At 29.8% G+C, this 72,089-nt stretch overlaps 1 protein-coding gene across 1 annotated transcript; it reads right to left on the reverse strand.

Moving 5' to 3' along the window:
• Nucleotides 1-39,833: 39,833 nt before the first annotated feature.
• On the reverse strand, nucleotides 39,834-48,558 carry LOC121113830 (serine protease 33). The gene is made up of 2 exons (XM_040707697.2): nucleotides 48,319-48,558; nucleotides 39,834-41,269 (listed from the first exon to the last, which is right to left on the reverse strand). The coding sequence occupies exon 2, from the start codon at nucleotides 41,166-41,168 to the stop codon at nucleotides 39,948-39,950; it is 1,221 nt and encodes a 406-aa protein (XP_040563631.1). The 5' UTR covers nucleotides 41,169-41,269; nucleotides 48,319-48,558; the 3' UTR covers nucleotides 39,834-39,947.
• Nucleotides 48,559-72,089: the final 23,531 nt, after the last annotated feature.

Here is a 72,089-nt window from a genome sequence, read left to right on the forward strand (position 1 = left end):
ATCAATCACTGAAACTAAAATAGTGGAGCAATATAGCTCAGTGAATAATGCACTCGGGATTCACTTGAACTTAATATATGTAGGTTCCATTCACGTCACTCTTAGTGAAGAAATGATACATTATGTGTTGTAAAGTGGAAGGAAATAGCAGAGATTAGAAAAAGAAAAGCGTTTGTTGCGTGTGCTCTTTATTATTTTTATTCATTCTTTGTCAAATCAGAGTTTCTATAACATCTCTGTCTAACAAAGAATCTATAGTTTGCCACCTTCCTTTGTGAAATATAGTTAATATTAGTGAAATGCATAAAAAACTTTAACTTATTTTCGTGTTAACTCTCTTCTAGTGCAACTTGAAATATAACAAGAAGATTCTCATTTCTAGAGCATAAACACGTCATATTATATCCTCCTAAATCGTAACATAATATGCAGCTTATTTAAAAAAAAAACAATCTTTAATCAATAGTAACATATGTATTGCTCTCACCCTTAACTTGCGCTCACCCATATGCGCATATATATATATATATATGGACCTCAAAGACCATTTTTGGCTCTGATTGAGCAATAGTAATACTTATACTATGTAGTGTTGTGTCGGTCCTGGTCCTTAGGACTGTCTATCATTAGAACCGGTTCTAAGACTGACAATCCTGGGAACCAGTCCTTAACTGCCGTTCCTTGGAATTTTCCTAAAAATATCGATGGATTATTAATCCAAACAAGATATATAAAATATGTATTAACATTATTGCACATATTAGGTATGTTAACAAAAATCAAAAAAGCATATTTTTGTATTTTTTATATAATATAAATTATGTAATTTTAGCTATATAATAATGCATGATACCAAATTTACCTTAATTGGTTGGATATATCCTAAGCAATTGCAATTTTTCGTTGCAAAAAATTAAAACCTTTCCTCTTGCTTTGTTGATGAGCAACATGTGTATGTTTAATCTATTTGAACACTAATTGGCGCTGCAAATTTGAGAATGACGTCACAAATCATCATAAACATGACGCATACTTATTAATAATAATAATAAACAAACTTAATCAAAAAATAAAATTTTTAAAAATCTATAGTAATATATATATTATTTATGTAGTTTAATAATTATTAATTCAGTAATAATCTCTATTTACAAAGAAGTAAATATTAATTTATTGCATAACTATTCAATATTTATATACATTCTTGCAAATTTTACACTTTTTTTATGATGTCTTCTCTAAGTGGAGTATCCATCTTCTCTAAATAATTTATAGTACCATTCTTTGAAGCTCTTAATTGACATGATATTTAGTGCATAGTAGCACTTAAAGATTACTTTTTTATTGCTGAAAACATGCTATTAGTTCTTTAGCGTCCATTGCCGACATAATTTCTTCCTTTAATCTTTCAGCTAAGTTATCAATGTCTAATTCAAAATACTTTTCATATTGCCTCTCTAAAACAACTATTGTGGAAGAAATAACTAATGGTTCTCAAAAGAAATCATTATTTGATTTAGAAATCGATGTATGTAGGATCTAATAAACTCTTTTTTAATCGTTCGACAACTTATTTAACTATTTGAATCGCATCAAGGTAGTTCAATTGATTACCATATGATTTTCATCCATTTCCCCGTCAGAAGTTTGCCTAGAACATGATGTTGGGTTAAACAAGTAGTAGGGTTATTAAAATCTTCATAAATGGAATGTTCCAGTCTTTCGGACTTTGCATTATATTTTGATACTTAAATTTCTAAGTCCGTGTTTTTCTTTTGGAGTGAAGAAAGTGAGACAAAATGCTGACAAATAAACGTTAAATCCATTCCAGTCTTTCGAATAGCACTTTCAGGCATTCGTTCAATTATATCAAAGTTTTTGTAATAAACGGATAAAAATCAAATTAATTCAACTTAAATAATTATGCCCCTAGTTTGCAGACGACCTGAGGGTTAATAATTAACCAGTATAAATTATGCTGAAATTTGGACAGATAATAGATAAAACCCTACTACTTACGTAAGATGTATTAAAAAACCTCCAAGTTAACTGGAGAGACTCGGGAGTCGAAACATGAAAGCTATCCGCTACAAGAATTTAAATGCACTACTTTAAATGACGAAATAATAAAGATATATCTCACGGAATTGTATATTTTTGGGATCTTTATGTAAACGTTAAACTCAATAAATATAATACACTTTTGCGAAACTTTTCCAAAATACAGTATTCAAATCAATTAATGTTTAATCATTCAATAATCAAACATTGATTAAATAACTTGTGTGAAAATGAATTAAATGGTAGAGCTACATAATTCCCTTGTAAAAAAAGGATCGGTGACGCCCTCTACTTTGTTAAAATACCTACACATATCTTTCAAAAATAATGCTTTTTTCATTATAATACAAACATATTATATTGTTACTTAGTTATATAATTTATTTGATTATATAAAGGAATAATAATAAAAAAAAGAAGGAAAACCACTCTAATTGAAGTCACGAAAGATCGATTTTACCTTTTTTAAGGACCGACAAGTGGGACTAGACTGGAAGGGTTGAAACTGGACTGGACCCTGGTACTAAATAAGAACTAAAACACTAATACTATGTATACTTAATCAGTACAACTCCATCCGACCAATTGAAGGAATATAAAAAAATATATTTGACCCATTGACCAACCATCTTCATTTCCCGCACATGCCGTCTTTTTACATCATCCTGTCAGTAGTATCTTGAACTTTTTATAAATTGGTGAAATGTCTGTTTTTTTATGGGGTAAGTCAATTTTCAGGATATAAAAAGAAAACAAAAGGTCTCCTTAAATAAATGTACAGTAGGGATTTTCTGTACTAATAAAAAAAATATATAACATAAGTCAATTTAAAAATAAAAAAAGATTAAAATCATTTTTTTATTAAAAAATCTAACAATAAGATAATTGACAAGAATCAACATTTAATTTTTCTAACTTCCCCCGACACTAATTGGGTCACATGTCCACAAAAAAACTAAATATGTACACTCTAGTTATATGATAACTTTACATTTAAAAAAATCTAAGGCTTTAATAACCCCTATTGCGTGGCACCTCAGGTGGGGCATTCTATTTCAACGGTGCTATGGATTTACCACTCTAGGCTCATTATATGATATTTTTTAGTATGCATAAGAACTTTTGTTGGCTCATTTACTGCTGTCCTTCGTATTTTAATAAAAGTAAATGGACAAGATCAAGAATAAAACCAATAAAAATGGTAATATAGAATAACATTTGTATAAAATTTGAAAATGTAATCTTTTTAATTGACAGTGATAGAGAGAATAACTAAGAAACAAAGTTTTGAAACAAGAGGACCTATTGACAAGTTCTGATGTCAAACAAACGCATTCCGATAATTCGATGGACTTGTAACTTTATTACTCCTATTTTCAGTGTAAACTTAAGGCTCACACTAAAAATGATCAAATATGATACTTGTGAAGCAGGTTCTAAGCACACTTGACATGGAATATCCTAGGTGGGATAAAATCCAGGTATTGCAAGTTCAAGTAGAGATAACAGTCATGGGTGTTGATTTTTGAGGAGAATTTGAAGTCTTTGCTCAAATGTTTATTTGTTCAATATTATTTTTTTCAATATGTTCATCTCTATTCTATTTTTATCAATTCCTTTGTCATCTCTCTCGAATTGGTTTCAAGACCATAATTATATAATTGTTGATTTGAGTCGGAAGGCTTTCATTTCGATGCTCAATGCAAGCTAATTAAAGTATGTAGAGTTTTTGAATGGTAGTTAATTAATATCTACTTGCTACTGTTAAAATGCCAAACAAAAAACCACTAAACCACTAGTGTTTAAATGTTTAAAAAAGTAATGTAAACATAATATCCCATAGCCATAATTTCATTGATCTCTACTTTCATATTACTCACTATATACCAACAAAATGAATTCAGAGTTTTCTAGCATCTGAAGTCTACCAGAAATTAATTATGATAAATCAAAAGTAATAGGCACAACTAACCCTTAGTTTTTAAGTAGCATTTGAGATAAGAATGATTGTGGACCTGGGTGCAGTATAAGTAAGTTTTATTATCTTAAAAGATCTGAGACCCAGACCAGTTTTGGGTACTCGAGCATTTTACGTATTTAAAAAATAAAAGATTTAAGGGATTTTTTACACTTATAAAGTTTAATCCTCGTTCATTAAGAAAAAAAAATCGATTTTTCTTTATAAAAAAATGGATATTGAAGTAGAAAAAAGACTTTTCTAAAAAAAAGGTTAATGGAGGAAAAAAATATCTTAGGATTTCTTTTCTAAAAAGTTCATTCATTCTCGAAACAAAATTAAAATTTATTTCATTGTTAGAAAAAAGGCTCAAAATCAGTTTTAAGTTAGCCAATTCAGGCCAACTATGGAATAATTATTCTATTGCCGTTGAGAATTGTTAACAGCTAAATGTAGTTTATTTTAATTTAACTAATCAAAGTTCATAATATTGATTAGGAGAAAATAAACAGAACCATTTAACAGGTGACAACATTATACATTGTATATTTTTGTGTTGACCAGGTAATATGGTGCCTGTTGTTATTCCACATGTATTTGGTTGTCAGCTGTCGAAATTTCTTCTTCTTTTCCTCTAATTAGTGGTCTTAATGTTGATTTGTTGGAATTGAATTAGTTTTAATTAATTATGTGTACAATTATCAATTATTATTGAATTATCATTCTATAGTTGGAAGAATTGGTTTACTACCAACTGATTTCGGGCCCTTTTTCTGCTTTTCTGCTTCTTTCAATGTCTTCAATGCTATTATAACAAAAATTCTAATAGAACTTATAATTATGTTCTAATAGTAAAAACAATGAGTTATTTATTGTTTTGGAATCAGTAATCAGTAAAAATGTAAGCGTAATGAGAATCTTACTTAATTAAGGTCCAAACTTTGAATAAAATGCTCATCAAATTCGAAACTAGTATCCCCCTAATTTGGTTGGTGGATCTGGGTCCAAATGTTTGGATAACCAAGATTTTCTCGAATATTTACTTCTAAAGATTCAAACCAACCAGATTAAAAAAATATAGATATGTCATATCTTTAAGTAGAATATCATCTATTGTTAATATTTAGCTATTTATTACATCCATCGATTAAAATAGTTTAGTTTTCCGTATAAAATGACTCTAATTCCATCCACTGAAACAATTGGAATGATTGTAAGAAAATTTGTAAAAAAATGGTATCAAGTCTACTAAATTCTCGAGTCTTAGCTTTTAAGTTTAATTCAAGTCTTGAAGTCTTTGTAGCTTTTTTAGTCAAGTCTTTAGTCTTCAAAATACGAACTCAAGTCCAATTTGAGTCTTAAAGCTTGAGTCCAAGAACGGTTCAAGAGGCTTACAAATAAAATTATATAATCCTACAGAGACTAATATTATGATTTTATTTCCACCTGACACTTTATGAATTTATGATATATTTTTTTACTTTTATGATGACAATTTTCATTTTCAATATTTTTTTATAACATACCCATTTTAAAGTTTAAAGGTTCTGGATTATTAATAATTGATTTGTAACACTTGAGCCTTTGAAGCACAGAGTTATTGGTTTTCCGTTGTAAATTGTACAGTTTACTTTTTGTGTTTATATGCTATGTGTCTCTGCAAAGAACAAACAAAACATTCTTACACAAAATCGACATTTTTGAGGTTTTTTTGTATAACAAAGGACTTTTTTTTAAGTCCTATTAGTAAAATATATTAGAATGATTAATGCAAAGTTTCAACAAACTTACAGAAATTTTTTGTAAGTCATTAAAAATAATTTATGATTAATCAAGGTTAATAGAAATATAAGGTTGGAGCATCAAGTAATCGGGCTTACTAGAATTTTCAATTTAATGTATCGTACGTACCCACTGCTTGGCAAGATATGCAGATTTTGACAAAACATGCAACCACTCATAGTCTATGACGTCACTATTGCTAGAATTTTCAATTTAATGTATCGTACCGACTGTTGGGCAAGAAAAACAGAATTTGAGAAAACATACAACCACTAATACACTATGACCTCAATATTAAAAAGCGTAGTGGAAGTCAAATATCAGTCGTACACGCGTTATGCTATAACCTTTTATTTCTATTACCCTTTTGATTAACTTGGTTTAAATTAATTACGCTTGATCAAGTATATTTGTTCGAAATTGTAATTTTTTTCACTGATTTATCGAAAGCAGTTATTAATACTATTTAATTCTTGAAGACAGAACATTTAAGTATAAAGTAATAACTAACCCGTGTCAATGAATGACAGATATTTCAAAGAGGGTTTACTTAGATGTTTTTCCTGATTGAATTGGAATTATAATTGAGGATCGACATCGGATTAATTACAGTCTATATTTTCTTGCTATACATGGAATAAAGATAGGACTTTTTCCGATCCGGATCGACTTGGATCTTTAGACGTAAATATTTGGGTAAATTTCAGGTACCTTAACTTTTGGAACTGAACAGAAAATTAGACGGATGCTTGGCTCGAATTTCATTAGAATTTTACCCAAAGTTCGGATATAAATAAAATAGAATCAGGATTAAGCTTACATTTTTACGGATTATAGATGCCGAAGCAATAAATTACTCCATATTATTACTGTAAGGAAATAATTATTAATTAGCTGTTATTAAAATTATTATTAGAATAACTTGGAATACATCGTTATCTCTATTGTATCTTGCAACTTCTCCTCTCAAAAGAAACAGAAAAGGTACAAAATGAGAAAATAGTTTGCCAATTCTTTCAACTATGGAATTACTACTCAATAATAAAAGATAATTTTTTACAGCTTAGTAAAAAATAATTCGTATCCAACCAAACAATATTAACAACACTTGTATTAATGACATATTTACTTATATTGTACTTTGGATCCGGGTCAAAGATCCGTCCTATCTTTAACATGGAATGGGATTTGTCTTAATTATCTTCCTGTTGCTGCTGCTTACAGCTGATCAAATAATATCTTGTCATAGTTAATCTGTTTTTCTCCCAAACATTGTTCTAATTGTCAGAGTTACCATGTTCATAATTTGGCTTCTTTTATTTAACATATTGACAGGACATATTTTTAGCATCATTGACTAAAGTGCTCCTTGATCGTTGATACGTTAGAATTTTCAAAATATGGAGGAATAATTAATAAATACATTCATATTTACGCTCATCGTAATTTACCAATATTCACATCCCTACTAAGAAAAAGTGATTTGAATTGGTGTTTATGGCATGGATTTGGTTACAATTCTTCTCAACTACGTATTCATTATTCAATAATTGCAGTTAATTTTTAACAGCTTTGATAAGAGCTAATTCGAATTGATTTACCAATCAACGTTAAGAATATTGATAAGGGAGAGAATGAAGGCACATCTACACCTTCAAGGGCGTCTGCAGGATTATATTTTGGGAGAGGAGGGGGCGGGATGCTTCGTTTTTTTAAATTTTTTAAAAGAAAATCAAAACAAATAAATTTTTTTTACAAAATATCTCAAATATTAAATTTTTTGGAAAAATATTTTAAAAGTCTACGGCTCTTCACGTAAATTTAAATTTCTTCGAAAAAAATTCAAAAAACCACAGTTCTTAACAAAAAATTTCAAATATTTAATTTTTTGAAAATATATTTCTAAGGCCGACAGCTGTTAACAAAAAATTAAATTTTTTTGAACGAATGTATATTTTTCTGAACAGCTTTAAATTTTTTCCCCACCAAATTTAATTAAAATTTAAAAAATATATATATATAAATATACATTTTTGGGGAAAAAAATTCAAATATTAATTTTTTTTTGGAGAAAAATTTCAAAATCTACATCAATTCACAGGAAATTATTTTTTTTGGAAGAAAAAAAAAATTGACAAATTAAATGAAATTTCAAATATTACATTTTCTAATAAAAAGCAAAATTTCTTAATTTGGAAGGGGGGCTACAGGCCCTTCAGCCCACGCCCTGCTGACGCCCCTGAACTTACTCAAATAAAGAGTAAATTTTTGCGTTACTTTGGAAACGCCGAGACTGATAAGAGAAAATAAAATAGAAAAATCAAGAGCTGAGAACGAAATACAATGTAATTTTTTATGTATATGAAGATCTGTGTTGTCTAGCATCCTTGAAACTCGTTCTGATAAAATAACAAATTACTCTGTGTAGATAATAATAATTAATAATAACTCTACGAGTACGTTTATTCATGGATTAAGATCCAATTAGACTGTTTGTAGAAACTTAATTCCTCCTTCTTCATTCCTACTCCCCTTTCATTGAAACTCTATATGATCCATACTCACACATCCATTTGCGGCGAGTACATAATAATTTGTACTTATATAAGGTCATTTTGATAGTAATGCTCCAATTGGAGTAGCGTGAACGTTCCACAGTGTAATTACAACTTAACCACTATAAAATTATATATTACTATGAAATATACTCTTGTACTCGAGAAATAAAACATAACTTTATTAAATAAATGATGTGCTATGTTAAGGTATCATAATTTAATATCATATTATGCATATCCACTTATAGAAAGAGGAGTGAGTTACTCCAGATCTTATGAAATTACACAACCACAGTCAACCTCATTTGAGGTTACCTCATAAATCGATTTTTTTAATACCTTAATAACGTGATTTGGTATACATTATTTGTACAATGCAGGAAGAGAGGGAGGGGGTAGTTGACATAAAATTCCCTTTTCGACATCTTCTTAGAGACGTGAAAAATATAGAAATCCTTGAGAGTGTGCAAAAAGTTTGAAAGACGAAATATCTCTTGAAACTGACTTTATAAACTATAGTGCTTTATGGAAAGGGGTAAAGTGCGTTTTTTAGCTTGAGCACCTTCGTGGTCCTTGTGAAATCATTTTTTGCAACTTGTTTAAAACCTTTTGTGCTCGCCAATACGTTTGATTTTTCAAAACATGGAGGAATCTACATGAAAAAGCAAAGTTTGTCTCTTTGTATGAAAAAAAAAAGTCACGGGGGTGCACTGTATACAGGTGTGCCCGTCTAAAACTGAACACTCCTTTATATTTTAAGCTATGCACATATTCGTCATTTTATTGAGTTGAAACCGGTTTATACTTCGAGGAAAGGGTCTTGACTAGTTATAAACAAAACTTCAGCAAAATCTAAATAGCAACAGTGAAGCAACAACCAATAATATGGAGAGACGTCGAGTCGCAATTTTGGAACTTTCCGCGCGGGAAAAACTCCCACTGAAATTGCCAAGGTTCTGAAGTGCAGCCGTACCACCGTTTTCAGCGTGGTAGCCAAAAGGGACTCCTGAGGCGACCACAAGATCTAAGTCAAGGCTTCGAAGGTCGGAGGAAATGGTTGCTGCCGTGAAAAAGTCTGCCGAGGAGAAGAGAGACATGGTCATTGTTAGCGGCCTCTCTAGGGAGTTCAACGTCCGCGGAAGGATCGGCTAGTTAAGGAAGATCTTGGCATTAAGGTCTACAAGAGAACCCCTCGTCAAGCCCTCAAGCCGTAAAATTTAAAGGAGTTTTCCGTTTTAGACGCGCACACCTGTATACAGTGCACCCCGTGACTTTTTTTTTCATACAAAGAGACAAACTTTGCTTTTTCATGTAGATTCCTCAATGTATTGAAAAATCAAACGTATTGGCGAGCACAAAAGTTTTTAAACAAGTTGCAAAAAATGATTGTTTATTATTGTTATTCCCCTCTTATGTATGTATATCATAAATCATATGCATTTTGAGTATATATTAAGATTTTAATAAAATATAAAAGTTCGTTTATAAAAATGAATTAACTCTCACAGGCGTTTTATAATTAACATACGGGGAACACTGGAATTTTTAGTGAGCGCTCGGGAGACTAAAGTACTCATAAATCACTCAATCATATTATTTTCTTTAAAACTTTTATTATTATTGATTCATTTTTGAGGACGAACCCCGTGATATGAATTAATATAATTATTGAGTAGTTACGTGTGAGATGAAAAATAAAGAGTAACCCTACTAAGGATTTCCTGGGGAGTTATCTTCTATTTATGAAAGTAAAGTCTGTCTGATCTTCGACGCTAATAACTCCTGGTAATACTGGGTGCTCCGGCTAGTAATTAGTAAGAGTACTAAATAAAAGGATTGTGACAATTTTCAAATCTCTATCTATGACATAGCTTGTAGTATGTGATATTGAGACGTAATTTTTTTGTACAAAGTTCAAAATAACATGCAACTTTTACAATTAATTAAATACCATAGTTATTTTTACTTTTGATGTTCTATGAATACTAATACCATTGATGGAGTATGTTGGGGAGGTTGAGAAATACTTTTTCCGGTAGATCTGAAACAAAATTTAATTTAAGTTTATATATTTATTGATTAGTGATCTTCTTTTATTTTTGTCAAGTTACACCAACTATTATTTAAAAAAATACAAACCCATTAACGACTAACGTCCTCATATGAGGAAGTGGGATATTTTGTATGTTTTTTGGATACTGTATCATATTGAAATAATAAAATATTAAACTTGGCTTAATTTTTTCCAAAAATTTTAATTAAATGATTCTATCATTTCATCATTTTATAGAAGTTATTATCGGATGAAAATGGAAAAGTTTTAGCAACCTGGACTGGCTTTATAATTTCCTACTTTTAAATAGTAAATATATATTAAAACATCCTACATTTTCTTTAAAACATATGCTCACATAGCGTTAAATTACACTTGTTACCTTTTTAGCAAAATAAGTAATGATGAATAAACCTTAAAAGATACATGTCCTCATATGAGGACATTTTTCAGATACGTATCTTAAAAATAAATTCCTTTTTGAAAGATATAGTGCACCAATTATTGCATTGCATACAATCTACGCATTAATTTCTTTGTGTTTGAGCTTTCAGTGAACAAAAATTTGACCAACTTTGTCAGAGTGTTTTAGGTTAGTGAAACCGTTTGATGATTTTCAATTCCTGGTTTGTGTTATACTGTTTCAAAACATAAGTTCACATCATACAGGACTGACATTCTGTGAAATTGAAGCATTTTTAGAAGAAGAAGAATTATTAATTCAGGAAGAAGAAAATACTTTGGACATTGCTATCATTTCCTCAAATAAGAAAGAACTGACGGATGACGAGGTTATTGACGATGATATACAAGGCCTTCCACGAGTTAAAGACTTTGCTGGAACTCTTAATTTCTACAAACTCACCCAAGGATTATATAAAATGTTTTGATAAGTAAAAATCTAATTTTTTTTAGCTTATAAAGGACCCTGTTTATACAAATCTTCATCAAAGGCAAGGCAATGAAAAATTGAAACTCAATCGTCTTATAGAAAAAGTGATGGGGTTAACACCTAAGGAGATGTTTAAAAATCTATGCAGCAAAAACTGCTTTGAATATTTGTATAATTAGAGTAGTTGTATTGAATTTATAGGTTTTGATAGAGTATTAATAAAATTTCACTTTTTACAATTTAGTTTTGGATATATATGTACTTAAACATTTTCTCTACTTCGCATGGCTCAACAGTAAGACTTGCAATTAATCCGAGTCTGTATTGAAGTTGAACCAGAGTAAAAAGGGTAGAGTAGGAGTTACTAAAAGCTCCTAAAAGCTGTTATATAATTCTAGAACTCAAACACCCCATAATCAGCCTATATTTTATAATAATTTGATAATTTCTTTCACACTATAAAATATCTTAATTTGGAACATTGATAACTGTATTTGAAAATCATTCCACTATACCATGTCACTATTGAAGACAGGAAGACCCTTTTCAAGAATTAAAACTACATTTTTGTGTAAAAAAAAACATCTCCAAGATCGGTTGAAGTTTGCCCAATAATATTTCTATAAAGACACTTTTCTTTTCGGACTCAAATTTTTGGCCTGAAGAGACAAAAATCGGACTTTTTCGTACTAATGACCAACGATATGTTTTTGAAGGAACCAAACCGTGAATAACAGTAGAGCGAAAATCTAGCTTTAGAGTATTGGTGCATTAATACATATAAAAGACATAATGAAAACCCCCATTTATATTGAAATATTTGATGTTAATCTAAAGCAATCAACCATTACTGGAGTTTAGACCCAAATTGACGTTAAAAAAAGACTCAAACCCAAATAAAGCACTCATATCAACCTCAATATATATCAAACATGACAAGATTCATGTAACAAAATTCAGATTTTAATCCGATTGAAAATTTCTGACGTGAAGTCCATCACGGAAATTTATCAAAGGAAAAGTAATTATTACTTTTTTAAATGTTCCTTTAATTGGTTAGATGGAGTTACATTGATTAAGTATAAGTAAACATTATAGAATTACAAATGCTCCAACTAACCTAGGAATCTTGTGTATATATATAGAGTATATTTCTTTCTTTAGGAATCGCCTGGGCGCGAAACTACGCACATTGAGTTCAAGAGAATAATTTCTCCCGAGCGCGTTGGCCATGAGCTATGTCGATTCCATTAGTTAATTGCATAGAGAAATTGACTAATATTCCAATCAAGATGTTTCAAGACTTGATAGAAGGATATATAAGATTACTTATGATATTTATTAAGACCAAAGACCATGCTGCAAAGATTATCCCAATCATATGTTTTCAGCTGTTCTTGACATTTTAGGCTGCTTGAGGGGGAGGGGAAGTAAAAAAAATCGTTTAATTCATTATATAAAATATATTTTAATATAGCTATTAAAGTACTTGTTTAACTCTGTTCGTAAAAAAATATACGAAACCCATCCGTAAAATATCTTTTTGGGATTTTCTATCTTTCTTTTTTGTAGAAGAGGTTGAGGGATAATTGGACATAGATTACAAAAAAAAAAAAAAAAAAAAAAAAAAAAAAAAAATTCTGAACGCCATGCATTACTCATCTTTTTCTTTTCTAGAATATTACTTCCTTCAATGTACTATGAATTCATCGGTTCATGTTTTATTTTTTGTAGCTGTTTCACTCATAACATTGATTAATTTTTTATCTTAATTTTTGTGAAGATGCTAGATCCTTTTTTTCTCGTACTTTTAAGAATTAAAAAAAAAAAAAAACATTTTTGTGGTACAAAATGATAAAAAAGCAGAATATAATTACTTATTTGAAATAAATGAACTCTATAAGTATATTTGATAATAATATATTAGACACTTGGTATCAAAAAACGAGGTTTGAATAGTAAAAATGAAGAAAAACTTCATAATATTATTTATTTGCAACATTTTTAAGACTAAACTACTACTAAAGTGAGGCAAATTAGATCAATAATGTCGACATATTGTTAAAAGATAAACTTATTTCTTCGATACTTCATTTGATAAAAATCCTATATCTCAATTCATCTTGATAATTATAAAGGAACAATATGAAAAAATCATTTTCAAATCAAAACACATACATGAAGGACCTTTCTTAGGAGGAGGATTAAAAGTTATTTTCTTGTTTAGATGAGTAAATGTTAAATACAAATGTTCTGCAATACCAAATCACAAACTTTTATAATAATGGTACCCTCTAATTTAAGTACAAAAAATGCAAGACGTGACTCATAGGTAGACGTTTGACAAGAAATATAATAAGAAAAGGTAATTGGATTGGAGTTATAATTATTGTCTTTATTATTTAATAATTGTCCTTTTCTTTAATAATAAAAACATCAAAGTAGAACGAATGAGAAAATAAAATGTAGTATAAAATAATTTGAGAGTCACAAACATTAAGCACATTGAGGCAAATAATGAATTCGAATAATCGTTGAATAACAAAGCAAAACTTATCAAAATGTCAATTAAACCTTCTTTTTTTTAGCCATTCCGCTGAAACTTTTAAATCATATGTAAGAAGAAATTAAATAATTACATAATAAACATTGTGTAATACAAGCGGAAAAGAGTCAAGGCTTAGCTGTAACGAGCTAAGCAGGAAGGTCTACAGGGTCAATTAGGTAATTTGGGACAAATTTAAATTTGATCAAAAATTTAAACGAGCCAGAAAACCCATTATTTTTTTGGAAGTGTGAGTTTTGATGTTTGAGAACATATTCATTGTTACTCAATGTCAAACAAAAAATAAGTGCAATGATGAAAGAAAAGATGGTTGAATTATCTCACGCGTGATAGTGTTCTAGTACAACCAAAAACTTGCTTAGTATCTCCAAGAGCAGAGTTTATAATGACAACAATCGTTTTAAAGAATCAAAGATGTGTGCGGCCTGAATTGTCTGGATGATGTCTAGATTGTCTTCTATTCACCAATGCTGGTCGCTACTGTTCTGTTACCAGCTTCAAACGGTCGACTTATTCATTAAAGAGGGCAGAATTGAGCAAAAAAAAAAAAAATGTCGCTTGAATCACTGTTATGCAACACGTACCAAAAGAGTATCCTCCCTCGTATACATACCAAATTTTTATGATCGCTTTCGACGTGTTCTTCTTTTTGAGGTTGTAAAAATGTAAAATATGACCTATTTTTTGGAAATTTCGAATTCACAAAAGAACTGCCCAAGCTGAGTAGTGTCAAAAAAGCGTTTTTAGTATATACGCCTGCTTTTACAACGTTTTATCTTATGATTGGATATGCCCAATAATGAACGAGATATACTTAGTTAAAAATAGTTAAAAATGAAGGACTAAACTCAAAGTTAGTACGTAGATTATGTATGATCACAGGTATGAGCCCTTTAAATTTTGAGAGGTCAAGGTAACAAATATTATAAAAAAGACATAATCAACCATAATTTTGTGATAAGTTTAGATATATTACAAAATTTGATTTTAAGCAGAGGTTTTGCTCATTCTAAAATAAGTTTTGTGCTACAAAAATACGATTTTTTTTTGTTACAAAAAATTTAAAATTCTATCTAAAAAGCAATAAGACCGAACATATTTATCTTAGATACGACATAGGGTGTAACCTACAATTAAATTTTTGCATAGGTGAAGCGTTGAGGGTATATGTATGCATACCAAAATAATCTATGTAAAAATCTACACAATTTGAGCTTCTAAGTTGAAAGATATTTATGAATTGAAATTAATCTAAAGTTAAACTTCGTTTTTTACCAAATATATAATCGATTTAACAAAATATAATGTATATTAGTATAGACCTAGTTTGATCTTTTAAAAAAATGAATAATTTATTGTTAAGTTATTTTGTAAATTAGTAAATAACTTGATCACCACAGACCAGGGATGTTGAGTACTTTAGTGGTACCTGTGTACTGAGGCATTAAAAACGGCACTATACCAATAGGATAATGGAATCAGTACTTTCAGGACGATTATATAAAAAATAAGAATCAATGCAATATTACAATTATTGTTTAAAACATCCTTAAATTTCATTTGCCCGTTCCTTAGCATTTAAAAATGAATTTTTAAATTGAGAAGACGACTCTGCGTTGTCAAGGTGTGATAGATGGAGTAAGGAATCAAATTTATCTACTAATAGGATTATATTTTCTACTTCTCGAATAGCTGATGGAAAAAAATGCACAGCTCAATTTTATAGCACAGAAATTTTGTTTTTCAGTACTAATTGTAAAGATTGGAATAAATTATTTAGCACTATTAGAAATAGTTGTTAGTTTTAAAGTAAATTAACCTTGCCTTTATTGTTTTTATTTTATTGATTTTAGATACTAATGTTATCAGATTGGATATATATGAGAATTTATAATTGTAAGCCTTAATCTGATGAAGAAAATTTTAAACTATAAGGTTTAATTATATTTTTGTAAATGAATCTTTAAAAGAGAATTTTAAAGTGTTAAAATTTTTATAAAATATTTTCTGTCTAAATAATTGTTAAAAAATAATAAAAACTCTGAGCTAGGCCATTCAGAGGGATGGGCTAGTTCTGAAATATATCACTTCAAACAAAAATCATTGGATATAAATATGAATAAGGGTAATCCCATGCGGAATTTTCACGAGGAAACAGGATTTCACTAAAATTTACTATATGGTATTTATGACAGTAGACCAGCTCAGATATAAAGTTTTGGATCTATAACTCAATCCAATTCTGAGTTGTAGTTATAGCACAAAAACAAAATAAATGTTCCATTGAATATCCTGAAAAAATTAAATGTACCAAAGAAAAATAAATAACTTCATGGTTTACTTTTTTTTGAATTATAGGGGTCAAAACCAAAAAAAAAAAGTCTAAAACAAAAATCTAAACTCTTTTTTAATATACGTTTTGTTAATCTATCTAAAGGCTTTTTAATAATGTATTACAATTGTCTAAATTGCTTTGGTTTAGGATATATTGCTAATCAAATGTCCATTTAATTACTTATTTCTTCATCTTTCAGGCCTTATAACTCAGAGTGAATTGAGTTACAGATCCAAAATTTCATATTTAAGCTGGTCTACTGTCGAAAATACCAAATACCAAATTTTAGTCAAATCCATTTCCTTGTGAACAGCTTTTATCATTTGGGGAGGGGGATTAGCCCCAAAAATCATCAACACCGTTATACAACAAATAGGTTGATTTTGTATATATACTAGAGAGGGTATAGTGGTGAATAGAGGGGAATTGAAACAAAGAAAAAAGTATAAGAAAAGTGACAGAAAGAGAACAGAGGATGGAAGGAGAGATAGATAAAAAAACTATGTGTGATAACACCAAACACAGACTTTTATAACTATTAGTCTTGGGGTTCGGTCTGAAAATCCTATACCAGTCTGAGACCGGTTTATTTTTTGTTCGACCGAATTAGTTCGGTGCAACAAAAAGCTCGGACTGGACCGATCTTATACAAAAAATTCGGTCCAGATCGACCAAAAAGAAAAATTCGGTCTATTTTGGTCCGAAAAAATCGGTCTAGACCTTGTTCTATAACTTATCGTGTACTTTTGTGATTTAAAAAAATAAATAAATGAATGACAGTTGATCTTGAAAAGAAAAAGTTGGCCTCTCATAATATATGAAACCAAAAAAAAAAAAAAAAATCTGTGCATAAAGTGAAACCGAATCAAAATCTCTCTCTACAATGTGAGACGTCGGTCTGGACCGAAAAATCAATCCAAATCGCTCTAAGAAAGATCACTCAGGACCGAACTGAAAAAAAAAATCGGTGCTGGACCGAGTCTCAACACTTATATCTATATATAATATTATAAAAATTAGGAGGTGGGGGGCTTCAGATACAATTTAGGAATTTATAATGGAAATACCAATAAATATATGGAATTATATTGTCATATTTTTTAATGGTAATGTAAACAAAGTATTATTTCTCTTACAAGGTGATAAACGCCATCTTATAAATGTATCTATGGATCTTTACTTAGGAATTGACCTTCAGACTTTTCCTTCCATTGAGCTTCACGGATGTACATAAATATGTTGGTCTAGGCAAGGGATTATTTATGCAATTAAAAGTGGACTGATTGATTGATTTTTCTATGGGGTTTCATGACGAATAGTTCTACTAGAGCATTAGTCGTTTATTTTGCATCTTAAAAAAAAATCTTCCTTTTAAAAGTCATAAATCATATGCTTAATATGTAACCATGTATGCGTATACATATCTACATACATTCATATGTCATGCTACGAGTCACAAAAATAACACAAATCTAATTCTACATATTATAATAAAGGCATTCATTTCAGGTATATACAATATACATACATACCTATATATATATATTTAAATGAAATTAAAATAGGGGAGAAAGCAGATGGTAAAATGCATCATCAGAGCAAATATTAATTTATATAATTAAATATGAACGTACATGTATTATTGTTTTTGTAAGATGGGGCTTAAAAGTTTGATTTTATTCTTGCATTTATCATTATTGGGAATTTTTAAATTATATTTACCTAATTGGTGACACATACCTACCATCATATATATGCCTCATGCAATCCAAGATTGATTAAAAAAACCAACTCAATACGTTGAAATACACTGAAGATTGTTTTGCAGACAGTGAGAACAAAATTATGTTTATATCCAACATGTTCTTGGACACGTTCAAAAGAAGCTTGGCTCTAGACAACTTCTTCTCCTTTGTGACCGTCGTAATTCATCTTCTTGGGCATACCGCGAATCGTTCTTACTGGATTATCTATCCAGGCGGTTTTTGACATGAAATGAAAAAAAAATCGTGTTTTGTACATTTGAATCAAATAACTGATTTTCATAAATTGCACCAATAAAACTCAAAACCTAAATTGGAATTAGCTTAATTTTATAAAACATTATTTCAAACATTTTTTGGCAATATTTATTTTCGACGGTAAATGCACGTTCCTCACTACTCCAGTTATTAGCAACTGACTCTATTTCCAATAAAACTTTAGAATTTTGCCTCTAGAATAAAACCACGCCCTCTCCGCTACTACTTTTTACAGCCTGATTACCAGGTATTGTAAACAGTTGTGGGATTCTGTAGGTATATAATCAGGAATGAAAATAGTCTTTTATGGAATATCTCCGCGCCATCTTGTGTCAATGAATATTTTTGTTAGTTTGTTCAAGTCTTAAATAACTACTCGTTAGTTTTGTGTCTTTTTCTTTTTGAAAGAAAGGTTGCAAAATGTAATGAAGATTACAATGTGTTTTCTATAATATGTAACTTTACTAATCAATTCTTTTCTCCCTCTTTTTTCACTGTTTCCTTATTTATTTATTTTTTGTCTTGCAAATATTTTTATGAAAAAACATTCCTTTTCGTGCTTAAGGTCAAACTGGATAAGTAACAATAATAAAATTGGATTCTTTATTGGGTTTTTCTTTTTCTTTTTGTGATGACGGATCTGTTTTTTTGGGTTTTTTTTGTGTCCATGATTTCAATACTATGTACATTATATACATTAGAATACCCATACATATGTTGTGAGTATTAATTTTTAATTTTTTTGTAGGTCTTAAGGTGGGCTAACACATCAATCATGCGTGTACAGATATATGCGTGCATATTTTTAGAACGGATGGACAAATCGACAATTTGTTCATATGAACTATGCATATTATAATCTTCTAGCCTACAAAATTATACCTTTTAAAATATACAAGTTCTATGGTATATAATCATTACTTTGTTTGTAAGAGTGAAAATGTTTTACATTATATTTTAGAAGCACGAAAATGACGTAACTCCCTTTTTATTTCCGCCAACAAATATTTTAAAATTCCTTAAATAGGCTGTCTTGTTAAAGACAGCCTATTTAATTTAGTTATTATTCAATATTTATACTGTGAGGCTAACCAGTTCATCAGACAGATACCACAGATAGTTTCCTAGCACCTTTCTCGTAGCTACACTTATCTTTGAATCGATCTGGTGTTACTTTTCCACATCCTTCTATAGCTGAAAGTCACTCGCAGGAGCTTTAATGGATCTGTCATCCACGCCTTTGTGTATAGAATTGTAACAAACTGTACAAATCCTTCTATTTGGACTGTTTCTGTTAGTTAGTCTGATAGGTACATCTTTAAGACATTTTGGAACTTCGTTATAAATCTAGAACAATACACCTTAGTGTACACGCATGATAGAACTAGTAACTACCCTTAGAAACAGAGTACATCCAAACGACTTAATGTTGCCAAGTTGTGTTTGTTTCCCCTTGATTTTTTTGTTGAGTTAGGAAATATATAGTAATAATTTATATGTATACTCGACACTTAATACTCATAGATAGACACACCTTGAGTTCCTAATGATTAATTAGTACATAGAAAGGACAAAGTATGTATTTCAAATGTTCATTTTTTTTCTTACCTTGATAAACATTTCCTCTTGTACTACTGTTTACATAACTGAATAGTTGTGCTCCTTTGAAAAGTTCAATCCTGGTAATGTCGACAATAGGCAATTGAAGGAATTCATCTCAACATATAGATACAAAAAGGAACTATTGGAAAAAATAATTTAATCAAACTCGGCTAAATCATTAATCTCTTAAAAAAGTTAATCTATTCTAAGTATTTTCACTTTTGAGAGATAGATTTTTACGATGACAACTTGCAAAATACGATTATATAGATATGTAGTAGGGTTACTTATTTCCTGGGGAGTTGTATTTGAGTTGAATAATAATACATACATCTTTAAATCACGTCATCACAAGAAATATCGGCATTCTTATTGTATGCTCCACAGTTATCTCGTTGATAAGGGCCGAATATATGTTTTATTTCAAATAAAATCTATGAACATCTAATTCTTTCATTGTGTCGATGATTTTTGTATAATTTCCGTCCAATTCATGGATCATCCAATGGGTTAATTAGCATACTTTGTTCATAGAAATTGACCATCCTTTATGTGTTCCAGAATCTATTTTCAGAAAAATATTTCTAGTTTGTTTTTGTGCTGACAAGTCTTATGTCTCAAATGTTAATAAAATATGACTTTTTTTAAGAGACTTAATTATAAACTCAAATTTACAAAAATTTATGTATGCTATATTTTTAATATCTCTTGAATGAATACAGCTCATAATAAAGAAATACCCATTTCCTAGAGGATGAAGTAACATCCCATCATACTTCCCCTTCAAAGGCTATAATGTCAATTAGTAAGGCTCAAATAAATTGAATATATATTATATAAATTGAACAAATTAGAAATATCTTTCAAAGAAAATTATTTGTAATAATATTTCCTTTGATATTTTTTCAATTCTTTGACAAAATAATAATCATATAAATTTTCTTTGTCTTTCAATGCATGAATATATTCTTGAAGATTAATTATCTTTTTTTCCTCTTCTACAAGTCAAGATGGCGGATAAGGCACTTAAAATGTACAAAACTACTCCAATGCTATAGCCTATTAACATATTTATTAGAGTGATCACTATTTTCAAAATAAAATAAATGGAATTTGGCGTGTTGGATGATTACAAATGTTATTTAGCTTCACTCAAAGTAACTTCAAAATTGCTATAGCCATTTTGAAGTTTTGGCTAGTTTTTGTATAGGGTTGCAGGAATATATGGATTTAAGATATCCTCCGAACAATATTGTACTAAATTTATGTTAGGTTAAATTAGTCATTATAAAATGGCCTCCGAAAAATTCTTCCCTTTACATAATTCAGTTAAGAGGTAAATTCATGGAGATTATGTATTTAGTTATGGAGTAACATTGTTGTATACTCAATGTTCCTTCGCAATAAAACCGTGGTTTTCATTTCTCTACTTTGGTTTATAGCTTTGTTTTCTCCTAATCAATGTTCTGAGTGTTGATTGGTTGATCAATTAGAATTAGCTCTGGCTAAGCCATGAACGATTGACAATTATTTGTGGGTCCAGGTGAAGTCACGACGGCTCTAAAAAAACTAAGTAGTCATTGGGCTGCTACAAGTAGATCCTGAGACTCAATTTTGAATAACAATTTACCGCTCTTTCGGCCTGATGAACCTATTAATTATGTACAATTGTCACTATAATAGTTTAGATGAAGTTTTTAAATCAAGTGGGCTTACCTCGGTAGGAAGAATGGAATGTCGAGACTTCAAGCCAGATGGGTCTAGTTTTCTGACCCTCAGAAGAATCTAAATAAAGACAAACTCATCTTCAAACATAAGATTCGAACCAGTTACTCCAACAATGATCTTACTCGAAGTAATCCCAAATAAAGAGATAACAAAGTCAGTGAGGACTCTGAATAGAATTGGTCCAAAGTCCAATTGGTACAATAGTTGAGAGAAGACTCTTAGGGTACGGTGGGTCCGGGAAGGACGTCAATGACCATAACCAACGTACCGTCATCCTGAACCCTTATTCAAACACACAAAAAAAAAAAAATGGTTTCGCTATAGGATGGCAACATCGAGTCTCTTCATGAACAAATCGTATCCAGAAAAGGATAAGTAGAATTGTTCTCTTTTTAAGGAAGGAAAAGAAAGGAGCTGCACCTCTTTTACGACTACTCGAGGATCCTCGGAGTCCGTACCGCCCTCGATGAAAAAAGTAAAGAAGAATACGGAATGGACGTGAGTATACTGGACTGGATGATCATTACTTCAAGTCAACTTAAAGAGTATATTAAAATAGACTTTTTAATTACACATGTTTTGAACAAAATTTACGCTATTCGATGTAAAGATGTAGGACTTCATATAGGCTCCGAAACTTTTACTCAACGTAGTATTAATTTAATGATGAGGTATGACGACAAGGGGTTAAGGAAAATGCATTGTTAATGTTGTTATTAGCCTTATTTTTTCCCCATCAATAACACCGACGCCATATATACATAGATATCAATATAATAATAAAAAATATTGACAATAAATGCTAAGGATTTAAGCTGATTTTAAAATGAGGTTGCAAGACTTGATTGATTTTAGATGTGCCCCAAATAAATTCCGTTTTGACCAATAACCATCTATAAAAAAATTCAATTAATAGTTAACACATTATCAAAAACTCAATCATAAAATTTGAAAATATATCAAGAAATAAATTTGGTTTAAATCAAATTGAAACAAGATTAGTGACCAGAACTTTTTATTAAGGAGCTTATGTAATCATTTCATACGATTTTACTAAGCTGCCTTTTTACATTAACATAGTGAAATTTTATTTGTGGCATATCTCCAATTAAGATTTTATCCCAACCTAATACAACAATTACCTAAAAAATTTAAATGCTCCCGTTGAGTTTTTGAAAGACAAAATTATTTTTGTAATCTTCAAATATGCTACTTTCATACTTGAAATTGGTATCTTCATTGTTTTTCAATGACAAAAATAGTTATCACTCTAATATATAACATGTATATATGATAGGCGTCAACACAAAAGGAAGTTTGAAATATTTTTTTTTGAAATTGAGTGTGGATTAAATTTATATATTTCCATAGGTTATGGCCAATTTCTATCAGCAAATTATTATTATTTTCCCTTTGGAAGCACCGTTTATAGCATGCCAAAATTGATCCTCACAATAAAGGAATCATAAATTGACTGATTTGATTTGAAAGAGCATATCTGGGTCAATATAAAGCGCCTAAACGAAATAAAGGTATTAAAAGTACTATCACTAATGATTATTTTTGAGTATTTGAATTCATGCCATAGATGCCCATTCAATGCCTATAAATGACTCAAATATGTCAATGAGCTATTGAGTTGTATGATGGTACCACATGGGCTCAAAAGTCCCGAGCTTCACAAATAGATGGTGCTATATTTGTTTAATATACTTCATTTTCAGTTATTCCGAACATTTAAAAGGCAGCTGTCAAAATTTCATAACAATCACTTCTTTAGTATATGAGCTATTGTGTTAAATGTCACGCTACTATTCTAAATAAATAGATAAAAAAATTGTGTTTTAATTTTATACTGCTGCTTGAACGGTAAAAAATACCGTTCAAGATCAGTAGTGTCTTGGAAAGTTGTATGGGCACTCCGGTCCATAGAGTAAAAACAAAACAAATATGTCTTCTTTGTTAAGCCGCGACTCTTCAGTCCATATGCTATGTATGATGTAAAAAAATAAATTAGGGCTGTTTTTATATTGACACACTACATATACAGACAATTCGTCCTCCTTTTTTGATATAACTATGTTCCTTTTTTTACTGCTATAAAATAATTTATATTGTTATATTTGCAAAAAAATGCTACTGGAATGGGTCTTAATTTTATGAGCTAAATAATTTTAAGAAAACCATTAACTATAAAAAAGCATTATTCTTTACGTTTTTATCCATGTATATAATATATATGTTATTGTATTTATGTATATGTACATTATATGGAATCTTTTAAAATATGTTGTTAAAATAAATCCCAATAATTGTTTTTTTTTTCCATCTTTCAAAAATCATCTTATTGCCATCATTTTATGATATTACTAGTATGTTTCATTCCCTGTTTTTTCGTTTGTAAGCAGGATTCGGAAAAAGTTCCTAACCGATTATGATAAAACTTTGTAGGAAGATGAAATAAGTTAATAGTAAAAGGTCATTTTATTTTGGGAAGTCTAGGTCAAAAGGTAAAAAACGCATAATCCATCATAATTTGTAAGCAAATTGTGATACATCACCAAAATAAATATTAATTTTTAGGGAAAATTATTTAAAAAAATTGAGATCCCTATTTATTAAATAAAGAAGTATGTACAAAAAATAATTCATGAATAATCTTTATATAAAATAAAAATATATGTCATGTTAAACCCTTTTAAAGAATAGATGGAGGAAAAATATAATTTTTATAGTCCAAAATTATAAAGAGCTATTTAATAAACTCTGGAAGTATATTTGATAATAATAAATTAAATATTTTGTATAAAAAAACGAGATTCGTGTTGTAAAAAGGAAGGAAATTATCTGCGCGTAATACGCGGTTCCATACATTTAATTTCTTGAACATCTTTTGGACTAAAATAATAATCATAGCATGAGATAAATTAGAGCAAAGTTTTCAAATATATTTGAAAGATATGTTTATATTCTACAATACTTTAAATCATAAATTATGTACATATCTCAATTCAATTTCAAAATTTAAAAGGAATAAAATAAAAAACAATAACATTTTTTTCGATATTTTACAGATTTTTAAATCAAAACGCATTCATGAAGAACCCTTTTTTTTCAAGGATTGAAAGTCATTTTTTTCTTTAGAAGAATAAAATAAAAATATCCTGCAATAATAACTTCCAAACTTTGCTCAGTACGATACACACTTGAGCATATGTTAGATTCTGATGCCCTTTAACAAATAAACAATAGAGTCAATTTGAAAATAGTGTACAGCTCTCTACAAAATTCTTCAAATGACTCCAATTCAACAATTGCAGCCTTAAAGAGGTAATAAGCTTTTTTATTTCACATATTTGAAATATTTTTAGTTTGATTTTAAAGTCGTCATGGTATTTAAAATAAAGTTCAAAGTCATGATTTGAAAAGGAAGATAGTTAATTGTTTTGATATATTCATATTTATGTACTTTTCTCAATCCCCCTCTCTCTTTTACCCATCTAGGTACATAGATATAATGATACACCATCTTTGAAATTTAAAAGGGGGGGACGTGACCTTAGAGAGGATTAAGAGTAATCATCCCACGACACTCCGTGTACAATGTATATTCTACTACTTACTCTCATCCATCAAGGAATTGTATTTTTATATATTTCTCTCCCGTAACCTTTAACTGCCACGTTTATGGAATGTGGCCAGGAATACATTATAAAAGTAGTCCATATTTAGACTATACTTTTACGTACTTGTATGTCACTGTCCTCCTATTTTATTTATCATTTCGGATCTAAATCCTCATGCCTAATCCCTTTGTCAAACCGCTACATAAAATTACATTAAAAAATAAGATATACAGGGTCGTGCATTACCATTGGAACAAACTTTAACCTAGTCCACATCCTAAACAAATGCATTGTGACGACTTTTTTAGTTTGATTTAATAGTATAGATAGTAATCGTATTTTAATTATGATCCCAATGCGGAACTATTCTCTCATGGTGTAACTATTAATTTTGAATAAACAGTCTCAGGGTTGGTAATATTGATATTACAGTCAAATTATGGTTTTAACATATATAATAGATCTTTTGAATATACAAAGTTTTGAATAATAAAAGTTTGCGTTATCTGGCCTTCATTTTCATTTTTCTTTGTGTTACAATTTGTCAAGGAAGACGCATAATGAAAAGATAATTTCAGAATTGGAAAATTTCAAAACTGCATTTGGTCGTGTGGTATTATTTGAAATTGTTGGTGTTAATGACATTTTATCCATATTCAACTCTTACATGTCAATATTTGTTTTTATATGAAATTATGAAGTAAAAACAGTCTCAACTAGTTTACAAAAAATTTGAATCTTCCATTAACGGTCCCAGAATTGGTTCCAATTACATGATCTGAACCAAGAGTACCAATTGGAAATTCTTTAATGAGAGAAATCAGAAAGCACCAATTATAGCACTTAAATTAATTATGGAGTTATTTGCATTTTTAAGAATTTTGAAAATCTCAAATTAACTAAACACTTCCTGATGTGAGACGGCATTTCTCCATCTCGACAACTGACTAAAAGTGAAAACAAACATAACTTTATTTTATTAGTCATCTAACCTTTTGTATGAACAGTAAAAACTCAGTTATGATGGACTCATACGAAATCTGGACGAGTTCAATGTTCATGTTTCAGTTGTACTGCACAATCCTGTACACTAAACTTCACGCTAAACCGTTCTAGAAGGAGCCAGGCTCATGCCTTGGATTTTTTTTAATGGAGAGGAGAGTGTTGTTACTTTTTGTCGAGATTTCCTAAGATTGTCAGTCTTTGAGATATTGTTATAGAAAAATTAATTTCTTGATCACCTTTTTTTTAATGAAAGACATTAATTTATATCGTTTCTTTAATTTGGAGAAAAACTATTATTTATTTAGTTAAAACTTCTAACTTTGACGACATGATTTCATTTTTCGAAAACTACCGCATATAAATCATAATTTAAAAAAGAAACATATCATTAAAACTAGAGAGAGGTTTTAAAATCAAATTCAAATTTAGTTCTAATTTTCGGATGCAATATCATATTTTAACACTCTAGAAAAGTTAATTTTGAAATTCTGGGTGAACATCGAGAATATCGAATTCCGAGACTATCTGTTAGATATACATATGACTTACAATATTAAAACTTACATACGAGGCGGGTTCAATAAGTAATGGGACTTTTCAAATTTCGAAGGCAAGGTACATATGGAATGCTCGATTTTTTTAATATTAGTACGCTCGACACAAACATATATTTACTGTTTCAGTTATTTAATATGTTTAGTTTGTTTGTGAGAGGCATAACGATAAAAAAATATTTTGCATGTCCAGAATTATTTTTCCAAAAAAAAACCATGGATCAAATAATTTGCATCAAATTTTCTGTAAAAATGAAATTAAGTACTTCAAAACACTTGAAACGATGACAATGGCTGACGCTAAATGAAATTTCCCAATAAAAAAATGTTTACAAGTGTTACAAACTCTTCCAAGATGGCCAGGAAGATGCTAATGGCGAGCCCCGCTCTGGACGCCCATACACGTCAACAACAGGTGAATATGTTAAAGCACTTAAGAAAATTGTTTTTGAAAACCATCGAATCAATATTAAAGAAGTTGACGAGGATATTGACAAATCGGTTGGCTCGTCCCATAATTTTTTTACAAACGTATTGGGATGAAACGAGCGAAGTTTGTTCCGAAACTCCTTAATTTCAACCCTAAAAATCTTTGCATTTTTTGTACAAAAACAAAACCACAATCATGTCTCAGCCAAATTATTCACCGGATTTGGCCCCATGTGACTTTTTCTTGTTTCCAAAACTAAAGAGATCTATGAAAGGGGGAGGTTTGCAATGATTGAGGCGATAAAAACTGTATCAATGGAAAAGCTCAAGGCTATACCGAGAAGTGCTTCGAGAATTGGGGAAAGTGTTGGCACAAGTGTCTTTAGGGGGATTACTTCGAAGGGGACAACTTAAATATTGACGAACAAAGAATTTTTTTTTCCTAAGAAGATAAAAAGTCACTTTACTTTATGAACACACTTAGTACAGGGTGTGTACATAAAAATGTCTAATATGATGATCTAAGCTTTAAAGGGTTATAATTTTTTATATCGCAATGAAATGGATATAATTTAAAGAATCTTTAGTCTACATACATGAAGGTATATCCACTACCCTCTTTGATCACAGCCTAGATTATGGACATACAGCTGCCATAAATATCAACGATAGCATACTCAGAATATTTGATTCTTTAGGTAATGAAAGCCTTAAAAGAGTTCACATTTGAATGTGACGGACATTAGTCTTTGCCTAAATAATAAATAATATTGGATGAATAATCAGAGGGTTTGAGTTTTGATGATGTGGGTAATCAGAAGTTGGTAATCCTGCTGACATAGGTAAATAGTTTCTATTATGGTAGTGTCCTTGATTCATAGAACAATAGAATACATTAGTATTGTCTGCTTTGTTTGTTGCAAAATATAGGAAACTTTATGTTGACATTTATGCATACTCATTTTGTATAACATATACATTTTTGATCTATTGTGTTTGTTTACTAAAAACATATTGACTCGGTGTTATTAATCGAACTCTTAGATTATGACTCCAAGTTATCTGTAGCAATTTTTGTAAATATTGGTGTCAAGACCAGCACCAATGCAGCTAGTTTTTTAGTTTTTCTTTTTTTAAAGACGTCAAAAGATTTTTTTTCGCTTGGTCTCATCCCTTAAAACAGTGCATTCATAGTGTAGGAGCACGAGCCACATCCCGGATAATAAATAAATGGCTGTGTCCCTTAATTTTTGAAAAAAAATAGAATTAACAGTTTCACTTGATCAACAATTATTTTGCTACTAATGTATGACGTCATTAATATGAAACTTTTCCCACATTTGAATTAGTTCTGGTTCCCCTCAGCTCTACCCATCATACACTCCGTCAATAAACAACATTGTCTTGTTTTTTTGTTGAATACACTTACAATTATTTTTTTGGAATTAACACCCCCTTGAATAACCCCCCGAAGGGAGGCGCAACTCGCAGTTTGAAAACCACTACCTTAAATGATTTGTGTCGTCTTGTCTTGATTCTTTAAGGTATTGATCTATAGTGACGTGATCTTGACTACAACACTCGGTTGCTTTGGCAAACTAATATATCCTTGTTTTTGTTTTGTTGCTGGATGTCTACAATCGGCATATATTTCACTTTTGTATCTTTGGTATTGCTCACTAAAATAAACTCTCCATTTTTATGGAATCGATATTTTTATTAGAAATGGGTAAAACGTGAAAAAGTATGAAAGGGCGTAATAAATGTTTGAGTGAATCTGAGATTTTAAAACTTGTTTCGTGATCAGGTTATGGAGATTTATCTGAAGTAGATATTGAAGAAAATGAAGAGTATAATATTGTATTGGAAAAAGAATTTTTTTTTATATCATTGCTCGTTCTGATGAACGATGTAGAAGTTGAAAATTCATTTGAACAAGAAAAAAGTAAAAATGTCGATTCAAGGAAAAAAATTGGTTTGAAACTTTAGATGATATTACGTATAAAGATAAGTTAGAAGCAGACGACTCGTGGTATGGTGAACCTCCTTCCTTTTTTAGCATTATATTTGATGAATCAATCATCAAGAATATAACGTATCAAACAGTAATATATTGAATGCAAAAAGATGCTAAGGAACTGGATTTACCAATGGATGCCATGAATGTAATTTGGGAGTTTTAATGATGACATCAGTTATTATATTATAAAGTTACATAATATATATTGGAAAGGATCTTTAGGTATAGATCGTATCAAAAATGCAATGAGTCAGGATAAATTTGAAGAAATAAAGAAATATTTACACCTAAAAGATAATAGTATCTTTGACAGTAACATCCCAAATTATGAAAAACTTCATAAAATTAAGCCTCTTATTGATGCCATAACGAAAAACTGTAATTCTTTGCCTCAAGAAGAGTTTCAAAATATTGATGAGCAAATAACCTCGACAAAAGCTTGTTTCTCACTCAAGCAGTACAAGCCAAAAAACCAAAAAAAAATTGAACAATAGGTTATTTTTAGAGTTGTGTTAAGTGGGTACATTTATAACTTTGAAGTGTACACTAGCAAGGTTGGGGCTAGTGTCTCGAAAATAGACGATGGATTATGAATTTCTTCCGAATTTGTCATAAGCCTCTCAGGAAATATATCAGAATATCGTAATTATAAACTGTTCTATGACCATTGGTTTTCTTTGATAGATTTGGCAAAGGCTCTGAAGAAAAATGGAGTCCTAAGGCTATCCACGATAAGAAAAATGAGAATTGAAGAAAAAAAGAAGTGTAAGTTTTGATTATAGAGTTGAAGAAAATAGTCTTACTATATATGCAAATTTTCGAGAAAAATGAACAAAAATGCAATGTAGGGATGTGCCTTAAAAGTGAAAGAAATAGTTTAATTGAATATCATGACATATAAAAATATATATGTAGTATACCAAATGTTGTCATTCATACAACAAACTCAAGAAATAACAGAAAATTTAAAATCTAAAGAGTATTTATTTATTTTAGACTTATATCAGAAAATAAAGAGGGGAAAAATAGTTGGGTGTTTTTAATATAAAGGCTTTAAAGTGTTAATAATAACGTATTTACTAGGATATGAAAAATTTACACAATTTTATCTCCAAAACCGCTTTTATTTTCTTATTAATTTTCTTGCCTTTTATTAGTTTTTTTTAAAAAAGTCATTGAAGCTTTTAAAATCTTCATTCTTAGATCCTTTTTTTTTTTTTTTTTTTTACAAACATCCGGAAATATACATTTTATCCAAGGTTAATAGAAATACAAAGTTATACCATAATTTAATCGGGCTTGCTAGAATTTTCAATCTGATGTATTTTACCGACTACTGGGAAACACAAACAGATTTTGACATAAAAGGCAACCACTCATACTCTATGACGTCATTATTGCTAGAATTTTCAATTTAATGTATCGTACCGACTGCTGGGCAAGAAAAACATATTTTGACAAAACATACGACCACTCATTTACTATGACGTTAATATTAAAAGCGTGGTGGAAGTCAAACATCAGTCGTAAACGCGCTATGATATTACCTATATTTCTATTAACGTTGCATTTTATCAAATTAAATAATTTCCATATGAACAAAAGTACTTCGTTTATTTTTCTTTGGGCTCGCTTAACGCACAGGTGGTACACGCCTGTCCATCATAAGAATATTCTTCTTCTTTATAAGCACAGGAAGTGCAACGCCTCGTGTGATGACTGATGTGATTTCTCCCCTCCCACGTCCTCATAAGGAGACCAGCAGAATATTATAAGATTATAATAATAATAAAAACAAATATAAAAGATATTATATAAGCAAGGTCAATATAAATACAAGGTTATACCATAATGCGTATGCAACTGATGTTTGACTTCCCCTAAGCTTTGTTATCAAGGTGTGACGTCAGGAATTCTTCACAGTTCGACAAAATTTTTATCTTTCCAAGATTATTCGTTAGTCCGGACTTCCTCTGGAAAATCTGGAGCACCTCCTGGGAAGAATTAATAGATTTCAGTGAGTCATTTTCATACCCTGTAAGAAATACATGAAGATCATCTGCATACAGCAAACATTTTAATGACATGTTTATCATTTTTAGACCTTCAATACTCGAATCATACATAAGTATATCGTATATTCTGTTCATTGATATGATGAATAAGTTATTAGTTTTCTTAATATTGATTGGCTTAATTACAAGAATATTTTGTTCATTTGTGAACAATTGCCTGCTGATAATTGAAGAATAATGCATTTTTCTTTTCTTTTTTTTGAGGAAAAGTGGGGTGATACAATTAACATTTTTATAATGTTCTGATGAGCAATGTTGTAGAACACATAATTAGCTATCGATTTTTAATAAAAAATTGTCCGAGTCGCTACCATGAACACACCGTTCGAGAAGAGGATTGAAATCTCTGCGCTCATCCGTGTGGGATTGTCTCAAAAGGCCATCTAGGAGTAGATTGGAGTCTCGAGGAAGACAATTTACAATATGAATCTATGAGGTTGAAGGTGAGGGAGGGCCTCAGACACTCTCCAGGAGTGGGAAGAATACCCTCTTTGTCCATCAATCGCCTGAACTCAGTCTTTAAAAAAGCCAAATTCCTCAATTACTATTATGGCCAAGAAGATTAACAAGTCCTCCATCAGCCGTGTCCATGGCTCTAAAAAAGGCTAAAGGAAAGTCTCTGCGGGGTATTCCGCGCCCTATGTTGACAGAAAAGCATGTAAAAGTCCATATAGAGCGTGTAAAAGGATCCACAACCACCTCAAGGAACCTGAGGGCTCATTGGGATCTTTTTTGATACAAACATCTTTACTGTTGACCTTGTGTTCAACAGACAGAATGATCAAGGAGTGACATTTGGGGATGGAAGAGAGGAGCACCGATATGAGTTCATCCAAATTATGGACACCAAAGTTCTCCCATGGATTAAATCCGTCGTTGGCAATAACTCCTTGGTGTTCCAACAATATGGAGCACATGCCCAAACGGAAAAAAACAAACAAACCAAGAGTGGCTCCAGGCCAATATGAACTTGTGGCCTGCAGGAGACGCCACAATAGCAACTGCACCCTGAATGTCTCTAGCCAGACCTTGGCCTTCATAAGCGCTGAGTACATCCAGAGGGTCTTCAGTAGCTTCCACCACAGTCTGGAGCTCACCACCAATTCTGAGGGTGAATACATTGTCTAAAACATGTTCTTTGGGTTTCAATTAATAATTAATATTGAATAAACTTGTTTCCTAATTCACCCAGGATCCTGCCCTAGACTTCAATACTTTGTGTCTTAAAATGGGTAAATAATATCAGTTGACCCCGGTATACTATGATAGTTTATATGATGTAAAAAAATAAAATTGACAATCTTGAAACTTTCTCTATAATTGAGATTAATATTCATGCCCATAATGATAAATGACAAATATGAATGACTAAAAAAACACTACATGAAAACGACATTAATAAAGCATATTTTATTAAATTATATTCGACATTTCTTTAATGTACTAATTATATTATCGATGCATCATTTAATTTTGACATTTGTCTTTGATCAGTTGTACAATCTTTCTTATCAATGTTTTCCCTCGTATTCAATGCCAAACATAATTCCTTTTTTCAATCATTTTTTTTAACATGAGTACGGAGAACTTTTGCCCAGCAATGATGTTTTTTCTGTTGAGAAAGAATTACAAAATTTGTATTCTTCTTTGATAATATATTTATTAAATCTTCCACTTCAATTTATTCATTAATGACTGCAGCAAATAAATATTGATTGCTTTCCAAATTTAAAATAAATATCGTTTTTCAAAATTTCTTTATAGAAATTGATTATAAATAAAATTACTATATTAAATTTATATTTTTTTATTGTTCTTTTAATTGGTCAGATGGAGTTGCACTGATTAAGTATAAGTAAGCATTATAGCATTACAATTACTCCGTCTGAAATAGGAATTTGAAGTATACATTAATTTTGTATATTTACTTCTCTAGGAACGATTGAGTATCTAACCTATACACATTGAGTTAAAGAAAATAATTACTCCCGAGGGCGTTGTCCATTGAGCTACGTCGTTCCAATTATTACTTTTCTTATTCTGTAGAGAGGCTATCCATTTCTATTACACATTTTAAGGAATTCAACATAGGAAGTTTCGTGGTTTTTGAAAGATAAGTCTAATCCGCCCAAACTTTTTCTATTTCACTCTCTCCTTGTGTTTCGATCGGAATTTATCTCATCATAAGATCGATGGTTGAAAAACAAAATATTCATAACTCAATAGTTATGAATATTAGTTTTATTGCCTATATGTTATCCTAGAAGTCTAATATTTAATGTGAATACTTAAAATTAGAAAAGTTGGGACAGTTGAAATGATTTTCTTCGATACATTTGATTTGTAAATTATTCATAATGGAAGAATAGAGTTTCCGTGTTTCATTCTCAAAGGCATTTGAGTTACAACAATTTGGCTCTTTCACACCACCATATATATATACATTTTTTAAATCATCAAGATGTTTTTGTTCACATTGCAAGGCCATATAGCGTCCTGTCATTCTAACAAAAAAACAACCAGCATAATATTAAGAGTAAAACATCCCTTAAAAATAATAACTTATCCACATAGGATTAATATATTAAATTACAATTAATATGTAATGTTATACCAACTAATTTTTAAGACTGTATGAAAATATTTTCACTTGCTCCAATCCATCTTTTATGTAGCTTATGTCTAACATGATGTTATTTTAATTCTATTTCGCAACTTTTCCTCAAAAAATTGAAAAATAAATAATCAAACTCAGTCGGTAGTTAGCCAACGCTTCTCAAGAGTAGAACTATTTTTCAATAATTAATAATTGGGAGTTATTCACACCTTAAGGAAAAATAATTTGAGTTCAAGCAATCAACGCTCAGACACTAAAAATGGGAGAAGATTAATATTTTGTCGGTCCTAGTTTCACTAGCTATTATTGATTGATCGGTCTAAAAAACTAAAATACTGCTGTCCTATCAGTCTGGTCCTTATAATTTATGTCATTCAAAGACGGTCGGTATCGATCTTTTATGGACAATGCAACAGCGGAAACGTCGTTGTTTACAAACTATGTAAGGTGTCAGATGTCGTAAACTCTTTCAAAGAGAATAGATAACTGAAGTTTATAATAGGAGGTGTGGGAACATAACTTTTTATTATTGTACGTTCTAGCTATAGTTATGTTCTTGAATCCTAGGTTCGAGAGAGGAAAATAAAAGGATAACTAATACTGCGTTATCGGTCCTTAGGGCCGTTGTTTGGTAAAATAGATCGTACCGTTAAAAAAAAAAAATACTAAAAGGGTAGGGAAAAAATGACTTATTAGTAATTCAGTCCTAGAACCGATCCAAGACTACTGGCGATCAAAAAATGATACTTTTTTTAAGAAAAATAATTGATTTTATATATTACATAAAGCTACAAAAAAACTTATCAAATTTGTGTCAAGCGATATCAGAGTTTTTATATTTATTAAGACATAAAGCTGAGTTGTTGGGCTTGGTGTCTTTGCCTTCAAACCACATGAAAGCCCATATTTTGCTCGGGATTCTTCTCCACAGGAATTCCAGTACTAAAATTGATGAAATAATAAGTTCTAAAGACTTATAGGAAGTCAACTTTCCCCTGTCAAAGAACTGCGATTAGGAGAAATTAAGAAAATTTGGATCAAGATATGTCACTTTTTCCTTGAGTATTCCTAAAATAAATCCTTTGGATTCAGACTTTGCTTCTAATTTGTTTCGATATTTTCCTTCTTGGTTGATTATATTTCATCATAAACTAAATACTATAATAGATAGATTCTTTAAAAGTAAAGAATGAGATGGGTCTTTCTTTTTATTATTGTAAACGTTCTTTAAATCTAATTTTTTAGGAGGTTTATTTATGATTTTTATTTTCGTATTCCTTCTTAATTAATTTTTTCATAATGTTATTTAGGTTTGATATATATTTTTGTCAAATAAAGCTCATAAAAAATCATACAAATTATCATAAATTACGAATCTATAAGTAGTTAATTTGTATCAAATCTTGGTTTGGAGAATTTTCAATTATAATGTTTACTCTTTTCATAGGTTTAAACTAACTTTTGAGTAAGAAAAACAATCTGTAATACAAATAAAAATTAGTTTAGTCTGTAAAACTTCTTATGTTGATTTCAAATGTGTGCTTATATTTTATATGTGATCCTCCAAATTTGAGAAATTATAATTTTTGAGTTTAAAACGCCATATTTTAGGGATTTTGTTTGAGAAGGAATAACGCCTCTGGATTTCAATTGTTTTTACAAAAGGATTTTATTTAAATAATAAAGGGTTCATTAGTGAAATGATATTTGATTCTCCTTTGGTCTAGTTAACAGGGTAAAAATACTCAAAACATTCAAACTGAAAATGCAGCAACAACAGATTTCCTATGAAAAAAATAGTGAAAGGACAACAACCCTAGGGGAAATAGCCCGTCGAAGATCTCCCTGGAGAAAATTGCCATGTAAGAAAAAGGACCGTATTTTATGTAAACTTCATGATGATTAATAACACATTAAATATTCCCTTAATATTATTTATGATAAATATCGAAGCGTATGTACATGTTTGTTCCGTCCTCTAAAGGAGTACCTTCAAGTGGGAGTAAAATTATTTCAATACAATTGCCTTGTATTTTTTAAATTTCAATCCAATCTTCTAAGAAATGGATCGAGAGGATTGGTAAGGAGGGGGAACGAAATTTCCTAGGGCCTCTTAAAATATGATTGAATACCCTCCGCCCTCGGGTTGGCCCGTGAGTAGTGTGGGATTCCTAAAAAACACCGCCAATTCATTGGATATATCCAAAGTACTCCTCCAATACCAAAAAATAGTTTAAGCCTGAGGTTGGAGAGGATTCAAATATATTTTAAGAGACCCTAAACTATTTATCTTCTCCTATTTTGCAATAATATTACTCACACATGAAGGTACTCCCTTGGGGGATGGAGTACACATATATAATTTGATAATTGTCATAAATAAGATTAAGGCAATTTATAATGTGTTGTTATTCATCATGAAGTTTGAATAAAATGCAGGGAATTTTCCCCCATGGCAATTCTCTCCAAGCCAATCTTCCGCGCTTTGAAAAAACAAATTATAGATTCCTAATCAATCACTACTGTGTTGTTGACAATTTATAGTAATCAAATACTACATTATTTTGAATTTCAACTTTTTACATAACAAAACTCAAATAGGTTGACTCTTTGGGTACATACTATGCTTTCTTATACATATTATGATCTTGAACTGCTCTGTTTTATCTGTTCTATATATATATTTTTTTTGTAAAATAATTAATAATCATAATAATAATGAATTGGCGAGGTTGACAGTTGTTTGTGCCAACTTTTGTGTGTTTATAGTACAAATGACATTGTTTTGTTGTGTGTACATAGACTTCTACTTTTCTTATAGATAGGAAATGATTCAATTTGCCAATTTTAATTATTATGGGAGAAAATAATATTCTGAAATTTTTTGCTCAAATATATTATCGGTTTTTGTCAATAAAAACTAATTCTAACACTTCTAAAATGACATACTTTTGAACATAACCAACAATATGCTTAGAAACACACGATTAAACATTGTTTCTTTTAAAAAAAACAATATACCGAGTGGTCCATTAAAATTAAACACTTTGAATTTTAAACTTCAACAAGATATGATTTATTAATTAACGATAGAATTTCAACAAAATTAATACTATACTATAAATAGATGTGTGTCTAAAATCTCTTAACCATTAATGTAGCCACCGTAAGCGGTAATGGTGGCTTCCAAGCGGTGGTAAAAGCCTGACACCGGCTGCAGATGAAGTCCTTCGTCATGGCGTCCCAGTGCTGGGTGACAGTGGTTTTGGGGGCCTTGGTGTTTGGATGTCAGACACTGCAGGCTTTCCCTTCGAAATTAACTCAAAAGATTTGGGTTTGGGGATATTAAGGCTTCAGGTTAAGGTGAGGTTAAAAGTGTCAAAAAAAAAAAAAGTTCCTCCTTTAAAAGAGTCTAACAACGGAGGAGATGGGGTTCTTTCATTGCTAGTGTCAAAATTGAAACCTAGAGATCTCTTGCAAGGGCAATCATAGACTTGAAGGGATTGGTCTGGACTATTTTCATTAACTCGTCGGGATCGAGTTTGGTCTTTATGTTAGAGACTTTCCTCTTCTCCAATGTTTTCGAATTAATGACAGTTTAGACGGTTGTCCTGGAGACGTCCTATTGTTTGAATTGTATAAATGGAAATATGTCGATCACGTTCAAGTATCATTTTTTCAACTTGTACGAATCTAGAAAACAACAACGATGTACTTTGGAAGAGATTAGAATTTCAAAATCTCTTAATTATAAAATGAGAAAGAGGTCATGATGGCAACACTAGGAACGAATTTACGGATGCCCTAGATAAAATTGGGTGCCAAATGACTTATTAATCACATATATAAGTTCCACAGACAATGTTGGAGGTAGAAATTGAAAAATTAGTAATCGCCAAATGAGAACGGGAATGACAGATTGATCCAAATTGCCCGATAAAAGAGAAGGTTCTTTATAAGTCCTAATAATGGATGGAAATTGGAATAACATACTAGAACATCTCTCAAAATTTTTGTGAGCTTTGTTTCTGGCCCCATTTCAATGAAAAAACATAGGGTTAGTTGATGAAGACTCATGGAGACTATGTAAAGAAGGATCAGAACCTCCTATTCATTTCCTGACAGAATGCGATGCTCTTGTCAGGGCGAGAAGAAATTAATGTTAAAATTGTGAAGTATTTCAGTGATGTCAAAGTTTTATCAAAATTCTCTCAGGCACGAAACACAGACGTTTTTCAAGACGATGGCTAATAGAAACCTCAAGAATTAGAATTGAAGAAATGTTTTATTAATTTATTTTATTTTTTAACCAAATTTTTGTTTACTTTATTATGTTTTGTTTTTATGTATGGTCAATATTTTCGTTGTCTGTGAGTTTTTTTTAATAACCTACAGCTTTATTAATGTGCCTTTATTATTGTGTACTAGAGGATTAAAATATTAATTGAAATATGTCCCCCCTCAAGGGTATATGGATCACAGGTTGTTGCATTAAATTGGGGTTTCGTGACCCATGACGGGTGCCTGTGTGTTTATGATTTTTTGGAAAATAACAATGAAAAAAAACTAATTGTTTATGCTTTAATATATCGAAATATCAATTAATTTTTATCACTCAACCTATATCAATTATTGAATTAGTAGTTGTTCAGATCTCCATGAACCAACCAGTTAATAAAACTTGATAATTAGTTCTTATTTAATAAATAAAATTAGGTAAAACCTCCAATCCGAAGCAGGTGTGAGGACTAACAGCAGGTTGATCATTGAATTTATTCGTTGACACAACAAGGGTTTCCTATCATCCAAACTTCTCCAAAAGATAAAGTTATTTTTTATCCAACTTATCGATACCTGTAGGGATCATGGAATTAGTGAAACGTACAGAGTAAAAAACAAATACGACTTTTGAAATGATTAATTCAATTTTCTTTATTTTTTTACAGGAAAGGACAACATCACCAACCAATCAGTCTTGGAGATCGATATTTGAAACGAAGAGTCCAAGAGCCCCACACGCATATAGGTATTATTGATTATTATTGAAAAAAGAAGCTCTTCTTTGAAGACTTGAATTATACTTCCATGAATAAAAATACGTTATTTACGTTCACAAATTTGAATTTACCTTTGAGTGAAAAATAAGAAACTGATCTCTGTTTTCTTAAGCCCTCTAGTTTCTGTGAGATCTGCGTTTATAGTAATTTGGTTCAAATTCCGTTTAGACTCATTTTTCACTCATATAACAATAATTAATTTAAAGATTTGATGAATAAAACTTGTAAAAGTGTATAATGATTTCAGTACAAAATATACATATCTGCAAACAAAGATAACTAAATAAATATCTTGCATATTACCAACATATTACTTTTTTAAATGTATGCTGGTGAGGATTTTAACAATTTTCACATCCTTGATCTGTATGTAATAAAATAAGATAGAGGGGTTTTTCTAGAGATTTCTTGGGAGTTCGATAGAAAAATATGTCAGATCTGTTAATTGGTCAAACTAAGGGGAATTTCTTAGAATAGAATGGTTATTAAATGACATGGGGAATATAATTGTGTGTCTTGAGGGATTAAAAATATTTTTTTTTGGGTTCATCTATTTATTTTTATTTATTACAAGAATAATGAATAAAAACAGTTATTTTAATTCATTAAGCCATTCATTACAAACTAAAGGAAAATATTGAAGGAATCGCTTTTAGTTGGTTCAAAATATGAAAAAAACATTGCATGTTTCATGATTAGAGTATTTCTTGGTTAATCCTACCTTATTAGGACATTATTGTTGTTTCAGAGTTTATGTGTTACTAGACTCAGGATCTCTTTAACATCTTGGGGCTTAAAATGTTATATTTGTTACTTAATACCCTACTTTTCACAAAGGAATGTTTCTTATTGGACTATACAGAGAAATATTTCAAACCACAAAGAGTGGGCTAAATATAATTAATTTGTTTTATTTCCAAAAATATATAAATATTTATAAATAAATAGGTATGTATAGTAAAAAAAAATATCACATGAATTTTCAAAGTCTATGCCTCAATGTCCTCTTTCAAGGAGTAAATCTCAAATCCTCAATAACACTTTTAATCCAGCTCAGAGTATGTCCCACTTTATGATATACCACAGGCTGGATTCCACACGTTGAGGGTCCATTAGAAACAATACCAACAAGGACCCAACGTCCCTTTTCATTTTGCTGTTGGAGTCCTCCTCCTGAGTCTCCAGGACATGCTGAAGAAGTTGAATTAGCTCCTCCTGCACATAGCTGATCTGGAAATGTAAAGAGGCCAGTTAATCTACCACAGTCTTGACTCTCAAACATGGGAACAGTCACTGCCTGAAGGACACGTGAATGAGGAGATTCTTCGGAACTTCCAGTTCTTCCCCATCCCACAACTGTTGCTAAATTATGATCTGCAGGATATGGAAGACTTGCAGAGGTTGGAAGACAAATTGGAGCCACATTTGGACGAGATGCAACCTCTCTATCCAGGTACAGGAGTGCTATATCATAGCGGGGCTCTGACTCAATGAATCCATTATCAAGGACTCGAATCACATTACGATATTCAGGATGCCGAATGATTAACCTTGCATGATAAGAGTCATAGGGATACTCTTGATCTCCGAGTTGATCATACACGCCAAGAAGGACTTTGTAGGTGAGGAGTTCCTGTGGGATTTCATTGATACAGTTCCCCAGGAAGCCCGTCACATCCGGATCATTCAAGTCATCACCACAGTAGGTGGTGCAATGCCCAGCTGTGACGACCCATCTCATGTTGATGAGTGTTCCTCCACAGTGTTTGTCAATATTTGGACGCGAGGCCTGGATTTTAAGGAGTGCCGTCCATGGGAACTGTCCATAGCCCGCATCTAGACCCCCCATGATTTTTCTTTGAGCATTTTGTGACAGACCGCATTGTGGAGGCTCAAACGAAGATGAAGCAATGGTGTTGAAAGAGGGTGGAGGATTCTGAAAAAGGGATCTACCTGATTTAATGCCAGCAGGTGGGTGAAATCCGTAATGTCGAAAGGGTAAGACAGAAGATACACGAGGAGTCTCCTCAAATTCACAACAGAATCCTAGGAAAGAACAGGATCTATCCGCTCTTCCACCTCTCAGGAGACAGGAAAAGAGATTTATACATTGACATGGAGTAGTGCGTCGATAGTGACGAAGTCCAGCTATGGATGATGACTCACAGGAAAAGACCCAAAGAGTGGAAATGTGAAGTAATACGAGAAGAGAGCTTTGCCTCATTTTCATTGTTTACAATCAGAAGACAATTGACTTCTATAGATTTAGTCTTTTTAATCTAAGCTCATAGTTTGTTTTTCCAAAATTCGTTATAATTGATTTCTTCTTTTCTGCAATGATAAGATATGAGAAAAAAATTAGAATATAGTTTGTTACGTCAAAAAAATGTTGCACATATAAATATTTTAATAAACATAGCCAAATAACTTATGCTAAACATAGGAACAGTTGGTCCTTCAACACAAAAGAACCGATTTAAGATAATAAATTAAAACGTTGATTAAAAGTAATCTACACATCTAATTTAGCTCGTCAACACAAAAGTAAGCCAGAATTACATTTTTTCCCCTAAATTAGCCTGGATTGTGCTTGTATTCTTTGAACAATTAAATATTGTTTATTTCTATGAAAAAAATTTATTCTGATTAACCGGAGGGAGATGCCGCAAATTGCACTTAGCCTAGCAAAAATTCATTGCCACAATGAAGGAATGAAAAATTAATAAATTGGCTATAAAAGGCTAAATCTGGAGAAAATTAACCTACTCATAAATAAGAGGAAGGCTATAAAATATAGTTAATATTCTTAAGTATCTCAATACTTCGAATACAATGTCAATAATTGACCAAAAAATGTCTATAAAATATTATACTGTACGTGTATATGTTGTAATAAATAAATTGGACATTTCTTAATTTGATGATTTTTGTTCAAGATTGTTTTTATGTTAACCCACCACAGATATACCTAAATATATGTACAAATGTTTACAGTCAGCCATTAGCGTCATCATGCAGTATTAAGTATGTATATGTTATTTTGGATAAGTAAATATCCCTTTCCTAATTTGACCTTGCCTCATTAATTTCCAAGTATTGAAATTATCCCCCACATCTGTTGTACACTTTTTTTAATAATAAAATAAATGATGTCGATTTTGTAAAGTAATAACGATATTAATAGCTATTATAGGTTCTTTCTATATTATAATAATAGTTAATACTAGAAACATAAAAGCTAATATATTTACATTTAAAGTACTTAAATTATGCATGATTAAAAGAGACAGTATTATGACAAAAAATAAAATAATTGACTTTATCAATTTTAAAATGTATTTCTCTTTTTTTTTTTTTGGAATTCAACCGATAAAATGCTATTTAAGTAACTATAAATATTAGTTTTGTATTTGAGTATTGCTGGAGCTAAAAACAACAACAACTGGATCTTACTAAAGCCGACATTTTTTGTACATTACTCAAACTATAGTAAATAATATTATTGTAAAAACTAGAATACACTCAAACTCAAATTTTGGAATCTTGAAATACTCTATTATAGATTCAACAATAATAAAAAAATGAGTCAAATCAATTTCTACAACTGCCTAATACTTTAAATTGGCGGAACAGTAAAGAAAAAATGCCTTTCCAAACGTGTTGGAGCAAACCATAAAATACTTATTCATTCCAGCAACTTGTGAGTGCGAGGATATTTTCTACTGCTAGGGAATTATGTCATAAAGTAGAAATATAATTACTAGTGATGCGGTTGAGGTGTTTTAGGTAGCCATAATGCAGCAAATACATTTTTCTCTAGAAGGGATTACTGATCAGTATCATGGAGTTTATAAAAACCTCATTGACTACTTCATGACCCAATCAAAGAAAGCGATTTCTAACTAAATGGACAAGGGAGTCAGATAAACTAATTAGCTATCACGGATTCTCCTTTTCTGATTGGGTAAAGTCGATAAAACTTCAAATGTAATGTATAGAAGAGGAGGACAAAAAAAAAAACAACCTTATTTAACATGTTTTGACATTATATTTGATCCTACTAAGTTGAAGAAAATTATTTGGAGCATCGTTTTTCATTTGATTTTAATATGTAATTAGTATACTTGCTACAAAAAAAAACACGTCCTTATTTTCAATCCCGGCTAGTCAAGGCCCAACATTGGAAGGATAGAAGTTTTACAATTGAGATGTTAATGACAGTACATTAGGATTATTTATGAAACTTTAAAAAAAATAATGTTACTTTAATTTTACAGATGAAGTTGTACTGATTAAATATAAATAATAATTATAGTATTACAATTACTCCATCTGATCGAGGATTTGTCTTGAAAGTCCATATACATAAAGTATATTTTATTCACTAGAAGCGACCTAGTATCGAATCTTTGCACATTGAATTCGATAGAATAATTTATCCCAAGAAAGTTATTCATTGAGCTACGCCGCTCCATAATTTTTCTTAATAATTTCATATTATCCATATATATATTTTATAAAATTCCCTACAATATTTGATTAATAATTGATTGCCTTATTGAGGAAGTCAAACTGACATAGTTGTTGAACTTATCAATTCAATGTAAAAATATTTATTTTTCTATGATGCCTTTACTCAAACTCAACTTGACTTTAAAATCGGCTCATCCCAATATTCAATTACTCAAACTTGATAGTTTTAACTCAAATTGAACACTAAAATTATTCGAAATTTTATATGATTTCTTTTTTATGGGTTTGAAGGAAATACACATTTAATTAAATTAAAAAATTAATAACTGAGGAATATATAAAGAAAAAGGGTCGATATTTGGCAAGGGATCTTCTGACTCCCATATAAAGAAGAGATTAGCTCTACACCACGAGACCATTAACATAATTTCTTTCATGACTGACCTTGTTTTGATTAAAATTATTTATATTATGAACTTATTCTTTTTTTGGAGTGGGTAACGGCTAAAGGGTTAGATTTTTTTTTCTAATTCATAATATCTTTCCCTACTTTTTAATGAGTGTCTCTTTTAAAAACTCTTAGATATAAAATTGGAGGAGAAAATGCCCCACATGATACTTAACCTATAACCCTCCCCGCCACCTATTAGATTAATACCTGGTCCTAATTATTTGATTTTTTGTGATAAGAATCCTTGTCCATTTTATGGAATTCTAGATACATGGAAGTCGATTGACGTCATTTTGTTTTCCTTTTTTCCCCACATGAGTCATATATCCTTCTTCTTATATGCACATAATACACCTATAGTTCTTATCGCATAATTTGTTCTTATATATGTACATTTTTCGTTAGTACCGAGTGGTCCAATACAATCTGAACACTTTGAATTTGTAACTTTAACAAGATATAACTTATTAACTACCTATATTATTTCAACCAAATAAATAATATAAGTATGTAATTGTGTGTTTGAGCTCCCTTCATCATTAATGTAGCTGCGTTTACCTGGAATGATGGCTTCCAGGTGGCAGCAGAAGGCCTGGAAGCCACTGTATCTGTCATGGCGTTAGTAGGTATGAGCTTTGATGACCTCGGTGTTTGAATGACAGACACTGCAGGCATTCCTTTGAGATGTAGTCAAAGGAGTAGTCATCAAGGCTTAAGGGGGCCGAACGTGCCAAAAAAGACTTCAAACGAACTTAAAAGACTAGTTTAAAGAGTCTCGCAACGGAGGAGATGTGTTTCTTTCATTGCTTGTGTCAAAAGGCCTCTCCACCCTCACAATACTTTATGAACCCACTTTCTTGATAGCTCTCTTGACAGTCTGGAGTGAAATCTTGAGATTTTGCATGGGCCTTCATGGACTTGGGGGTATTGGACTGGGATGTTTTCTTTAACTTCTCTGGGTCCAGTTTGGCCTTTTTTTTAAAGAGGCCATCTTTTTCTAAAACGTTTCTTACTTGCTAACCGCGTAAACAGTTATAATGTATACGCCCAACTGGTTGGAGTACCCAAATGAAAATTTTATCGATCAGGTGTCCTTTTCTAGTCTTGTATGTAAACTAGAGAACTCATTTTTTTTTTGTAACTAATTGTCAATGCAATCTTACACGATAAATCGTACACTCCAAATAGTTTAAGCATTATGTCTTCCGAGTACGTTATACATTGGAAGAAGATCTTCGAAACTACTTATATCCCTTCCTGTGTTCTTTGTTGAGCAAACTTATGCCAAGGTTTCTGAGGGAAAGGAGCCCAAGGTTGGATTGGGTTCTATTGCATTAATAGGTTATAGATTCTATGGATAATTTGTTTTTCCTTATATTTTTTTGATATTAATAACTTTTTTTTAAATAATTAAAAAAACCAAAAAAAAAACAAAACCAAAGAGCTATTGTATGTAGTTTTACTTTTTCATAAAAAATGCATGGAATCTTTGTATTACAAAGAAACACAATTGATATAATTTCATCGTATGTAGTAAAGAATATCAACATTTATACAAAGTTTTTCTTTTAAAAAATAGCCTTTTCACTAAAAAAAATCCTACTCACATAAATATAAAATGACTTTGTGGTTAAAAATATTCCATGTTTAGTGCAAACTTTATAAATGCCAGGTCAAATCATTGCAATTTACTAAGTGTAAGTGAATACTTGAAGGATGTCAAAATAACTTTGTCTTCTTGTGTGCAAATACAAAGGTAAAGTAAGTAATTACAAATTTTAAACATTTTGATTGGTATTTATTTTCAATCATTTGTTTGTATAAAATAGGTTTTCTAGTCCAATATCCCATTTTCCTGAAATTTTACACCCAAAATAAATTCCTGCAAAATTCCACACTTAAATATTTCATAGTATGGGCTTCATTTAATTTGTTCGGCCTGTGTATTTCACAATTATACAACCCCTAACTCTATCAAAATTAGCATAATCATTTACTATTTTTTGTTGCAAATTAGAATATGGAATTTAAAAAAGTGAGACACACGGGCTCAAACAAAACAATCCTTCCATTATTTGGGATAGTGATAAAGGTAAGACTAGCTCAGAGTTCATTATTTCTTCTTAAATACTTAAATGTCACAATATTTATTATTTACGAACGGGATCCCGCTCAAAGACAATTTTCAAGAAGATAAGAACTCTAGATACTAGCAAAATATTTAGACATTTCGATCGGGATATATATATATTTAATTGCCGGATATAGTATGTGCAATGTGTATATGTCCATATAATCTTTTGAAGATTTCTATATGAATTAATTTATGGGCTTATTCCTTCATGATTAAATACCTCTAGAAAACGTATACCTCAAACTCTTTAATTACTGCACAATCCGCAAAAAAGTGGATTTATCTCTAAATATATGTGTGTTTGTATTTAGATATTGCCAAAAAGCAAAAACAAAAAAAAGACAGAACTTTTACTTGCAAAAATATTTTTGTTCAGTAACCACCCCTCTCACATATACAGGCATGCTGATGCCTTGTCCTTGATTTATCAAGCAGAAAATAAGGATACATAAATATTTAAATACTTTTTGATGAAAAAAGATTTAATACCCTCATCCATAATATACATCCTTTTAATTCTTACAAATTTTAATGAATACTACAAATTATCATTATTCTTGTACGGAAATCAAGTTTTGAATTATTATTATGTGGAACACACAGATTTTTGCAAAAAATAAAAAAAAATGTTTATTTTTTTTTGCATTTCCAATAGTACAACTAAATTATAAATGTATTGATGTATTATTTTGCATATGAATTGATTAAATTGATAAAAAATTATAAATATTTTCATACTTATTAATTAATTTTAATTTGTCAAAATACTTGGATTTTTTCATCAATTTTTTTCTTCACAAATTTATGATGGTTTTGTTACGAAATGAGTACTTTTAGGTATTTCAACTTTCTCAGAAAACCTTTTATTTGCAAAAATGTATTTTTGCAAATATAATTGAACTATATAGTCTGGGGTTTCGGTCCGAAATAATAGACCCGTTTTAGATTTCTATAATTGTTTTTAAATTGAATTAACATGGTATGGACCAGTTTAGTAATAAAATTGAGTCTATACAAAATATTTGGTATCGATTGCTGCTTTTATAAAATGACAATTTAAAAGGAAAAATAATTTGATAAAAATAAAATAGTTTTTTTATATATCAAAGTTTGGTATGTAAAATCTGCTATATCAGAAATATCATTCCAATAGGAGCAAATTAGTTTCTAGAGAAGAAAATATACTTAATGTATATGGACTTTAAAAGACAAAGCCTAGGTCTGATGGAGTAAATTTAATACTATAATTCTTACTAATACTTAATCAGTACAACTCCATTTGATCGCTTAAAGTAACATTTAAGAGAATATTACATTTTGGTTTTTTCTTCTACCGAGTCTCAATACAAGTTCAAAGTCTTTAAACTTTCTCAAAAATCACTTTACAAACATAAATTTATTTTTGCAAATCTAATTATACTGCATGTAAGTGTTTTATTTATATCTTGTTTCTATTTATATCAAATTTATCTATTTGACAGATCTTGCAATGTTTTTTATTTAATCAATATGTAATTTCTTTTTTTTTTACAATTATTCACTCAAAAACATTCCACCTTTAACTTTTGAAATAGATGACTCTGTTAAATATATGTACGCAAAAAGGATTCAAATTTTCATTGGAATTCTTTGTGTAAAAGTTTACTCTGACCTTCTTCAATCATCATTCTCATCAAGGACAAATTTGCACAAAATTCCCCCCACACACAAAAAGAAAAAGAAAAAATGAATTGAATAATCAATTCAGTGGGAAATATAACAAAAGATTCTAAGAATGTTATTCTCTTAAAACTTAAAAAGAAAAATAATATATATTTGTGTATTTATTGAATGGTTTGAAATCTTAAGCGACAAAATGAGAAAAAAAAAAAAAACTGCATTAATAGAGTGGATCTATCGTTTTTTATTTATTAAAAATTCTAATAGAAATGATTAAAATTGGCATTTGGACATGGGGTTGTTTGATCATCTATTTCAAGGCTTAATCAATTAATAGTTAATTTATTCGTCAAACTGTAACAATTTTAGGAAAAAATTGTTAAAATGAATGAAGAAATTCTCTCGTTTAATTATCTCTATTTTGAATAATAGGAGTATAAATGATGTATATATAGACCCATAATTATTAAGAGCCATGGCCTCCCCATTGGTTAACCCTCCCTTAACCCCCATAATTGTAATTGAAACAAACTCATTATTATAGCTATGTTTTTCGCCTTTTAAAAAAGAGTATAACATTTAAAAAAAAAGAAGACTATTCTTAAAAAAAATACTGAAGGACTTACATTGTAATAAAAAAGTAACTATGGAAAAAATACTTACTTTGTCCGTCTTTATATAAAATTGAGGATTTCCAGTTTTTTGTTGTATATATATTTTTGAAATAGTCACTTATCACTATGCAATTATTTTACACACAATATAAATACTTAATTTGAATACATATATATTTATATTAAATATGTTGGAGTAATGTAATGAAAGACCCTACAAGAGTGACTGAGATGATTTCCCAAATGTTTTCAACTGTCAACGTTGACGGTAAGTCCGTTTGGTAGACATAACAATACAAGGATTAACAAAAGTTAATAAATAGTAATGATTTTAATACAAATGTTTAACCGTACACGCGTTTGCCTGACTAAGACGTCGCACAACTAACCCTTACGCATTTTTTGAGTGCGGGAGTTCATTTATATGATATGTGCGTACAACTTGAAATTGTAGTAATTTCTTTCTTTTCATTTAAAATTCTTAACCCTTGTAGGTAGTTGGTACATTAACGTTTTTTTTTCTTGTTGATGGATGAAAGAGTCTTTGTTTCAAATCTAATTACATATAACTATCGAATACGTGATGTGAGTGCTTTAAAGCAGTAGCTATGATTATATTCTCAAGTATATTTTTAACTATCAAACACGTCGTTACCTTTATTGTATCTCCCAACTTTTCTACTCAAATGATATAAGGGAAAAAGGCTAAAAATCTGTTATTAGTATCCTCTAATTGACTTTGATAATCCGTACCCAAGTTTTGTGCATATATATATTTAATGTATTTAGGATTGTAATGTTCCATGTTCCAATAATCAAAATAATGGGTTCCTATATACAAACTTCTTTATTCTACATTATATTAGATAACAATCGATATCTACTCATGCCGTGCAATATCTCAGCTAGTGATCAATAAGTAAGAAAAGGTTGCAAGACATCATATATAAATTACAAGGATGGTGCTTAAATATGTGAAATAAATGACTGTTCAACCATTAACAACTTTTATTTTCTCTTTCCTTATTATGATTACAGTGGTGAGATCAATCCTCAATGCCTCCAAAGATGGACTACAGCTGGAGAAGGATAAGTAATCATAGAAGAAATCCGGTACTCCAAAAACCAGGGATTCTCCCTTCTTCTGATATTATGTTTAGTTGTATTCCTAAAGTAAGGACCGATGATAAAACTTTTATTGGGATGGGCGGTTTGATTATTTTTTCAAATTTTCCGACAGATTTTCTGCGACTCTAATATGAGATGGCTATTTTTTGAAAAAGTAAAATAAAGGACTTTTTATTCCCCCCTCCCCACTCAAAAAAAAAGAAAAAAAATATATATAAGTATTTTCTTTACGTAGGTAATTTTTAGTCCTTTTTTTTTAAAAAAAATGAATATTTTAAAAAAGACATTCAAATTTTTTTTCAAGATATAGGATGAATAATCCAAACTTTCCACCTGACATCCCAATTTTCCAATTATAATGATACATGGGAGTGACTCTCCCAAGCCACTCCCGTGGAACCATCCCTACCTATTGTATTTGGTCAATTCTTTGATAAATATCCTACATAGTATTAAAATAGTTTATGTGTGTGTGCGATGTATACCCCGCTTAGAAAAAAAAATGATAAAAACGGATTTATTTCAAAAACAGACACAGATACAGACTTAAGAAATGAATAAAAGTTGTTCAGAATTTGGAGTTATGTACGTACAGCTATGTTTAATTATGATAAGACCAGATACCTGGGTTCTAGTGGGTAAGTTTGATTTTTTTGCCAATAACTTGATATTTTTTAATAAACCCAAATTGATCTCCCTTATCTCAAAATTTTTTTTAGGTATGGGTTCTCAATTTGGAAATACACCAAAAAAAATTACAAATTCAAAAAAAAGAATTATTGTACAAGCAGAAAAGGGGATAAGGTATATTTAATAGGAGGTAAAATATGGAATAAGGAAGAAGATGAACTAGTTAATCTTAGTATATATCTCCGATTTTCATTATGGTTGAAGAAGGAACATGGTAAGTTAGAAATGTCAATGACAATAAATAAATCACAAGGTCATACATTTAAAAAAATTTGCTTTATATTTGCCAAAATCATAAAATAGAAATTCATCTAAGATATAATTATACTTTATATAAAATCGTTTTAGTTTAGAATTTTAACATTTATAAAATCTTTTAATTTTTTCTTTGGCTATCTTTAAAATAGCATGTTTGTGCTATTTTACGTTATAAAATAGTTGAAAACACTTTTGATTTTGGAAGTCATAGATTTTTTTGCTAGTTTAACACAGTGTAAAAAGAAGAAAAAAAAATTTGGTTGCAAGTTATGAAATGGGATTGGTATAAGACGTCTAAAATTTTGATCTAAATAAGTCGATGTTTTACTGCTTAAAGTTTTTTTAACCAGTACAAAAATTCTGTAACAGGCTTGAAATTTTTCAAACATTGTTTTTTTTAATACTTTCAGGTCAGAATACCACAGTAAGTAAAACTTTACATTCAATGAAGATATTCTAGAACTTAGACATCTCATATCTGTTCAACGGCTGATATTTGCACGCTAAAATATTTGGAACATTCAAAATTATTTTGTGGACATTTTTCATGTTTTTGTCGGTCTTTAGAACGTCAACTACGTACATCGCATTCCACCCTCATTTTGCCTTGCTTTAAATTATCAAACCATTTTTCAACGATTGATTTTGCTAACACAGAGACCGATAAATGTTTATCAAGCCAATATTTGTCTTCAACCCTATTTTTTTCCACCAAAAATCAATGCTTCATCAATACAAAAATTTATTTTCATCCATTTTTTTTAACAATAACACTAGTTACTTTGCTCACTATCTCAGAAAATAATTATCCAACAGCTAACAAACTTGTACTCGTATAGTTTCTAAGTTTGATATTAACTAAAAATCACATGATTAAATTTTAGTGGCGCCAACAAATTCAAAAATCTTAAAAAACTAAAAATCCTCGCATTTTGTGATGATGTTAGTTGTCGTTAAATATAAATATTTTTAGATTCCAATTACGTAGTTCCTTGAAAGCTGAGTATTAAAAAGGTGAGATATACTTCAAGTCGAAAGAGTGTATCCACTTAATGAAATATGGAAGAATTATTTTGATGTTCAGCTAAATAATTAAAATATTTCGAAATATCAATGAGTGGATAGATCACAAATTAAATATCCTTTTTTCGTATTTATTTTATCATGAAGGTTTAAACGTTACTTTAATGTTCTCAAATATGTATTTGTAAGTCCATTAAAATTCATAAACACATAATACATGATAAAAATCTTTATGGAATACATGAATTTTTATTTGATAGAGTATAGATACTGCAATGCAGTGCTTCATTTTAAGGGTGAAAGTATGCTTTTGATTTTTTAAAGTACTCTGGTTACTTGACTCATGCATCATTATTTTTAAATGTCTTGTATTCCAGAGAAGGAAACAAAATATAAATTGAAGAACAATTATTAATTCAAAATAATTTGATACAAAATCGTTTAAATATTATTATAAGCAACTTTAATTGACATCCTTGGGAAATGAATTATACAATAAAAAAAATATCTTTTACATTTTTGATTACTATATGTAGAATTAAATATATTTACTAGTGTTAGTGCTCAGTCTGACAATCCTAGACAAATTTGAGATCTTTAAAAAAGTTTGGGCTTATGCATAGCAAAATGTGAGGATGATCGTCCCAATGACGTCATATGAATTTTCAAGAGATGTCGATTATGATTCTTAAAATATTTTAAATAATATTTAAAAACACCATTTTGTAATAATGGGGGGGCTTGGTTTTTGGAATTTTTTTAGAAAAAAAAATTCAAATATACAATTGAATATTTAAGTTTTCTTCAAAAATTCACAACTATTCACATAAAGTAACATTTTTTGGAAATTTTTTTCAAAAATCTATTGACAGAAAAAAAAAAAAATATATCATTTGCCCGAGTTTCAACACTAATGTTAAATAATTGTATGCAATTAACTGCCCTGGAGAAAATTGCAATTAAGGAAAATTGCCCGTATTTTGTTCTGATTTCATGATGAATAATAACACTTTATCAATTCTTTAATTATCTATTTATTATTTATGTATTTTTAAAAGATTTAACATATCACTAGCATCAATTTTAGGTCTTTAAAAATTATTATAAGAAATGTATTGTATATAGGAATTTATAAAATATAGATATTTATTGGAACAAAATTATAATTACTAAAATTTTAGTCTATTTACAATTTGCTGATCGCATTATATGAATTATTTCCTACATAAATCAGTTAGGGTATCTAGCTTTAACGTAGCATCCATAAGAAAAAAGAGTTAAATTCCTTGGATTTATTGACGGTTGTTTTTAGCAATCCCACACTACCCCCGTCCAATCCGAGGGTGGAGGTATTCAACCATATTTTAAGAGGCCCTAAGCTGTTTATCCCTCTCCCCCCTCTTTACTAATTCTCCCGGTTAAATTCTTAGAATAATGGATTGAATATAAAAAAAATGCAACGAAATTGTATTGCAATAATATTACTTACACTTGAAGATACTCCCTTGTTGATGGAATACATAAATATGTTTATATATTTGCCATAAATAATATTAAGTGAATTTATAATGTGATATTATTCCAAATTTAAGTTTGGGGAATTATCTCCCGGGCTATTCTTCTCCCTGACAATTTTCTACAGGGCATGTTTCCTAGTTCTTAAATAATACTTTTCGAGTCAATATCCGTAAGTCAACCTTTATGTAGAAAGTTCCTTCAAGAGTCTCTATTTTAATACTATATAGTTAATTTGTTCTTGGGATTGAATCCCAGAAGAATTTTTTAAATCTAGTTGAGACTAACACTTTTAAGGAATCCATACCAAAATTATTACAATACTTCTAGGGAGTGAGGCCAACATAGAAATATGTTAGATTTTATTTTTTGATTGAAATTAGTTGCTTTAGTCTTGATCTTGTAACTAAGACTGATACTTTTAAGGATACGAAACGGATACTATGTGGGATCGAGAAGATACCTAATGGCTTTAAAAATGTTTCCTATTTTGTTCATGTCAGCTGTCGACGTTTCTACTTCTTTTTTTACTCTTCTGAACATTGATTGGTTTAATTCAAATAAGTTCTTGTTAAATTCTGAACAATTTTCAACAATTATTCTAGAATAATTTCGTAGTTAGGAATTTCTGATATTGAGCCATAATTTATGTTTTTTTTTAAGGAAAGGTTGTGATATATATTACAATAAAAGTAACAATGTAGACAAAATAAGGGGGAAAGGGAAGATTAAATTTATTTTAAGCCAGAGTTATTTGATTCCATTTATCCGTGTCTTAATTGTAAATATTTGTTAGATACAATGTATCTACAAAGTCACATATATACGCATGTTAATCAAAGCATCTTGTAACTTATTTTCTGACAATAAAGAACCTCCATAATAAAAATTGATGATGCATTAGAAGATTTACCAAAGTTGATTTTTTTTACCATGACACAAATCCTCTCATCTATCTTCTAGATGCAATTTTGATTTTCCTCGATATTAATGGTTGATTGTGTGGCATTTCCTCAAAATTTTACAAAGTAATTTGTGTTTTTTTCTTTTCAGAATCAAAGTATTTTTCTTACTTTTTGTTTTCTTCATGATTCATGCTATTCTTAGAAATACATATATTCTATAGGTCCGTTACATTTCGTATATACAATTTATTATATACACAAGACTATTTTACAATAAATCTACACAATTAATATAATATATGTTAGTATATATGTATTAAGAATGGTTTGCCAACCTGGTTATAGTTGGCTAATTGAACTTTGGATTCGGATATCCCAGTATTTTGTAACTATATTTCCTTAATTACAAAGGATCTATTAAAGTACAAAACTATGTACTAATGCACCTAAGTAATTGATGAGTTATGAGCATACTGGGTGAAAAGAGGGAGCATTCATCAAATAAAATGAATACCTTCTTGGTACCCAAAATTCGTTTAAAGGATTTTTTTTTTGCAAAAATGAAGTCCATATATTAGGAAATGATATCTTCTTGAAACTAAGATTATTTTAAAGAAAATATGACATTTTTTCCATGTCTTGAATCCATATTAGCATTTTTAATATCTTAATTAATTTTTAAATATATTAAATAGGTTAAAAAAGAATAAACATTATACATTTAATTAGTATAATTTTGAGCCATGTAGTCTATCATGTAATATAATAATAAAAAAGATTTTTTCTAACTGGGGTTTCAGATAAATATTATGATCTAGTTTGATATTGGATTTTCATCTCTCTTCCTCGAACGTTCAACAGCAGATTAAGCATGGTCATTTAAAGAATGATGGTCGATGATATGTGGAAAATATAAAATGAATATTGGAAATTTTATTACTTCTATGGAATTTGGTAGTATAAATAAATAAGAAACTCGATACATTCGTCTTCGTCATAAACTAAAATTTAAAAAAAACATATTAATTTTTATAGCCGTTTTGGAGTTTATAGGTAACAGACAGACATAAGTCTACAAAGCTAATATATGAGATGCAAAACTATTTTAAAATAAATAAATATACACACCTATCCAGAATAAAGTTTAGTATTTATGAAAGTGAATCCGGAACTCACATGATAAGGGGACCTCAGAAATGGTTTTGATTAAATTACAAAAGAATTTTCCCATATCTCAGTATTTGTACATTGTATTTATATTTAAAACCACTTTCTTTAACCATTTTGTTAGAATTCTCTACAATAAAGCTCAATGGATATAACTTATTAGATTACTAACGGTGGTATCTATCATTGTACGGGGTTATTAGGTGTCGTGGAACATACAAACCTTCCATTAAAAAAATATAAGGATTAGTACTCAAGAAATCCTTAGTGTTACTTTGTTCTTATCAAGAATTAAAGAATAATATTAAAGTTTGACAAAAAAGAAAAAAAATGACGTGATGAGCCAAGGAGGCTCATTACGTGACTAAGTACTCCCTGTATTTAGTCACTAGACTGCTATCTGGCCGAGCCTGAACTACAAACGCTCCTTGGCAAAAATCACTTTCATCTCATACTGTATAGTATAGAGTTTTATAAAATAGGAGTTTACCTAAATCCCTGCGATATTTCATTAATTTTTTAATATTGCTTTTATACAAATCCATACATATATGATGCGCACGCTTGATACTACATTCAAACCACCTGCAATATTTCATGATTAGATTGCTATTTCTTACGTCAAAAATGATTTTAAATAAATTAATACATACATAAATGAAGACGAACTTTGCTTTAGTAATATAAACAAAGTTTGGCAAGTTTTACAAAAATACTCTCAATAGATTTGAATCGAACTCAATTTGTTGATAATATAATTATTTTCAAACATATTATGATTACTAGGAAAATGACTATTAAGGAATCATTATGACTTATCTTTGCTGTACAACTGTAATATATATCTATAAAATATATTCCAAAGACACAAAAAAGCAGTCTGACAAAATATATGAAAGAACTGGTTCTTCTAATTCTATCTCAGCAGACAAACCAAAGACTCAAAACAGAAGAAGGCCACCTATTAATATAACATTGGGAAATATGTGATCAATACCCAGTCATTAAATCCTTGTAGCCTTTGAGTCTAGTCTATGCATAATGCACTTTTACAACACCTACGTAAGTATATTGATGATTATTTTCCAAAAAACAATTATCTAGAGAGAAAGATGAACAAATACCAACAAGGGTTAAAAGCAAAACAGATATTCTTCCATAATATAATTATGTCACAAATAGCAATAATAAATTTCCTTTCTTTTAGAATAAGTATCTTTTTCTTTCAATGGTGCTTTTCTAGACACTTGATCTCTCAACTTCATTCCCAATAACATTTTTTTTCCACCCACAATTTGCATTCAGAAATTCCTGTGGCTTCAAGACAATTACTATAATTTATAATACATTATTTGATTAAAACAATTCGTACAGTGCATTATTGCATTTCCCGTACTCTAAATTATTGTGTTTCATTTGTGTAATTTATAAACATTATTTTGTATATGTCAAATAGTTGACGTATGACCATCCATCATTTTCAATGCTTGCAATGTTCTAAATAGTGTATTCTTGTTTCAAACAAAGTAATATCAAGGGTTGAGTGCCAAATTATCGTCATTCAAATATTTACTTTAAAAAATGAAGATTGGAAACCCCATCATTTCATTATGAATAATTGTATTTTCCAATTTATTACAATAAAAATGTATAAAAGAAAACCATTTCAAAAGTCTGATTTTCTCTTTTTGTAAATGCTAAGAGACTCATATTATTTTTTTGATTGCAATATTTAAACAGTGGAATCACGGAGCTTGATTTCTTCAGTACTCAACATATTTCTAGTTCGATGAAAAATGGCGAGAAAATTTTGTCTTTGTGCTCGAACAAAACTTCTCAATCCAAACTCACATAATTTTTGTAAACAAAATCGTACTTAAGAACACATGCCCCACTTTACATTGTTTTTATGCAGGTTGAAATTAGTGCTGTGTTGGTCCTTATTTAGTACTGAAGAGTCCAGTCTCGTCCAGTTCAGTCTCAGTCCCGTCCTGTTAAGTCCTGCGTATCAGTCATGCAACTTATAAAATTCGGTTTTTATGACGTCACTCAACTTAATTTCTTTTTTTAAATCATTTATATTATTGACAGTCCGAAGGATCAGTCTCAAATCCTGATATGACTGGTTCTAAAAATGGAATCGACCGAATAAGTAAGAATTTACACAACATTAGTCTTAAGGACTGGTCCTAAGATTAGACTGGACCGAATCAATAAGAACTGGCACAACACCAGTCGAACCAGTTTTCATTTAATAATGGACCTCCACATCCCCCAGACATATAATTTGAGTTAGCACTTAACAGAATAATTTAGGTGGCTATAAATATAATTTTGAATCAAATAACAACCTCACTAATATACCCTATATATTCACAAGTCATTTCCAAATTCAAGGGCTATTTCTCTGACTTAGACTCGTTTTTGTTGCTTCACCTTTAATATTGTCTTTGTATATATTTTTTCATTAAGAAAATTAAACATTTTATATATAAATAAAAAGTATTTATGAATATATTTAGAATTTTATTTTATTTTCTGTTACTGTTTGATAAAATATTTTACTATAAATTTGTAAAAAATATACTGGAAAAAAACGAGGGGTGATAATCTCCTATCAAGGAAAAAGTTATTCTTTAAAAACCCGAGTAAAAAAATTTGAGTTTATTATAGAACGTGTTTATGTGGCATCGGCAGTAATGCCCATTTTCGAGTCCTAAATTACACAGTTTTATCAAAATGAAAATGTTTTTTTTTTTTAAATTAAAGTTAAAGAAAATGATGAACTATTGCCATGCATTGGAATGTCTAAATGATCAAAAGACTACAGATAAAAAAAAATCTACCACTCTAATATGCAATTTTATTATTATATCAGACCTTAATGTGTAAAAAAAATTGCATCCTGATACATTCTTATTTACAAAGTGTGGATACTAAATGAACCTTTAAATTTGCAAGGATAAGATATGTTTCTCAGATTATTTTACTTTTCTTGTCCCTATTCGATACAAAACAAAATTAAATATAAGAATCTGCTTGGGATTTTTAGAAACTAAGAATATGATTTATTTCAAATAACATTGATTTTCTTTGGCACAAGCCGAAATCAATACTAAACATTTTGTCTCGTAATGGTTTTTATTTATACATTTCCTTTTATCTTCGTCATCTAAAAATGTATTTTGTCTAGTTCCATCTCACAAATTTATCACTTGATGTAGCATAGTCTGGATTAATTCAATGATATGGTGATATTGTGTAAAAAGGGATGGTATATCGTGACTTTTCATAAATGTGTCAAGTATGGAAGAAAATCAACATTTCAAAATATTAAAATCCATGACCTCTAAAGATTTTTTTTCTTAAAAAAAAGACCGACTTTTTTCTATTGACATTATGTTTATTTTTTTAGTTCAACATAAAGATAATTTTAAGATACGTTTATAAGCATGATCCAGTCTAATTTCCACGCAAAAACATATGAGTCATTGACCAAATATGTGAACCTTCATTAATGTTATCTCTTATAAAATATAAATTGTCATTTACCCTTTCAAAGTTCCGATATTTAAAAAGCAAAATCAACTTTTTCAATAATCTAATTATTTTTAGTAAATTTGTTACAAAATTTGCAAAAGGTTATAAATTAGTCAAATTTGTAACAGAATTTGCAAAAGGTTATGAATTAGTCAAATTTGTGGAATTTTTGATTAACAAATTTTCTATACTGTATTTTTTTGTATATGTATACTTAAAAAATCATAATTTATCAATTCTTTATTTCAGGGGTTTTCTATTATTTGAGAGCAAGCCAAGAAGACTAACAAACAAACATAAATGCACTTTTATTTAATACCGACACTTTACCCTTGGCAATAATAGCACAATTGACGTCATTCCTCAAAACAGATGTTTCTCTAATATATATTTCATTCGTTTTATTTTTAAAAGTTACTAATGGATATGAATGATTCTTTCTCCCTGACGATATAAAGACACAACTCTCGTTTGTAAATCATTAATATCATATGCACTCATTTAAATAAATTCATAAACCTATTTCAAATATGGTGTCGTTCTTGGAAATAGGGATACAAAGGCTGCAGCTGACTAAACACCTGCTTCAAAGACACTAAGTCCATTTTCAAGCTGCTTATGCGCGTCATGCAATGTCTTCCTTTGTCATGTTTTCAACTCCTTTGCCATTTAATTTACAAAGTGGTAGGTACATAATATCAACCATATGGTAACTTTATAAGTACAAACGAGAGAAAGAGAGAAGTGCCCAAAATTAGTCTGTTGTTAGGCAGTTCATTAATAAATGAGGAATTAATCTTCATACCAAACTAAAGAATTATTAACCATTAAAGGGGCTTTATGTGATATAATAAGTTAGCCTTAGTTTAGTACTATAATCACAGTTTGTCTTCCTTGACTTTCCGAGTGATTAAAGCTCTGTAATCGATTGTCATTTCTCCTGTGAGTGTTAATATATATTGTTCTAAGTGCTTCCTACATGGGTCTCAATATTCGTCAATGCACATCCGTTGCACTCTAGTAGAAATCGTTAAAAACTTTATTTCAAGTGTATTTTCAATATGTATGTATGTATTCAACTTTTCAGTAAGTGAATTAAAGCAAGTAAGCTTTATTATGAAAACCTAAAATTTTACATTTCCCAGGATTTTGTCGTAGGTGTAATACGACAAAAAATTCCGGGTATAAAGGACATAATAGAAATCTTAGTATCCACCTATTTATACAACATATTGATTTTTCTACTCAGGCATTGGTTTCCAAAGTATGAGTCACCGGAAATAACGGAGGGGTCGTGACATGATTTTTCAAAAAAAAAAAAGAAGAAGGAATACAATTTAAATTGTACCATCAAAACTGAAATAATGATGAATGTACATATTTTTGCATAATTCTCTTTTGGAATAACATCATTCGACTCAAATTATGTAGCAGAGGCAAAGTTTAAATTTTTAACATTTTTGGCAAGAAACAAGTAATTCATTTGCAAACAATGGCACTTCAAATTTCATATTCATATTTCAATGGGAGGTATAGCCGTTGCACATTATCTAGCCACATATTTTAAGGGTCAAACTTAATGTTTTTTGTGAACCACTCACTATACTAAGGTATATACTTTGTTCCACAAATTTTTGTTAGAAATAAAAAATAGCTTTATTTGTCTCACATTTGATTTGATTTTGTATTCATGTTAAAAAATGCGACTCTTATGTATATTTTTATTCTTTGGTATCTCTCTCTTTAAAATTTTCAGGTACATATTATTATAAATGTAGTATTTTATTATAGACATTTTATCTACAGATAATGGACGCACAATGGAGCAGTAGATAAATGTTTATATACTTATGTATACTATATATTCTAATGATTATAATTTATGAAAACCCTTTTAAAAAGTTGAAGGACGATCTTTTCTTTATAGAGTCTGGGGTCCTATTATCATCCTTATTATTACTGATTATCAATCCATTAAAACGATCTATTCACTTCATGCAAAAGCATCATGGACACAAAATAAAATAAAAAACTCAATGCCCCAGATGAATTAACATGATTTATAATATCTTTTATAATGCAAAGTAAATAATTTAATTTCTCACACACAATGTGTGGCCCATAAAAGTAGGATAAAGAGCACTCTCGACTTCTGAAAGAGGCCTTTTGTAAGAGCGCCGGTTCTACAAGGAGGCATAGGGTAACCCGTGCTCATAAATATTAGGGTGGGGCGAAAGCCAAAAAGCTAAAAAATCGAATATAGCTAGTTATATTTCAATGCTCTGCATAAAAATAGGCATACATTCTAAATTTGAGATGGGTGGGAAAACGTTTGTAGCTGCAGACACGGGATGAAAATATTAATGTCTCATATTTTTTTATTATATTTCATTTTTTACAATACATATTATGATAATTCAAAAATTTCAAGTTTAATATTAAATAAATTATTATAATTTCAAAAGTATAAAACAGTGGTTCTCAACATTTTTAATTGACTTATCCCTTTACGAAATATGTTTTCCGCCACATATTCCATACCCAATGCAAACTTTTAGATGTATGTAGTAAGTAAATCATTTTTTTTTTGTAAATCTCACCTACCTTTCTATCTTTTTTCTATTCGGTCCAGTCTTTTTCACCATTCATCAGTTCGAAGGACCGATTAGTCTGGCATGAGGACTGATGAATACATTGTATTTTTTTTATTTAAGCAAGCTGATCGTGAACACGTTGTTACCTTGCTTAAACAAACGTAGTTACCTTTATTGTATCACGTTACCTTTGCTCCAAAAATAAACATGTAAAAGGACTTAACTCATTTTTTAGGTAGCTCAATAAATCAGTCATACCAACAGCTATTTATACCCTAAGTACTCCCATACTCTATTGTTTATCTACAATTTTTAAAATGAGTTCGTATATATTTCATTAACATTAAAATACAACATAGTATTTTATTCGATACTGTATTATAACATTATATTAAAAGCGTTGCTATAAATTTGTATCTGTATATGATAGGCAAAATTTATTCACATAAATAATAAAATGGTCAATATATGTATATATATACGATAAGGGATAAATATGGAATGGTTTGCCTGTTTTTTTGGAAGGAAAGCATCAGTAGAGTTGAGCAGTTTGTAAGGAAAAAAATAATAGTAATTTAATAGGAGAATAATTGAAAAATATTATAGGTGCAATGTTTACTTGAGAAGGAGAAGTTAACACAACGACGGTCTATTGAATAGTGAACAAAAATAATAATAAAAAGAATAAAGGAAGTTAGAGCCCACACAACAACAGTTTTTCCTTTTTTTTCATTTTAAGGGTAGTTTTTTCTTTAAAAAGATATTAATTCAAGGCATAACTTATTACTCCGTGGATTTTTCAAAAAAGAATAAATTATAAAATAACCATGACGTATCAAGGGAGACGAGGATATTTATAGCGGGCAACAAAATTCATGTGATATTTTTGGTTTATTGAGGTAATGCCGTGAAAGAGATGACATGACGTAGTTACTATTCACGAAATACGTCATTTCAGCTGTTGTAGTTACCATAAAATACGGAAAAGACAGTTTTTAGGACTAAGAAAATTAATCAGAACCGAACTGATTTGATTACTGTAATTTTAGATTTTTTAAATCAATGCAATAATACTCTTAATACGATTATACACAGGATTGTTAAAAATATATATAATACTGAACTCCGAAATCACAATTAGTATGTTCTTGCAGCCACCCACAACAGCTGAGAGACTTGGTGGTCCTTGTGCTCTCAGTATAGAGTCCACAAGGTCAAAAACTACTTTTGTATTTGTTGACTGTTTCGCCAAATAGCAGAACCGTCATATCCTGTTATTGAAGGGTTATTATTCTAACTATGTCGGAGTCGGAGTTTTTGCTCTTACAATTTTTTTATCCATGTCTGTTGCACTATTTCTTTTGTATCCTTGTACAAAGTTAAGGTTTAGTAAAATTAAAATCGTAGAACATCATTTCATTCCATTTTTACAGTGCCCTCCTGGTGAAAACAAGACTTCTTCCCTGGCAACCTTAGTTAAATATATGCTATAACCACCATCTTGGAATGAACAATTATACTTGGAAAACTAATCGAGAATGATCGTTGTTTACTTATATTAGTTTAGAAAAGAAAAAGACAGGGAGTGGCGCCATCTTGCAGCAAGGTAATACATCTCCCTTAATGAAAATATTATTTAATATAAAATATGAATATGTTACTCACATAGAGGCCGCTGTTCAAAATCGAATGTTACGTCCCCAAGCTACAAACTGTCACACCACCTTTTTTTTCTTTGCTCTTGCCCTATTGTAAGTAGTCAAAATATTTTATATGTAATCTTTGTTGACTAAACATTAATTAATTTTGATCCTTCCAATTAATAATACCTATCTAAAAGCAGATAATAATTATATGGAATATTTTTATATCCTAGTCCAATGAGGATTAATATGCCCTTTTTATTTATATCTTTTAAGGGGAATTTTTGGATCTTTAAAAAAAAACATAGCATATGGAGTTCCCCAATGCCTCTCCCTTTAAAACGACACTGTAATTCTGCTCAACAAAGCAATATAAATTCATTAAAGGTCAACTTATTAGATTATCCAGGATCCTCTTTAACAAGATTGAATTCGAAGGGAATACAAGGGACACGTGTATGTAGACAAATTGATACAAAGACAAAGAAATAGATAGAAAATGCTGATGCTCTGGTAATACCATTGTGAATTTTTTGTTTCTTAATGATAAGAGATTTTGTAAGCAAACAAAGAGTCATTCCAACGAACGAACAAACAATGACTGAAGAAACAACTACTTCCTTAAGTATGTCATGAGAATCGTTTTTTCAATGTATTACCGAATTTCTATTTATTAATTAACTCTATGAATTGTGATTTAATTTCTTTATAACTACAAATATTGTTTTGTTTACACAGAGGTTTTTCCTTGCTTTGTTCTAATGCCTTTGATTGATGAGACTTCTTTTTATTATTTTAAAATTTAAACTATAGTATAAACTCCTTATCCTTATCCCAGAAAATTTAAACTTATTCATCGGACTGCCAAACTTGGTACATTTTAATATTTTTTCTCAGGAAAGTATAATTAATATATTTAATTAGCTACATAACTTCCAGAGATAAATGGACGTCAAAAAGTTGACGTTTTTACACTTGAAAACATGAAAACAAACATTTTCCTTTATTCTATGAACAAAAATATGATTGGTACAACAAATCTTTCACAATATAAAAAAATCATAAAATCAAGGCCTATTGAAAAATATGAAAATTTTTATTAGTGTGTATAAAATTTCACAGTTATTGATTTCTATTGGTATCATGTGTATAAAGTCAAGTAAATCTTGTACTCTACAACCAATATAAGAATGTAACATTAATTCTAATGAATGGTTATTAATATTAGTAGTTATTAGTGCAAACAAATGGCTCATTTGAACCTTTGGTTGTATTAATCAAACCAAAAACACAAAAATAATCATTGAAATTATGCAGCCACTCAATAATATATAGCCAATGCATACAATTTAATAAGGATATTTGCTTAAATTTATAATAATTACAGCTCTAGAAAACATAATGTCTAAAATTATATTCTTTTTATATTACATAATTTTATACGAAAAAATTCAAATTCTCATAACCCCATAGGCCTCATACAGTTTTTTCGCTTCACAGTGCTATATTATTCGTATTTTGTACTAAATTAATTTTTATAAAATCGAAGGAGACACATTTTGAGGTATTAAAGTCAAAAAATAGGTGAAGGCCAATCATATTTTTGATAAGCGAAGCCAACAACAACAACAAAAAAAAATATGTAATAAAGAATTGGATTGAATAATTCATTACATATTCATTGATGTATTACACCGATCAACAGCAAATTATTATACGGGCTAGGCTCCCAAATGCACAGGCCCTCAATACGATTTTTGATAAGACTTGTCATGAAAAGGAGGCCATTGGTGGATTAAATTACATATTAATTTTTGTAATATGTTCCTTTAATTTGTTGGATGGAGTTGCAGCAATTAAGTGTAATTAAAAATAACAGTTTTACAATTACTTCATCTGTTCCAGGAATAGTCGGTAAAGTACATATACATAGATATACGTCGTTCAGTGGACTACCCACTCCACAGAAATTATTATCTTAAACTCAATGGGCGTAGGTTTGATTCATGGTCATTCCTAGAGAGGGGAATTGATATACAAATTTCATTTTTGTGTTTTTCAATGATGGGTAACTTGACATTTAATAATAAAAAATTTGATTGTAAATTTCTCATAAAATAAATCACACTCATCATAGGATAATTTCCTACGTTATAATTTTCCGTCAAGATATATTATAAATACCAATTTTGTCTACAAATTCTGAGAATTTGAGATCCATTGGTTAATTAACCCCAGAGATATGGCCGTTTCAACATATCAAAATTATATTTTTTCCTCAAAAAGGGGCCGAAATTTGATATACTATGATAAATATATCAATTTGGGAATTTAAAAGGTTGTGTACTCATTCAAAGCGAATAAAAGTATTATTTTTATATCTAAAATGTCTAAGGAGAAATTACAATCTACATCTAATAGAAAAATTATCTAATTTTTAAAAATTAATTTTTATTTTCTTGAAATTTGTCAACATTTTGATGTGGAATGACAAGGAAGTCATTTTTGTCGATTAAAACAACTTATTACAGTGGCTTCCACTGGACTATATGTTTAGGTGGGAATGGTAAAAAAAATTTGGAAAAAAAAATTCAAATATTAAATATCTTTAAGATCTTTTTGCAACTACCAAAAGCTAATTATTTTATCCACTCATCCAAAAAACAGTATAAAATAAATTATGTTGTCCATTAAACTTATCATCTTTTTGTAAGAAATAGTTATCCCTCAAAAACCTCCCAATGAAAAGTAATTTAGAAATGAAAAAAAATTGATTTTGTGCATTACTTTTTTTTTTGTTTTAAATAAGTAATATTGATTAATGTTGGGGTCGAGTAAAATTTTGTTACCTCGGTCGAATTCAAATTTTGATAATTTTCAGATTTGATGTAAATTCGTTATTTCTCCCTTTTATACAATATCAGTGCTTCTTTTAGTAGCTTTGATTATTCAAAAGTGAAGGTATAGTAGAATTTTGAGTAATTTAACATTTACATAATACTATTTAATATTATTTATATCTGTATCTATAAAGATAATAAGACTTTTGTCAAGACTTGTAATGAATTCACATTTCACTTCATTTAACACAGCAAAGTGTTTAGAAATACCATGTTGAGCATTTTTAGTCCTTTGGAGTGAGCAATTATCTCATGCTTAATGAGATGGCCATAAATTTATATATCATACTTTTTTTTATTTTCTAGGAGATTAAACGACTTACTTATCCTCTTTATTTGTGCAATCCCTCCAATCAACCATAAATATATTAAAATACTTACATCCATCTTTCACTACACTATTACCATGCATTTGATATATACCTCTCTAATAATTAAAAAAACAGTTTTTTTCTATTTCCGAATTCAATTAACAAATTTATTTTACTATTATGTTAGTACCCATCCCCAAACGTACAATATCAGTTATTTTGCCTTGTTAGTTTGTTTTTGATGGTCCCCGGTTATTTTGCCTCAGGGCATTCTGCCTAGAAGCCATGTCGCCTTAGAACCATTTTCCTCTAAAGATATAACTAAATGAAGTTTAAATATGTCCCATACTTATTTATTTTTGTTATATTATTATACTAATTTTATTCAGGTTACTATTGGGGCGCTTCCAAGCTACATGAAGAAGATAATTCCTAACTTTTTCTATCAATATTGGTATGACCGATATAAAAAAGATCAAAGTTTGAAACATACACATACTATGCTTAATAAACTGAAGTCGAAACGTATCAAGCTCGGAAGAGAAAAATTCAGGTCCATTGTACGAGTTTGCACTGGACATTCCCCTTTTCTAGCCCACCTAAGCAAGTGAAAAGATATAAGCTCAACGTGCAATGTCGGTATGTAATAATTACAAAGTGAAGACCATCTGATCAATAGATGTCCACCCCTATGTTACGAGAGACATCAAAGCAATGAATGAGGAAAACGAAGACATTCATATTTTAAAATTTATGAAATGTAAAAAAATTAAAAATATTAATTGAATAAAATTTTAAAGTGAACTAGATTTTAGAATCTGCCGTAGAAGCACAGATATCCCGTTGTATGGTCGTGTTATATTTTTGTATTTTATTTTATAAATGAATGTCAAGCTGCAATAAATATTTAACCAATTAACTATACTAATTTTATTATGTATTTTGTCTCTAGTTTGTATTCATTACATATTGGGATTTTGTTGGTCCAGGCATTGAAATTTTGAAGCATAATTCCATGATTTTTCCAAAAGAAAACAACCATTTAATGCGTTTCATATTAATACACATTGCATATTTTGATTAAAAACTTCCAAGGAAACATAAATTTTAACCAAAACAACCTATACAGTATACATATCATTTATTTATATATTAAGGCAAAATGGTTTAAAGGAAAAATCGGAAATATTTTTAAAAGCTTAATATTTTGTGAATACATAGATTCTTTAATTTTTTTATAAATTACTTAATGTAACCCCTCAACAAAACGAAAAAAGAAATAAAATCCTGCGGACGCCCCTGAGCTCTCATTACGTATTGTTTAGATTAGCTGCAAGTAGTTATATAAAAAATATATACAAAAATGCGACAACGTAACTAATAAAGACATAGACAGTCGACTCTTAATTGTAGTCCGAGTCCATCAAAGACTTACACTTTAATTTCCCCTTCTTAGGAATGAGAGAATAAATATGAATATATTGGAAAATAAAAAACACTGTTCAGGTAGTAACTACAAAAAGTTTTTCATTTGTTTTAGGTCATATTTCTTTACAACTCTAAATATTGTTTTTTTCAAATCTTAACACAGGCTGTTTTGCCAACCCTAGATTAAAATTGATATTTTTGTATCATTAAACGTTATTCGTCCATTATTTGTAACTGAGGGTATTCTAAGACAAGTTTAAATATTAATGCAAAAAAAATAATCCAGGAATGAATAAAATCTCCATCAAAAAAACAAAAATATCAAAAACTAGTTATGATACTTTTGATATTTTGCATTGAAAATAAAGTTTCTCTACAAAAATACCATATCTAATAATGGTATGAACCAAAATGAATATAGTGCAATAAAAAATCTTATACTCATCAGAAATCAGAGTGATAAATGCATTCCCCTTGGATGTACTTGTCAGCTCTTTCCATGAAGTATCCCAGACTAAGAGATGGCAGTTGTTGTTTAAAAAACAACAACACTGCAATAGAAAATACAAAGTCCAGAAAGGATATGTTTGAAGTTTAAGTTTACAGGCAATCCGTTGGTTAGTATTTGTTTGGCAGCCATTAATAGTGAGCATTGCTAGTGAGTTTGTGAAAACGGGTAGTCTTTATACAACAAAATATATTTTTTGAAAAGCTAAACTGTATTCTACTCTGGCTGAGCCAACTCCTTCGTTTACAAAAGTATAAATAGGCTAGATGAGTTTAAAGAGGTCGTACGAGCGGCCAAGACAATCATCGTAGTGATCAAATAAGGTGAAGACTCAGAAGTTGTGAAGATAATCCACCAGGAGGTGCTTGTTGATTAGTGTCTGAAAGTGCACGAGCTAGCAGACATTATAGGCATTTTAAAAATGGTTAACATCCCATCGCATATCCGAAAATGAAAAAGTTGGGTTTGAGATGAGTGCCACGTTTGCTCACAATCGAGCAAAAAATAAAAAGAAATATAGTGAAGTTTCAAGAAATTGTTTTGGGGAGTTTCACAGTAATAAACAGATCTATATGATTTTTTTTTAAAGTGTGTATTTCCCAAAATAGGATATTAAGTTTTGTTGAAGGTAGGGGTAGATTATTACAGAATTAAAGTATGTGAGAAAAAAAAAAAACATCTCCCACACCCCTTTCATGTTCCTTCTACAAATTCAATGTTATAGAAATATTATGAAATCATAAAAAAACATTCTTTAAAACTTCGATAATTTATTCCAAAATTGTTAATAGCTCAAGAACAAATATAGTAATGTCCTTATATATTGGATACGTTTAGTATTTGATAAATTTGGAATTTACATATGGAGTAAAAATATAAGACCACTTTATCATCGATAATTCAAAGATACCAAGACTTTGAGGGATCGATTTCAAGTGGAGACCTAGGGAAATAAATCCTTTAATTTTTATATTTTAATCTATACTGACTACCCTATGTAACAATATGTTCTTTCTGGTATTGATATTCATATTTCTTGTTATTGTTATTGAAGTCGTAGAAGAGGACAATGACTATTAAGCCCTTCAACAAACACGGGTTTGGTTTTTAGAGTTGTGATTTTAACCAAATTTTTAGGGTAGTCATATGATTGCGTACCATATTTCAACTTGAAAAAATTCACACATTTAAAAAAGACGATAAAACACATATTTTCTTTGTGTCTTGACGACATAAAGACTTTCAAGGGGTCAGAACAGATATGTGAACTAATTTTTTTGTCCTTGATTACTTTTTTAGTAATTAAATAACAATTAGTTTTCCTTACCATATACAACATATACACTTTTCTTTTGATAACTATAATTTCATTAATCAATTTTTATAAGTAGAATAAGATCAAAAACTTATTTTGTGTTGCATTCATCATTGTAAAAATAATCATAAGGGAGGAGTATTTATATAAATATGTTTTTAAATGACCAATAGTCTTTTATTTTATTTTAGTTAATTTGACAAAGGATTATTATTATTATTATAAATAGCTACATTATCAACTCTAATAACTTTTTAGGTTGACATTAATATATATAATAGTATAATTTATTAGTAAGATTAAAGAATAATATGGGACCACATAATCACAAATAACGGATTGCGAATTCGCTCATATATTACCTGCATTATGTTCGAATATTATGTACAACCTTGGCACAAACCCCATGGACAACTTATTTTTATGAACTTCTTAAATTATTATTTTCAAACCTCAATAATTTGAGGTTTCAAGTCAAGGATTTTTTATATATCCAAATATTGTAGATGTTATTCAAAGCTAAAAAAAATAAATCCAATTCGAATATTATCAAGTTTATATCAAGTAGTCAAATTTTAGGTCAAACCTCAATATTAGTTAATAGATCAAATATTTTTTTTAACTTTTTTTAGAAGTAATTTGTTAATTGAAGTTGAAGGACAGGTTCAGAAAATATTACTATTTTAAATTTGATTTACAGCAAAGTTTTTGCTAAAATTACAAAAAAAACAGCTGCATTTCTTTGGAATTAATCATCTAATTGCAAAACTTAAGGAAACTAATTTAGAGTTTGAAGGTATCAATTTACTAGCATACTAAGTTTGATCAAATTCTGAGTTATTATGGTAAAAACCTTTGGGCTATCTGATGTGGAATTTGTTAAGCTAAGGGGTCATATATTTATGACGTCCAGTTGACAGGCGTGGGGTGGGATGGGTGAGGGATACCGATTTAAAGATTTTTTAGGATTAGGAGGGAGTATAGAATATTTTGAGTCATTTACATTGGGTACTGATCACTGTTTCACTAATCTACAAAACTTTTTGAATATGAAGTATACATCAGCTGGAGTATAAACAGGACGGAGGCTTTAGGTAGTACTTCCCCAAACAAAATAATTTTTCTATTATACTAGAAAAAATGTTAGGTTGGTAGAAAGTGTTGTATGATAAATTCTGTGTTTAAAATATATAAACATATAATCTTGTGGTGCCCCCTGATCAGTGGTCTTCATGGTAAAAAATATACTTTATTTTATAAATACGGTGAGGAACGGGGTGGTCTAAATATTAAGGACGTCCAATCAGAGGAGGTTATCAAGTTTTGGAGAAACAGACAGGCGGAGGGGTCAAAAATTGTACTTTTTTTTCGGACTTCATAAATGTAAATATTTCATTGGAAAATATGATTTGTAACAATTTGTCTTTGAACCAGTTATATGTATTAAAAACCTGGAGCAATTATGATTGCCATAGTTGAAAATAATATGTTCTGCCACTCTCATCACAAATGAGAGGAAAAACTCCGATTTCGATCCTCAATTCTAATCCAAGTCCAACAAGGACTTTCACTCAGCAACAAATCCTCATTGTAACTTGTCGGTTTTTTTTTTTTTTTTTTTTTTTTTTTTTGCACACTAGTGATTACTTTATACTTAGAGGTTCTCTCCTCAAGCATAAAAGTATAATGATAACCACAGCTTTGTAAAATTTAAAAAAAAAAAAAAAAAAAAGCCAGGTAACGATTTCAAAAAACTGATTCCTCTTCTAATATAATAGAATGCTTTTTGATGTAATCATCATACTATTTTAATCTCTACATCTATACTGATTACACTAGGTAACAGTATTTTCTCTTGCGCATTGAAACCTACATTTGATATTGTTATGTAAGACGTAGAAAACAATAATCACTATTATGCACTTCAACAAACATAGGTTTTTGTTTTTAGAGTTTAAAAAAAAAAGAATCAAAGAAAATAAAATAAATAAAGCTTTTGGGGTATATATATGATTGCGTACCATATTTCAACGTGAAAAACATTTACAGATAAATAAACAAAGACAATAAAAATTGATAAAAACATTGTAGCCTTTGAAAGATAAATCAACTTTTTATTACTTTATTTTAATTGCAATTTGTCTTATAAAAAAATTGATAATAAATGTAAGATTCCGCCTTGAATTTTTTACATAGTGTAATTGAACATCAAATTGATACAACAGGAAATTAGATTCATTATACATTATACTAGCTCAACACACCGAATATAATATTAATGTACTAGCACATGCAATGCTTTGATCTCCATAAGACCCAAAGGTAGTCTTGTCATTGTTCTTTAGGTTCTTTGAAAAAAGACAACAAACAAACAGAGAAACTGGTCTCTTGAGATTAATATATGGGCCTTATATGTATTTAAAAATGAATAAATAAATGTACTTTGTCAATGTGGTATGTGGTAGCATTGAGTAAATTATTTATAAATTAAAAAGAAATACCTAATCGTCTCCCTGGAGTGCATTTTGTGGAAGTAAAAAATGTAATTTCATTCTAAAGAGAAAGGTATGCACCTAAGTAAATACATATCATACATGCTAAATAGATATAGAGTTGTTAAAACATTAAAAACTATGTCAAATGGGTGATTACTCAAAAATCAGAAATTTCTTTGAGACTGTCTAGCCTCAGTTCTAAACGTCGGACAATTTTGTACTCGGCGTCATTCGAAGGAGCTGACAAAAAACCTACAATTTGATGTTTATTTGGTTTTTGTGCTATAAAAAATGCAACATGTAACACGCCAGAGGTTGTGCACGATCTCCTCAGCATAAAAGTCAACAAATGGACGCTGTTCTGAACAGAAAAAGGATCACTTCTTGGCTGAACCAAGAG

Source organism: Lepeophtheirus salmonis, chromosome 2, assembly GCF_016086655.4.
Source record: "Lepeophtheirus salmonis chromosome 2, UVic_Lsal_1.4, whole genome shotgun sequence".
NCBI lineage: Eukaryota > Metazoa > Arthropoda > Copepoda > Siphonostomatoida > Caligidae > Lepeophtheirus > Lepeophtheirus salmonis.

Coding starts and splice junctions, on each gene's coding strand:
- LOC121113830 (XM_040707697.2), bottom strand. CDS start 41,168: ATGAAAATGAGGCAAAGCTCTCTTCTCGTATTACTTCACATTTCCACT.